The sequence below is a fragment of the Panthera uncia genome (genome assembly GCF_023721935.1).
Source record: "Panthera uncia isolate 11264 chromosome A1 unlocalized genomic scaffold, Puncia_PCG_1.0 HiC_scaffold_17, whole genome shotgun sequence".
NCBI classification, from domain to species: domain Eukaryota; kingdom Metazoa; phylum Chordata; class Mammalia; order Carnivora; family Felidae; genus Panthera; species Panthera uncia.
This window is the reverse complement of record NW_026057577.1, coordinates 9,136,990-9,209,078: the sequence shown is the minus strand read 5'-3', so window position 1 is coordinate 9,209,078 and position 72,089 is coordinate 9,136,990.

The window sequence follows — 72,089 nt, the reverse complement described above, 5'->3', positions numbered from 1 at the left end:
TTTTGTCTAGTCTAATGAAACAGTCTCCTATATGACCCTTGACTTCTATTTTGGTCCCCCTATTCACACAATAGGCAGATGGATCCTTTTATCTATCTACCTATCTATTTTTATGTTTATTTTATTTTTGAGAGAGAGAGAGACAGAGTGTGAGCAGGGGAGGAGCAGAGAGAGAGAGACCCAGGATCCAAAGCAGGCTCCAGGATCCGAGCTGTCAGCACAAAGCCCGATTTGGGGCTCGAAACCACGAACTGCAAGATCACAACCTGAGCCAAAGCCGGACATGCAACCAACTGAGCCACCCAGGTGCCCATGCCTTCCTGCTATTCTTTGAACATATTGCTCCCTTTGTCTGGATCTTTATTTCCTACCCACCCCCATCTTTCCAGGGCTCACTCCCTTGCTTGATTTAAATCTCTGCAGACCTTGGTGAGGTCTTCCCTGACCACCATCCCCCTTCCCTATCCCTATACCCTGCTTTAGCTTTCCCCACTGCTATTCCACAGTACCAGACATATATTTCATTTGTGTAACATCTGACTGACCACAAGAGAAGACAGAGACCCTGCCCATTAGCTGCTGTACCAGCACCTGGAACAATACTTGCGACATGGAAATGGCTCAGTTAACATTCACTGAATGAATGAATGAATGAATGAACGAACAAACGAACAAATACTGCAGGTCTGGTAATGATATCAATAGCAAGATGCCAACATCTTTTTCTTTCTTTTTTTTTTTTTTTGTAAGATTAGACTTCTTTAAGTTTATTTACTTTGAGAGAGCAAGAGAGAGCTGGGAGGGGCAGAGAGAAAGAGAGAGAGAATCCCAAGCAGGCTCTGCACTGCCAGCACGGAGCCTGATGTGAGGCTTGAACTCATGAACCATGAGATCATGACCTGAACTAAAATCTAGAGTCGGATGCCTAATCAACTGAGCCACCCAGGCGCCCCTAACATCTTTTTCTATAAGAAGCCCTCCTTCAGGGGCACCTGGGTGGCTCAGTCAGTTAAGTATCCTACTTTGGCTCAGGTCATTATCTCACGGTTCGTGGGTTTGAGGCCCTCGTGGGCCCTGTGCTGACAGCTCAGAGCCTGGAGCCTGCTTCAGATTCTGTGTCTCCCTCTCTCTCTGCCCCTCCCTCGCTCATGCTCTGTCTGTCTCTCTCTCTCTCTCAAAAATAAATAAGCATTAAAAAATTTTTTTCATTAAATAAATAAATAAGAAGCCCTCCTTCCATTTCAGTGTGCATTGAACAAAAAGGGATTGAAAAATCCCTCTGATTATATATTTTGAGATTTTTCTGAAATCCCTTTTCCAAAAGGAATATGCTCTTTGTGATTAACACAATCCAAAAATTGTCACTCATTATCCCTCTCCCATCTCAGCCCTGTTCCCACTCCTACCTCCATATACTAATGTTAACAACATTATGCTTTATCCCATTCCTTTCTCCAAGAAAATATCAAGATTTAGTAACCTTTTAAGCTTTGGCCACCTTAGTTTTTATAAAAATGGATGATCCTATATATATATATTTACTATAACATAGTTTTCTCAGGGAAAACAAAACAAACTGTAATCTTAGCACAATTGCATGAGAAACATACACATACTCATATTTCTGTAAATTCATTACGAGACAGTCTTCCTGAGATCTCTTGGGGGCTTCCGTCTAGGGGGTAAGCACTATACACATAGTGTATTATTAGCTAGAAATATTTGCCAACGGAAGCCGCAGCTGCCATCTGTGTGACAGCAGAAAGGAGAGCTAATTAGTGCATGCAGGCTGAGACCGAACCATCAAAACTGAGGTGAACGGTGGCCACATCACAAGCCCAGGGGCATGCCGTGCTGTGGGGTTCTGTTCTGCACTATTCTGCAGACCAAGCTCGCGCTTTGCCAGCTGTAAATGACAGCAGGTCCCGACTGGTCGCTGATAACTAGACTCTCTGGCCAGGTTGCTCCTGAAGCCGCCACCACCAGACTGCTCTCCCCTGCCTCACGCAGTCACAGACCCCCTGACCCCCTGACTCAAAGCACAGATGGAAATTGGAGAAACGTGTCCACCTGTGGCAAATTTCATGCTCACTGTGTCAGATTTCGCAAAGGCCGAGACTTGATTTAATTGGTCTGTGGTGAGGACGATGTGGTTTGGATATATTGCAAAGGTTTTGCATTCTTGATTTTCAAGGATGCTCATGGTTTTTGATTTTCAAGGATGCTCAGGATATTTTTCTACGTGACAGAGAGACTCTGCACTTTCCTGGGCCTGGATTCAGAGACTTTTGCCTATTTCCTCCTTGAGCGTTCTTATACAATCACTTCCCCAATTGAAGCCTCCAGCCTTCAGCCCCAGTGGGGACTGTATAAGACTGGGCTTCATGTGGTTACTCCAAACCACTTAAGCCGTAAGCTTCATCTTTTATTGGTCCATGCCTCTCACATCCTGTTAGCAGAGCAATGGCAAAAATTTGTAAGAATAAGGTACATCGGCATCTGACACCTTGTGAAATTGACCATGCTAAGGTTTGAGTTTCATGGGCCTTAGACCATATTGCTAAGTCAACACAAGCTGTCCTATCTTCTCTGCCTACTCTACCATTTGATAACGACCTTCTGGTGAGTATATCCCACATCCTACCACCCTAACCCCTAGCCCACAGATAGCCCCTTAAAGAGCACTGTATGGCTGGGGGAAAGTCCAAGCTATAGTGGTACAGATTCATGATTCCGAGATTATATTGAAAAAGTCAAAGGCGCCTGAGTGGCTCAGTCAGTTAAGCATCCAGCTGTTGATTTCAGTTTGGATCATGATCTCATGGTTCATGAGTTTGAGCCCTGTGTCAGGCTCCACGCTGACAGCATGGAGCCTGCTTGGGATTTTCTCTCTCCCTCTCTCTCTGCCCCTCCCCTACTCGAGAACACATGCTCTCACTCTCTTTCAAAATAAATAAATAAATTTTTTAAAAAGTCATATCGTATTTATTACATTTCAAAGAATCCAATCAAGACCCTTCTGTGTTTTTCATCAAGACTGTTTTATCAACCTAGAGCCAGGCTAACACAATGTCTACCAATCAGGGGTCAATTAATTATACTCAATGGAATTCATTAGTTAGGTTGTGATAGACATGAAGGAGTTCTTATAACAATTTTTAAAATGTGATAGTGACAGATAGTTATTGTTACTGAAATAGGTCTGATTTTGTGATAAGAAAAAAAAAGACTATAGAACTGTAAATGTAGAGTGTGATCCCATCTTTGCTCTGCACTCTCTCCCTCTCTTCCTCTCTCTGTCCCATCTCCCTACTACTAACCCTGCTGACCAACATCAGCCACAAGCCAAACCCCCTGTGCTCACCCACTGACCATTCCCTCAGAGATATTACACTCATTTCCTTTAGCATTTTACACCATTCTCTCTTTCCTCCAACCTTCAACGCTCCTGCCTCCCTACCCCCTTACTTCCCATTGTACTAAGAAGTGGAAAGAACTTCCACTCATTCCAACAATCATAGTAACTAACAACAACAAAATTCACTGGCATCTGGATGATGCCCTGCCTTCCTTCCTATGACAGAGCCTGGCTGGAAGCTCATTAATTCACTCTTTTGTTCCTGAAAACACAGAAGACTACATTTTCCAGCCTTCCTTGCCATTGGGGTAGGGCATGAATAGCAGCCAAAGGAACACAAGCCATTTCCATACCTGGCCCCTAAAATCTCCATTGAGATTCTTGACTCTATCTCCCTTGCAGGGTTGGGAATAAAGGATCACTGTAGGGCAGAGACACAACATGGCAGGAGCTCCATTTCTGGAAGCACCATTTAGAGGGGGACAGCCTAGAAGAGAAGCCAGACCTGCTCTGCTCTGTGATATGAAGGAGAACTACATGAACCATTATTTTGCTGTACCTAATAGTTATTACCCTAACACACCCTCCTTCTCTGTAGCTGGAACTGTCCACACACCCTGAGTGACGGCAAATTCATTCAGCTGTAAACTAGATCCCATCTTTTCTCGCCTGCTCAAGGACAAAGCACTAGAGATTGCCCCCTCTCTGTCACATCATCAAGTTTTCCCTCTCTACTGGCTCAATCCCAGCAGATAAACAGGCTTTCATATCTCCTGCTGTACAAAAAGCAAATAGCGCTTTTATCTGGGTGATGAAACTTTTTACAAAGATTTCTACTTTTTGCTTTCTTTCCCCTGTATTGTTTACATGAATGCTTTCCACCCGCCCCAAAAAAAGAAAGTGAGAGAGAAGAGAAGAAAGAAAGAAAGAAAGAAAGAAAGAAAGAAAGAGGAAGGGGAAGGGGGAAGGGAAGGAAGAAGAAAGAAGAAAGAGAAAGAAAGAAAGAAAGAAAGAAAGAAAGAAAGAAAGAAAGAAAGGAGGAAATTCATCACCTTGCCTTAGGAAAAGTTTTCCTGGATACAGGATATGACCAATGATTTCCCCTTTCTTTCCCATGCCAAACATTCCCTGGGGCTCCTCCACTCATTCCTCTGCCTGTCAAGAGTCTGACTCTCAGAAGCTTCTTGCTGCATAGGGCATTCACAAAGAACATCAGGAAATGGCGAAAAGACTACAGGGTAGTCACTGCCCTTCTGATGGCTAGTATTCCTAATCCATGGTGTCAAACAGGTGACATTCATCAGCAGCTGTCCCCATCCAGCGGCACACTGTCCTCACCGGGTGCCCTCCTTCTCCATCGCAACCAGATATATATTTCACATATATATGCTATCATGTGTATATCACGTATATAGGAAATCACGTATACACACAGATTTCACATACATGTGATTTCAAGTCATTTACATCTCATTAACTTCAAATAAGTCCCCTTTATTGCCATTCAATTCAACAAAGTATCTCTCCCTGGGTTTACAACCTAACACTCGGCCACATCTAGCTCTCGAAGACAAAGAAGTACTTCTTTATTTCCCAGGTTGGACTTTGAAAATCTAAAGGGAAAAGGTCTTCTAAACAGAAATTGATTTCTTCACATAGCCATTTCGGTATTGGACACCAGCCACAGTTGCATTTGCACTTCATTCAGAAACGCATGGCTTTGGGGAGAATTTTTTTTAACTGCCTGCCACTTCTGGAATCAAGCTTTTCTGCTCCATTTGGACAAGGATCGGGGCTTCTGCAGTTTTCCTAAATGTTTTACTGTAGGCGGAGCAGACCCCAAGGTACAGCCGATTGACTGGTTACTGTAGAAATTCTGAACAATATCAGCCTGTCACCAGCCCCCTACTTGTTATTCAGATAGAACCCTATTTGCTGTCAGTCTTCCTGGGGATAGAATAGCTCTTGGACAAAACAAGTCACACAATACCCTGCTGCCCTGAAGGATCCTGCCCTGAAGGCAACTCCGGGCCACACCAAATTGTCACCAGTAAAGGAAACAAACAAGAACCTGGAGAGCAGAAGCAGCAGCATCCTCTGTTTCAATGACAATCTTTTTCATAAGATTATTGGCTACAATTTCAGGTTGTTGTTGTTGTTGTTGTTGTTGTTTTTGAGGCCAGTAAGGTAATAATGCTTCAGTGTTTTTTCACTGCCTGCATTTCATTCGCTTTAATTTAAACCCAGAAAAAGAGAGTTTAATTAGAACCTTGGAAACTTACCCAGGACACTTCTGGGGGCAAGAAATTGTATCCTCACCACATGCTTCAGAGTCTGTGTCCAGCAGGGATGATTATCCCAAATGCAGGGCCGGGCATAGTCTCATGTAAAACACCAAAGGAAAATGCCTACTGGTCTCCAGGTTCCTTATTAAAGACAGTCTATCAATAACAAGTCAGTTAATCAACAGGTATGACTTGAACACCTGCCGTGTGCCTAACGTGAGGATTCGGAAGAAACAAAGCTTTGCGTTGGACTTGAATCAGAAACAGCCGGGGGCATCTTTATTCCAATGCCAGCAGCTGCGGGGGAGAGGAGCAAGCATAACCGATTTCTCCCCTCCCAGAGTTCTATGGACTATAGTGTATATTAGGAGAACAAAGAAGGGAAAGAGAAAAAATCCAGAGAGGCAGGTCATTTACACCCTACACAAAATATGGCATCTATATTTTCTGAAATTATACGAGTCCTTCTAGTAAACACATATTATTATGTCAAGTAAATATAATACGTTCTACAAACTTTGGGGTTGAAGATAAGCCTTGGGGCCAAGGGGCTACATTCTCTAGTTACGAGAGGTCCAGTTGCTTTAATAAAACAATCTGACCTTAAGAGTCTTGACTTCTTTGCACTGAATGTCAGGAAGAGACCACGGAGAAAGTCTCTACTTTATGATAAGGGACCAATTTAATCTTATCTAAGGCCCCTTCAGCCTAATTAATCAATTAATGTGAGTCTGGGTTTAGCTCGCTAAGTCAAAAACACTCTTCAACCTTCCCCATTCTTATCAGAAAGGTAATTGAAAACACACTACCTGAATACACAAAGTAATTAAGTCCAAGGTGATTGCTTCCCTTGCAAACCTCGGTACCCAAAAGCCACTTCTACCCAGAGCCAAATAAAAGACTTGACACAATTTCACCGCATGGTTTCCTTCTCAAACAAAAGATACACACTTCCTGATTCCACAGATTCTTTTTTTACGCTTAGTTATTTTGAGAGAGAGAACATGAGCAGAGAAGGGGCAGAGAGAGGGAGAGAGAGAGTAATCCCAAGCAGATTCCATGCTTTCAATGCAGAGCCTGACCTGGGGCTTGATCTCAGTGAGATCGTGACCTGAGCTGAAATCAAGAGTTGCTGAACAGACTAAGCCACCCAGGCACCCTGATTCCAGAGCTTCTTATTCTGCATCCTCAACAACACAGAAGTTTGGGACACGTTTCCTAACCTCAAGAAACTCTAAGAAAAACAAACATATTTAAGACAATGAGAGGTGGGGCGCCTGGGTGTCTCAGTTGGTTAAGCATGTGACTTCAGCTCAGGTCACCATCTCACAGTCTGTGAGTTCGAGCCCTGCGTCAGGCTCTGTGCTGACAGCTCAGAGCCTGGAGCCTGCTTCAGACTCTGTGTCTCCCTCTCTCTCTCTGCCCCTTCCCTGCTCATGCTCTGTCTCTCTCTGTCTCAAAAATAAATAAAAACATTTTTAAAAAATTATTTAAGACAATGAAAGGTAATTGTTAGGGTCAGGCATAAGGCAGGGTAAAAATAGGAGTCAGAGGCTAAAAAATTTTAGCAAAGGCTTTACTTGGGAGCTAATGTCTCTGGCGAGGTTCCGTGACCCAGGGAGAGAGAGAGAGAGGAGTCAGGGAAGTTGCACCCAGGTGTGGGGTGGGGTTTTTAAGCTGCAGCAGTTCCGGGTTTAGGTCCGGTGGGCCTTTTTCGAGTCAGGTCGTGCTGTCACTCAGTGATTGGTTGACCTCCAATTCGTTCTGGCTACTAGGGGCTTTTCATTGGGTTGCGCTGGCAAGATGGCCGTCCCCTCTACTGTGGTTCCAAGGACATCCTAACAGTAATTAAGGATTTAACTGTGGGGTCCTGAGTAACATAGGAAATCAGAGTAAGGAGGTTGCAGTGTGGTTGTAAGAAGAGGAGATCTGAACAGAGTCGTAACCTCAGTTGCTCTAATTTGGTTTCCTGGCTTCCATATTCCACAGGCACTTGACCTTTGACCTATTTCCTCTTTAGCGAGATCTTCCCTAAAGACTGGAGGCATCCGCTCTCCTAAATACTGTTTAAGAACCTACAATGTGGACCAAGTTCTTTTTAATCTTCTAAACCCCATCTCTTTGATGGTGGTTCCCTTCTTTCTGCTGTTGGTCCGGAATCCCTACTATTTGGGGCAAAATGACTTTAGACTGTGTTAGAAATTATGCAATCAAGTGTTGCAATTATGGTCACTAACTTTGTCTCCCTGCCAGCATCACCCTGCTGGCCCCTAGAACCACGCCTCAGCCTCCAGCCCTAAAGGAGGGGGCCTACTGGGGGTGCCCTCAGGACTCTGGGGACCAGAGACTCCAGCAGGAACTAATGATCCTCTTGAAGCCTGACAAGGGAATTTCTGCCTTCCCTCAATCATGATGAAGTTTTGGGGTAATGGTGGGGCATCCGGAGCCAACAGCCAAGAAAGAATTCTTGATACCTCTTTGGTGCAAAAATGGTGGTGTAAAAATGACGATTTTATTAAAGCACGGGACAGGACCCATGGGCAGGAAGAGCTTCCCTGGGACCCTGTGGAGACACTGGTTATGTATTTGGGAGTTGGGGGAGGTACTGTCCAGGGTAAGTTTCCAATGAGATTTTCGTATGCTAAAGAAGACTCACAAGATACTGGAGGCCTAGTTATTGTTAAGCTAAGGTTGTTTTTCCCCCTAGGGGCACCTGGGTGGCTTAGTTGGTTAAGCAACCAACTTTGGCTCAAGTCATGATCTCACAGTGAGTGGGTTGGAGTTGCCCGCTTTGCATTCTGTGTCCTCCCCCTCTCTCTGCCCCTCTCCTGCTCATGTTCTGTCTCTCTCTCTCTCTCTCTCTCAAAAATAAATAAAACATTAAAAAAATTTTTTTAATAAAAAAAAGTTGTTTTCCCTCTATCAAAGCATTAACATTAAGACATAGGGAGTGCCTGGAGAAATGTTTTACTCTGCCGGCCTCAAGTGTCTGTCAATGGGCTGCAGGCTATAAGGATATTTAATTTTATCTGCCATTTCCTTCTGCCTTTGTTCCCCATATCACTGTGGAGGAGTGATGTTTGGGCTCAGGAAACTGAGTCTACAGGTTTCTGGAGATTAGGCTATTGATAAGACTTCCTTTTTTTTTTTTGGAATTTACTAAGATAGTTGTAAACTAATGGAGACTCAAGTCCTGAAGGACTGTGATCTCTATCAGTTAACCATTTGTTTTTCCCCTTTCCTTTTGTTCTTGAGCCACCAGGAGTGCCCCAGGACTATCACACACATCCCCCCTGGGGGTGGTGAGTGTTTGTGGGGGTCAGCTTGCCTTCTGCTCCCTCATCACATTAGACCACCTTTCCGAAGGGGTGTGGACCATCCAAAAAGAGTCTGGGAAGACCAGAGGTGGCAGCTCTCCCTGGGGCTCCCCAGTGCCTCCTGTCACAGCGTGCCTGTGGGGAAGCTCCCTCAGGCTCCTTGACCATTGCCACATGAACACCAAGGTCACATCTGTCTGGACCCCCTAGACAACAAGGGGCGTGCCCTGTGTTTTCAGAGAACTGTTTCTCCCCAATCAGCTATTGTTTGTTTTCAAACCCCACTAACCATTAGCTGTCTCAGCAGAGGCCTGGACTGACACAAAAGATTCCAGCTTATGCACACGCAAAGGCCCTGCATTTCTTACCAGGGAGGAGGAGCCCAAATTCCATCCAGTTTATACCGGCGCTCTGGGCATGTGCACAACCTTCTCCTTGTCCTACCCGTGACCTCCTGATGGCGGTTAGAGGGGGGCGGATATTTTGCCTCATTTTAGGTCTCCACCCCAAAATAGACAGGGGAGTATGTTATGCATGTGTTTGCTCAATGTGCACGTGCTATCTTTCTCCATGAAGAGTTGTAAGTTTCCCCGCCCTTTCCTTCAATATGTATGGAAGGCCAATCCCTGTGATTATTAGAAGGCTTGTTCCAATTTCAGTTGGGGGTTACAGATTGAAGCCAGCCTCCTATCTCACCTTGCTTAACCACTTTGCAAGCAATAAATCTCTCTCCACAAAAGACCAGTGCTACATACAGTGTTTGGCTTTCCATTTTGTACAGGTGAACGGACTCCTTTCAGTTGGATAAAAACCACCTTGCTCTCCAAGAAGGTGAAAAGAAGGTAGCAAGACAAAAAATAGGTCAAAAGGACAGAGATCATAGGCTCTTCTAAGAAAGAAAAATAGGTACAGAGGAACAGAAGCCTAGATACTCCGAATTGTGCTGGAATTCAGGGATAATATTGATAATGAATTTGACAAAGTACAAATAACTGGTAATATCTCCATTATCATTATTTTAGTGAAACCCCTCTTCTTCAATGTAGTTACCAGCATGGGGGCGCCTAGGTGGCTCAGTGGGTTTGTTATGCCCAGAATTCACGATCCCCGAAGACCACCAGGGAGCTGAGTCCGATGCAAAAGCAAAGAGCCTTTATTTGAGCTAGCTCAAACTCAATTCCCTACCTGCACCAACGCAGCGGTGAGAGCCATCGAGTTTCAAAAGCACAAAGGTTTTATAGGGATCTAGGGGCAGTTGGTGAAGTAATGGCTGTGGCCTTAGCCGATTGGCTGGGGAAGGGTCATGGCCTCAGCTGATTGGCTGGGGAAGGGTTGTGGCCTCAGCCAATTGGCTGGGGAAGGGTTGGAGTCCCATTAGGCAGGTTGCCAGGTGTGTTTTGATTGGGAAGTTTGAATGGGTGAGCGGGAGGTTACTCAAGGGGAGGAAGCGTGGTCTGAGGTTTCTGTGATTTTCCCGGAAAGGGGCCATGTTGGGGACATAGTCACTCAAGGTGGAGGACACAGAACAAGATGGAGTCAGCCGGCGTAGGTCCGCTCTTTCAGGTTGAGCATGGGACTCTTGGTTTCAGCTCGGGTCATGATCTCAGTTTCCTGGGTTTGAGCCCCATGTTGGGCTCTGTGCTGACAGCATGGAACCTGCTTAGGATTCTCCCTCCCTCTCTCTTTCCCCTCCCCAACTTGTGCTGTCTCTGTCTCTCTCAAAATAAAAAACTTAAAATGTTGTTACTGATCAGGTTTGGGGGTGATAGTGGGGTTCGTGGGGTCTGGAGCTGATGGCCAAGAAAGAATTCTTGAAGACACCTTTGATGCAAAAAGGTGATTTTATTAACGCACGGGGACAGCACCCGTGGGCAGAAAGAGCTGCCCAGGGACCACAGGTTACATACGGTGGAGTTAGAGAAGGTAGTCTAGGGGAAGTTTCCAATGAGATTTTCATATGCTAAAGAAGACTCCCAGGTTTCCTAGCTGTTGTCAAGCTAAGGTGGTTTTCCCCTCTAGCGAAGCATTAACATTAAGACAGAGGGAGTTCCTGGAGAAACATTTTACTCTGTCTGCCTCCAAGTCCATGGGCTCTGTCAATGGGCTGCAGGCTACAAGGAAATTTAATTTTACCTGCCAGTTCCTTCTGCCTTTGTTTCCCACATCAGTGACCCGCAGCAAAAAGTATTTTAAAAGTTTTGCAGTGGCTTAAGGGAGTTAAGAGAGTTGGAGAGGCATCTCGCCTGAAAGAGGGCAGCCTGGTGGAGCTGAGGACCCAGGAGCTGGGGGAGGCGAGGTGGGTGTGAGCGCTGGGTGGTGGCTGAGCTCCAGGAGTGCAGAGTGACAGCTGGGCCAGTGGGGAGGTCAGTCACTCAGTTCCTTCCACCAATATTTATTGACTTCCTACTGCTGCAGGATTTTTTTTACCACAATACCCAGGATTCGTTGTCTCCCCACTTGGAAGAACGAAGAGGTGGACACAAAATGAGCAGCAGGCCAAGGTTTAATAGAATATAAGATCCGAAAGGAAGAGTAGTAGGAAAGCTCTCTTTATAGAGAGGGGACATTGGAAAATGAATGCCTGAGGATGCTAGGCCAGGGTCCTTGTTTTATAAGGTTCTGGTCAGCAACCCCCGCCCTTCCCTTCCCCTTCGTTCCTTCTCAGGTTCTACCCTTTATTGGTTTGATAGCGCCAGGTGCTGGGCTGCCCATTCCTGACTGGCTCCATTGCATTGCGTGAGGGGTGGTCTATGGCCATACTTAGGTCTTTTGTCAAATTCCTGAGGGAAACCCTTGGGGGAGGAGGTGGGCTCTGTTACATTCTGAAGAGGAACCTCTCGTCTGAGGGGGTTTGCTGTGGTCAGACGCTCCCAGCACCTTTCCAAAATAGGTGTTTTTCCCCACCCAGGGACCTCAGGCCCTAACCTTGCCCTCTCTGCCTACTGAATCCTATCTTCTATCAGTACTATGTGCCTAACACTATTCTAGGTGTGGAGAATAGAGCAGGGAACAAAAAATACAAAACCTCCCTTTTATGAAGCTGATACTCTGTTCTGGAGCACAGAGTGGAGAAAAAAGATGGGGAGTATATTTTAGAATCTGTTAAATAATCGTAAGAGCTTAAGAGAAAGATAGTGGGGAGAGGACAAGACAATTTTGGATGGGGTGTCCAGGGACAGCTTTCTGAAGACAGTGTCATTGAGATGTTAAAAAGTAAACCAACGGACCAAAATGGCGTCACTTAGGTTAAGGCATCAAGTCAGTAAACTAAGACTTAGGACTTAACCTAACTATTGGTTCCCCTTCCCCACCAGGATGTAACTGATGAGGGAGCTTGGGGCAAGCTGATGGCAAAATACAGACTAACACACCCCCCACCCCAGGTGGCATCTGTGTGATATTCCTCGGTCACTCTTAGCTACCCAAGAAGAAAGGAAAAGGGGTTAAGCACTTGCCATGGTGATGTGGGAACCTAAGGCAAATGAAAAATTAAATTCCCTTACTGCCTGCAGCCTACTGACAAGTCTTTGAAATAGGCAGGAGCTCAGCTGCCTGGATGAGGACACTTTGCTGGGGGCAAAAGAGAACCTTGGCTTAACATTGTCCCAACCTTGAGGATCCTGTAAATCTACTTCCTTTATCTCAACTGCCCCAGGATACATGCTGGCAATCACACTCCAAGCTTATGGCCTCCTGATATACATCTGAAGGGTCTCATGACTGAGGTTTTATTAAACTGTAATAAATGGTGTTTCCCTAGCAACAGATAGCCCCTCAAGATCCTGGAAACCTTGCTTCCAAAATTCCTTAGAGCTTTATTCAATCCCTGACCCCCTCCCAACCTGAAGGTATATAATGAGTTACCCATCAGGACCCCAGTGCAGCTCTTCCTGTCCGTGGGTCCTGTCCCCATGCTAATAAAATTGCATTTTTGCACCAAAGATGTCTTCAAGAATTCTTTCCTGGCCATCAGCTTTGGACCACCCCATCACCCCAAAACTTCACCATGACCTTTAACCAGCTAAATTAGAATTTCCTGGTCAACAACCAGAAGGTAATCCCTTGACATACCGTTCCATTCCCCTTAGGAGGGCCACCAAGCCTAAAACAATGGATTCTTTGTTAACTCGCCCCCCCCTCCGCCACCTACACCCACCACTCCCCCCACGCCCTACACCCCCACTTTGAAAAACGTTTCTTTTTCTGGAGCTCCCACAGAGCTCTTCTCCACATGCTAGGTGGGACATCTCCCAATTCATGAATCATTTAATAAAGCCAATTATATTTTCAAATTTACTCTGTCAAATTTTGGCTTTTCAATGGGGTAAAGAGCAAAAGGAAGTGAGTGAGTGGACCACTTCGTTTTCTGGGCCACCAGCCTCAAGACAGAGAAAATTTAACTGTGCAAATGCCCCGGGCACCTGGCTGGCTCAGTCGGTTAAGTGTCCGACTTGGACTCAGGTCATGATCTCACAGTTTGTGGGTTCAAGCCCCATGTCAGGTTCTGTTGCTGACAGCTCAGAGCCTGGAGCCTGCTTCAGATTCTGGGTCTCCCTTTCTAAAACTCTCTGCCATTCCACTTCTGTGTGCTCTCTCTCAAAAATAAACAAATATTTTTTTTAATTTTGTTTTAAAAATAAATATTTTTTTAAAATTTTGTTTTAAAGTGCAAAGGCCCTGGGGTGGGCACATGGCTGCTCACTAAGAAACAGCTCGGGAGCCAGTGTGGCTGGGGCACATTAGGAAAGCCCCAAACTGTGAGTGGTGCATGTCTGACACCAGCCGGCTTCCGTGAATTCCAAACTGTTTTGCACTCAGACGTGTACTGTGGAGAATTCTAGTTCGGTGTCAGCTGTGCTGGCCTGGCAGCATGACTTCTACCAGCAACGCATCTATTTTCCTACCATAAATGCACTGTGGAGTTCACTAAAAGGAGACTTAATTTTTATAGAGAGTTTTGAGCTAGCTGCACTGTTTGGAGCCAATCCGGAAAATCTCTTAAATCCTTGCCACCTGGAATGTTGTGCCCCCAGCCCTGGGGCCCCAGAAGATTAGATTGACAAAAGACGGATTGACCAGAAAAATACCCAAACGGATGCTTATTCAGCAGAGAGGAGTCAAGCAAAGGGGTTGTTAGAATGTAGGCTTCTGTGATATCTTCCAAAGAAGAACAATACATTGCAGGCAAGCGACAAGACAAAGGAAAAGGTGGTCAGCTTTCAAGGGTGGCACCCCCTGGGGAGGTAATATACTGGGAAACGAAGGAAATAAAGATTATGTCCTCCCATCTCTGCCCTGCTTCTTTCCCTCTTCTTGGTGGCCATAAAACTTCCCCAAGAGAGAGCATTCACAGCACTCCCCATGTTTCAGAAGCTTCTGCTTTTAGTCAGATGGGGGAAGGTCTGGGAAAATGCCTTTCTGCCTCCAGTTCAAAATCCCTACACCAAATGGCATATTTTGGGGGTGGTATGTTCTGGTCCCCCGACTGGCAGAACAGGAGCCAACACCCCACTGCCCTGTTGCTAGACCTTTATCAGTTAAGACTCTTGCCTCACACACACAGGTGCTAGGGCCCCTTGACCTGGTGAATCTTACTGATTCTGCTTCAAGCTTAACAAGCTCACAGGCCTGGCCCATGATGATATGTATGTTCTTAATGTTCCCTAGCATTTCTGTTCTTGGGACCCGAAGCTCTCCCTAGACTCCTTCCCCATGCACGTTTAATTGGCTGTTAGCTGAAGGTAACTACAAGCACGAAGTTGTAAAAAAGTCTTTCATACCAAAGACAGGTTCCTCCAAGATGCTCATGGGGAGGAAAAAGAAAAAAAACAACTTTTTAAAATTGTCACTGCCTTTCTGCTCACTTATCAAATCAGGAGAGAAAAAAAAAAAAGAGCTTTTGGCATTAGCAACAATGCTACCAAAATCCTAGGTGATTTTCAGGGTCAGGACATAGACTTTAGAGGAGAGAACATTCTTTCCTCTTTTCTTTCTTTTCTTTTTCTTTTCTTTTTCTTTTCTTTTTTTTTTTTTTTTTTAATTCTCAAGTTAGTTAACATACAGCGTAGTTGTGGCTTCAGGAGTAGAACCCAGTGATTCATCTCTTACCTACAACACCCAGTGGCTCATCCCAACAAATGCCCGTCACCCATTTAACCCATTCCGCACCCCCATCAACCCTCAGTTTGTTCTCTGGACTTAAGAGTCTCTTACAGTTTGCCTCTTGCTCTGTTTTTTATCTCTCCTCTTTTCATGGAGAAACGGAAATTTGCCAGTTACCCTAGTAAGCGAAGGAAGCTGTTTTGACCAAGTTCTCATAAGACATTGGTTACTACAAACCTTAATTCATTGATCCAACCGTATTTATTGGCCCAAAGCTAAACTCAAGTCCCCCAAAGAAATGTAAAGTTCTCAATCCACGGAGAAATTTCTCAGATCCTCCCTAAATTACTTGGGGCCCCTTAGTTCAGGCTTTCTGAGGATGAAGGCTTTTAGCATAGCAACCTTATTTAGAAGGAGACATTGATCAAACATGGGCCAGAGGCACATGGGTGCCTCAGTCAGTTACGCAGTTAAGCGTCTGACCGTTGATTTCCGCTCAGGTCATGATCTCAAGGTTCCTGGGATCGAGCCACAGGTGGATCTGAGAGAAGAGCCTGTTTGATATTCTCTCTCTCTCTCTCTCTCTCTCTCAAAATAAATAAATGAGCATTTTTTAAAAAAATGGACTAGATCTGGGGCGCCTGGGTGGCTCAGTTGGTTGGGCGGCCGACTTCGGCTCAGGTTATGATCTCGCGGTCCATGAGTTCGAGCCCCGCGTCGGGCTCTGTGCTGACAGCTCAGAGCCTGGAGCCTGTTTCAGATTCTGTGTCTCCCTCTCTCTGACCCTCCCCCATTCATGCTCTGTCTCTCTCTATCTCAAAAATAAATAAACGTTAAAAAAAATTAAAAAAAAAATGGGCTAGATGGGTGATAGGTATTAAGGAGGGCACTTGTGATGAGCATGGGCTATTGTATGGAAGTGATGCATCACTGAAGTGTACTCTTGAAACCAATATTGCACTGTATGCTAACTGAAATTTAAATTAAAAAATAAAAATAAAAAGTAAAATTCTGGTTATGATTATACAGTAAAAAAAGAGAGAGAGAGAAAGAAAAGGAAACATGGTGAGGGCTTTTCTTTCCCCTCCCTCACCTTCCAGGAATCCCTGTTTTGTAAGCCAGTTGAGAAAGTAATATCTGGACACATGAAAGTTTATAAAGCATATGTGTACTAAATAATGACCTAAGACAACAGTGTAATAGAAGCCACGAGATGATATATAAAGCCAAATACATGATATTGTGCATTCACAGGAGGGAGAGATCTTTGTGGGTTGGTGCAATCAGGGAGGGGATCCTGGTGGAGGTGCAGAAGAGCAGGTGTTTGCAACAAGTCCAGAAAGGCAAGCAGAGCATCAAGAAGAATTGCTTTTTCTTTTAATGTTTATTTATTTTTAAGAGAGACAGAGAGAGAGAACGAGTGCGGGAGCAAGCAGGGGAGGGGCAGAGAGAGAGGGAGACAGAATCTGAAGCAGGCTCTAGGCTCCGAGCTGTCCTCACAGAACCCAATGGTTCTGTGGTTCTGAACCCAAGGGTTCAGGCAAATAAATGTCCCCTTAAAGCAGTGGTCTCCAACTACCTTTTAGTTTGCACCTTTAATTAACATGCTTTGGGGCGCCTGGGTGGCTCAGTCAGTTAAGTGTCCGACTTTGGCTCAGGTCATGATCTCACTGTTTGTGGGTTCAAGGCCCGCATCGGGCTCTGTGCTGACAGCTCAGAGCCTGGTGCCTGCTTCGGATTCTGTGTCTCCCTCTCTCTCTGCTCCTTCCCTGTTTGTGCTCTGTCTCCCTCAAAAATAAATACACATTTAAAAAATTAATATGTTTTAATGTATTGCAGTTATTGTTTTTTAAAAATATGGAAAATAAAAAATTAAGGGTAAAATAAAAAGTAAATGGACATTTGTAACTTTCTCTTGACAACTCAGTGGATTCTCTTCCACACCCAACCTTGGAGATCACTGCACAAAACCACAAGCCAGTCCTGTATAAATCAGTTGAGTCTCACTATGGCTCCATTGATAATTCTATTTTTATTTTATTTTAGTTGGCACAGTGCTAAAGTGGAAGGGAGAGATAGAAAAGGGAAACCCAAAGCAACCTTTACTATCATTTTTTAAAACTAGTAAATGAGACCAGGTACACTCTAGGCCAAGGTCCTGAGGCCACCATACCTGGCAGAAACTAGAGCTACAAATTGACTTTCTTTTTTAGGCAGGTATGGTAAAGCCTTCCCAGAGTCCTCAGGGGAGAGCCAGATGATTCCCCAGCAGGGTGTAATCTGGCCCCCTTTCCCCATGACCCTTACTAGGGTGTGAAGGATCAAGGGCACAATAAATATCAAGGAGGCTGTGACCACAAGAAGCCATTAGAGACTATGGCTGCTGGCCAGCTGAAGAGATAGGATTCAATGACCATGGGTGGATAACTCCCCCCAAAAATGCCATGTTGTTGTTTTGAATTTCAGGTGCCTAGAGTTGAGTTAATCACTGTTGTCCATGGCCTATTATCATGAGTCCACACGAGGCTCCTCGATTTTCTTGTTCTCATGAAATCTATGTTATTTTTATATATGAAGTTTTATTTGACATAATAGTATGACTGCTCTACAACTTCATGCATCAACATGCTTTTATGAATCCATCCGTGTTGTGTATGCATACCCACCACATTTGCCTATCCACTCCTCCAGTAATAGACTTCCAAACCACCTCCAGCTCCCCATTGAGGGAAATTAGAGAGTATCACCCCCAAAAGATGTCTCTTTGACACCAAAAATCTTTTGGGGGCGCCTGGGTGGCTTAGTCGCTTATGTGTCTGACTCTCGGTTTCGGCTCAGGTCATGAGTTCGAGACCCACGTTAGGCTCTGCGCTGGCTGCACAGTGTCTGCTTGGGATTCTCTCGCTCTCTCCCTCTCTCTCTCTCTGCACCACCCCCACTCCACTGTCTCTGTCTCTCTCAAAATAAATAAGCTTTTAAAAAATTGTTTTAAATCTTTTGAACCAAAGTTATTTAAGAAGCTACAAACACAAAGCAAGTTCCCCTTTTTCTTCCTAAAAGTAGAATATAAATTCTCCTTTCACTGGAGACAGACTCTTAGCAGCCCAGAGATGTAACCAGAAGAATCTGCCAACAACCCTGACTTCATTAGTTCCTTCCTGTATATTTACCTTCCCACAATGTGCTGCCCCCAGAGGCCTAAAATTGCTTTCCTTTGTCCTGTCACTTTTCTACAAATGCGCTTCTGTTCTTTGTTGAAGATGCCACGTAAGCCAAAATTTTAAGCCACAGGCTTCGACTTGCTTTTTTCATTTAGGTTTCTCCCATGTGATGTGAGCTGCTCAAGAAACTGTTGGTTTTTCTCTTGTTAATCTGTCTTTTGGTTACAGAACTGAAAACTCAATGGGGAGAGGTAAAGTTTTACCTCCTCCACATCATTCTCTCACACAACACAGCAATGAACCCCCTGCCGAATGTGTCCTCCGCATTACGATTAAGAGTGGGATTTCTGGGGCAACTGGGTGGCTCAGTCACTTGAGTGTCTGACTCTTGATTTTGGCTCAGGTCATGATCTCACAGTTTGTGAGTTCAAGCCTTATGTCAGGCTCTGCGCTGAGCATGGAGTTTGCTTAAGATTCTCTCTCTCTCTCTCTCTCTCTCTCTCTCTCCCTTTCTCTCTGCCCCTCCTCTGCTCACTCTTGCTCTCTCTCAAAATAAATAAACAGGGGCACCTGGGTGGCTCAGTCACTTGAGTGTCTGACTCTTGACTTCGGCTCGGGTCATAATCTCACAGTTCATGAGTTCGAGCCCCATGTCGGCCTCTGTGCTGACAGCTTGGAGCGGGAACCTGCTTTGGATTCTGTGTCTCCCTTGCTCTCTGCCCCTCCCCCACTCACACGCTATCTCTCTGTCTCTCAAAAATAAAATAAACATTTAAAAAATTAAAAAAATAAATAAAGACTTAAAAAAAAAAGGAAGAAGCTCCCCTATGCTGAGCCCTAGGCTTTAAAGGGCCCCCTCTTGCCCTTCTGTTTCTATACCTTTGCTCACAGAGAAGTGATGTGCCCACCTATAGGCTGGGCCTCCCCTTCTCTATAATACGGGGTACAGGGACTCTGAGATTCCTGCCCCAGTGGTCGTAATTCCAATTCCAGGTTCTGCTTGGGCCTCTCCCCTGATCCAGCTTCCTGAAAGGCCACCACTGTGTATACCCCTCGGCACAGGGGACAGGCAAGGGCGGCTATTGTGATGTGTGGGTAGAGCTTGGACCTACAGGCTGGTGTGTCCAGCACATGAAACCCTATTTCAGGGTAGAGACAAATATGGAAAGGCAAGGAGACAAACAATAGGCCAGAGGTTGGAGGGAATGTGACAGCCGGGCCTTCCAGCTTCAGCTTCTTTTGAAAGATTTAAATGGGACATGCTGGTGGGCGGAGGGGTATTGATAGCAATTTGTGGGTAAGAGCTAACGAGGATAAGACTGAAGAGGTGAAGAGAAATCTTGAAGCTTCCCCTGTGTGAAGAGGAAGACAAAGTCAAGAAGGGCCTAGGGACATGCACAAGCTAGCCAGCCAGCGAAGGAGAAATCTCTCCTCTTTCTCTCCTCACCCGGTGCCAGTGAGTCTTCCTGGAAAGAAGTGTGGTCTTTGCCAACTATGAAATTAATTTGAAATTTGCACTATATCCACAGTGATTTGTTATGAACTTTACTAATTTTGGGGGGAGGCGTAATTTATTTTTGAGAGACAGAGAGAAAGAGAGAGAGAGAGAGAGAGACAGAGTGCAAGGAGAGGAGGAGCAGAGAGAGAGGGAAACAAAGCTTGGACGCAGGCTCCAAGCTCTGAGCTGTCAGCACGGAGCCCAACGCGGGAATCAAACCCACGAACCGTGAGATCATGACCTGAGCTGAAGTCGGACGCTCAACCGACTGAACCACCCAGGCGCCCCTGTTATGAACTTTTCTTTAAACAAAGTTTTCAACTCTTCGCTATGAAGGTATATTTGCCAACCTAGAAGCTTATGACAGATGTATTTAAGTTTGCTCGTTTGATTTAGAACTTTTAAGTATCTAGACAGGTGGGACATAGGCTTCCATTTGCACTCTTGCCCGGACCCTGCACATGTAACATGAGAATAGCCCACCATTCTGTGAGAAGCCAACTGACAGTCTGTGGGCATGCATGACAGGCCAGGGATTGGGCTTTACTGATGTCATTTCACTGAAATCTCCTAGCAATTTTCTGAGACAGTGTAGGCTCATGACCTGAGAACCAAAGAGGTTAAGATGCTTGGCCAAGATCGCAGAGCTAATAATCAAGGACCTGGACCTCCCACAGAATTCTTGTCGATCACAAGGATTTTCTTTCCACTCGATTATGCCTCGATTTAAGCTAGTGTTGAGATGTGGATACAAATGGCAGCTGAGTTGCTCTTCGGTTTTATTTTCATTTGGAATGGGCCAATGACACCAACGACTGTCTCCTAATCTGAATTGAGTGTCTCCTTAGAGAGACCCAGAGTCTACCAGCTTGTCTTTCCCAGGCTCCTCGTAACGGTGACTAGACGCCTTCCAGAGGTTCCGAACGTGCGCCCTTGGAAACACAGTTTGGCTTCTGCAACAAATCAGGATCTGTTAGGATCTGTTCCTAACTCTAAGATAAAATAAAAGAAAGGGAACCACTCAGAAAATTAAGAGCTCTGCTCTGGAGCTGTGTGTGTGTGTGTGTGTGTGAGGGGGTGGGATGGGGAGATCGGGGTCCCTTTACTGTTTGAAAAATAACCAGCAAATGCCAAATTTGTCATTCCTATGTTTTCACGAATCACTAATCAATTGTGCGCGCTGATAAATATCAGAGCCCTCTTAAGAGTTTTATTCTTTATATTTGAAACGCCATTTCTCCTTTTAGATCCATTAAGAAATGTAACTGTCAAAGAAGCGGACACATTTCCCTACTACTTTTATTAGCTTTCAAAATCACGTAGCCGATCATGTTACTCCCCTATTTTAAACGCTTCAGTAGCTCCAGCTGCTTGTTAGATCAAATCCAAGTTCTTTAGCATGACATTCAAGGCTTTTTAGTATTGGAATGAAGCCAATTATTTCAACTCCAGTGCCACCATTCACCTCATATTCTTTTTTTAATGTTTATTTAGGGGCGCCTGGGTGGCTCAGTCAGTTGGGCGGCCAACTTTGGCTCAGGTCATGATCTCACCATCCGGGAGTCTGTGAGTTTGAGCCCCCATCAGGCTCTGTACAGCTCAGAGCCTGGAGCCTGCCTTGAGTTCTGTGTCTCCCTCTCTCTCTGCACCTCTCCACTCACACTCTGTCTCTCTCTCTCTCATCCTTTAAAAGTATCCATTTTTTTTAAAATGTCTATTTATTTTTGAGAGAGAGAGAATGTGCATGTGAGCTGGGGAGGGACAGAGAGAGAAGACAGAGGATCCAAAGCAGGCTCTGTGCTGACAGCGGTGAGCCTGACTTGGGGCTTGAACCCACGAACCGTGAGCTCAGGTCTAACCACGACCTGAGCTGAAGTCGGATGCTTAATTGGCTGAGCTACCCAGGCACCCCTCCCCTCTTTAAATATGCCAAAATACATGCCATTCCCCAAACAGCCCTTTCCCATTTCATATCTGTGTGTTTGCATATGCTAAGCCCCTGCCTTCTTCAGTCTGTCTGCTGAAACTGTATTTATTCTTCAAGATCCATTCCAGAATAACCCCTCCAAAGCTTCTCCAAGTATCTAGATGAGCGATTGCCAAAGTTTGGTAATATAGGCATTATCAATATTTACAAAAGAAGTTCTAATATAGTATTGTCTGCTTTGACTTTGTTCATGCACACATAAACAGGTACCTACCACAATATGGAGGATAAGTTAGAACCAAAAACAAACAAACAAGCCCAGGAAGAATATCACCTCAGAATAAAGGAGAGTTTTTCAATTTCATGAATTTGGTTTTAGAAAAATTTCATTCATTTGGTTGTTCTTAATTTTCTCCTTTTGCCACAGGAAAACAATGGTAACCAAAAAAACCAGCCATGGATAACTGGGAACCACTGTCCCAGACTACAGACAGAACTGGCTGTTCCATCATCTTGTAACACTTTCTACAGATTTGCAACATTGAGTTGTGTTTATTTTACTGGACCTCTCCCACTCTCTTTCCACTAATTTTTGAATTTTTGAGTATTGGGATTATTACTATTTTCCATATGCCAAGCATCCAGCACATAATAGATGCTCAATAAATGTCTGTGAAATAAGTGTTTAAAAAATTTTTAAACATTTATTTATTATTGAGAGACAGGGCATGAGTAGGGGAGGGGCAGAGAGAGAGGGAGACACAGAATCCAAAGCAGGCTCCAGGCTCTGAGCTGTCAGCACGGAGCCCAAGGAGGGGCTCAAACCCACAAACCATGAGATGATAACCTCGAACCCACAGACCGCAAGATCATGACCTCAGCCAAAGTAGGATGCTTCACCGACTGAGCTGCCCAGGCGCCCCTGTGAAATCAATTTTTATACAAATGACTGTGTGTAAGAGGAATGCCAAGGCAGACTGGTCCCAGACAAAAACAAAAACAAACAAACAAACAAACAAACAAACAGAAAACAACTAAAACAGTCCTTATTCCATACAAGAACATAGTTCCATTTCTGAATAATTTTTCTGAATTTCTGAATAAGTTTTTTTATCACTGATAGTGCTTGCACCTTTAAATACCCTCTGTCAAGATCTTTCTCAGTCAAGGATCTGCTGGAAACAGTGTATTAGACAAAGCTCTCCCTCCTCCTCTAGGTCATAATCATCCTCTTCCTCATCAACATCCTTTAAAAGTATCCTTTTACCCTGTAGCTTCAAGGGGTTTCACAAAAGGAGAATATCATCTATTCTTTGATGTCGGCTGTACGTTAGTGGGGATGCTGTAGGCTACAGAAAATATAATAGCCTAACTCAAATTAGATTTTTTTTACAAAAAGGTAATTTATTGGTTCACATAACTGAAAAGTTGCTCAGGTAAAGCTTGATTCAACAGCTCCCTGATGCCACCTTGAACCTGACCTCTTCCTATCTTGCCACTCTGCCTTCGGCATGGCTTTCTTCATCCAGCACTGGCCCCGTTTGTGGTCTTAAGAGGCACAGCTATCTACCACTCCACATGCTGTATGCTTTTTCTTCCTTGCAGAAAAGAAAATAGTTGCCCTAACCTTCCCACAAACGCAATCTGATGATAATAGTTGGCATTACCTGCCCACATCTGAACTGATGCCAGTAGAATAAAATTCATTGCTTGTCTGATTGGAATCTCAGGCTTTAGTTCTTGAAGCTAGGGATTGAGCCAGTTTTCCAGGAAACACGTCAGTACCCTCACGGAAATCTGGAGTTACTGGGAAGAGATAAAGGAATGCTAGTTGGCAGCAAATGCCTGTTACAGTCCGTACAGTGATAATTTTTGGAGACACGAGTATCCTGAAAAACTTTAAGACTTTAACAAATGTAGTTACGGATGTTCAAAGATCTCTTTCTCGGGGCGCCTGGGTGGCTCAGTTGGTTAACCTTCTGACCTCAGCTCCGGTCATGATCTCATGGTTCATGGGTTCGAGCTCCACATCGGGCTCTCCTGACAGCTCAGAGCCCAAAGCCTGCTTTGGATTCTGTGTCTCCCTCTCTCTGCCCCTCCCCTGCTCATGCTCTGTCTCTCTCCATGTCTGATAAATGAATAAACATTTAAAATTTTTTTAAAATAAAAATAAAGATCTTTTTCTCTCTCTCAAAAGAAAAAGAGTGATGCCCTCCCCAAACTCATATCCCACCCCCACAAAAAGCAGCCACATTATTCTTTCTTTAACAAAGTAGAATTTAAAGATCCCTTCTAGAAAAAGATGGATGATGATAAAGGAGCCGTTTCAGGAGCTGACCCAGAAAGTAATGATTAATTATATTCTTGCAGGCTGAACTGTCCAATGTACTAGAGGGCATCATCTTTCTTCCAGCTCCTAAGGAGGTCAAGAGATTCTTTGCCTGTGGCAGTGAGATATGAATGGAAGGTTAGTCACTTGATCCTTCCACAGAAGCAATAATTCACTGCTTCCAAGGTAAGCTCTCCAAAGGACCCCTTTTGAGGGACTGTATAAGACCAATCTACTCAGCTAAAATGGATAAATTCTCAGATGCTCTTTTTACAAGAGTCTGCCTTTAACTTAAGAATTCAGATTGGCTGCCCATCTAGACGAAATTGCCCAGACGAATGCTTCATGATGGACTGTCATCATCTAAGAAATGACTAAGGTTTATAATCTTAAAAGGTGATAAGTCTCGGGGCACCTGGGTGTTTTCAGTTGGTTAAGCGTCTGACTTCGGCTCAGGTCATGATCTCACAGTTTGTGGGCTCGAGCCCCGCATGGAGCTCTGTGCTGATAGCTCAGAGCCTGCAGCCTGCTTCAGATTCTGTGTCTCCCTCTCTCTCTCTGCCCCTCCCCCGCTTGCACTCTGTCTCTCTGTCTCTCAAATATGAATAAACATTAAAAAAAATTTTTAAACTAAAAGGTAATAAAACTCAAATGTTGTTTGTCCTACAATTTTGGGTTGAGATTTCAACTCCAGTTAAAATTTTAATTACCTTTGAGGTAAACTGTTTTAAAAATGGGGCCACCCCAATGGGGGCACCTGGGGGCTCAATTGATTAAGGGACCAGCTCTTGATTTTTGGCTCAGGTCATGATCTCATGGTTCATGAGTTTGAGCCCCACATCAGGCTCTGCACTGACAGTACAGAGCCTGCTTGAAACTTTCTCTCTCTGCCCCTCCCCAGCTCTCTCTCAAAAATAAATAAATATTTTTTAAAAATGGCGCCCGTGAATATAATCTCTCTGTATCCATGCCCATTGGCTATCCCCCCCCCCCCCCCCCACACACACATATTGACACTGAGCTTGACTATATGAGTTGCTTTGGCCAATGGAATATTAGCAAATGTGATACAACAGAGGCTTGAAAAGTGCTTGCCTACAAGGAACTTTTCCACCACCATGGGAAAAAGCCTAGGTAGCTTTTTGGGGGGTGTCACAGCATGTAGAGTAAGGTCCCTACTTTTCCAGCCATCCCAGCCATGCCAGACATCTGAGCCAAAGCCCAACTGCATGTGTGAGCCCAGCCTTCAACTTGGGGAACAGAAATAAACTGTCCCAAGCTGAACCCAGCCCATATTGTCAACTTACAGAATTATAAGCAAATAAATGTTTGCTTTTTGAGCCTGTAAGTCCTGCTATATTGATATGTGTACTATAATTGGTAAAACCCTTAGACCTTCGATGGGGATTAAAGAGCACACATATCATGATGAGCACTGAGTAATGTATAGAATTGTTGAATCACTATACTGTATACCTGAAATGAATATAACACTGTATGTTAACTGTACTGGAATTAAAAAACTGAGAAAAAAAACCCTCATACCTTAAAGTGCCTACACCACTTAATGTACATAGTAGGTGACCAATAAATGCCTACTGAATTTCTTAAAGAAACTAATCTAATTGTGCTGGTCATCCATTTGAATTACACTAAATGCATCTGCAAAATGATTTTTCCCATGGAATGTCAGAAAAGATAAAACATTTTACTGCAAAATTAATTTTGGTCCCCTTATTTTATTCAGGAGACATATAAGATGTCATCTTTCAGTTAGTCTAGCCAAGCTGTAAAATAGGACTTAAATAATAAATAAAGTAATTGACCTAAATGCTTAGTTCAGTTTCTGACCCTTGATATATGTTCTTGCTGATGATGCTGAGAATGACTGTGAGCTCCCCAAGTATAGGGGCTGTTTTAGTCCATCTTTTATTCATGGTACATTACTTACAGTAGCATGGATATATTTTTAAAATATGAGGTTTGCGGGGCACCTGGATGGCTCAGTCGGTGGAGCATCCGACTCTTGATTTAGGCTCAGGTCATGATCTCACCGTCATGAGATCATAAGATTGAGCATGAAGCTGCTTAGGACTCACTCTCCCTCTCTGTCTGCCCCTCCCCCCTCTCAAAAAGCTAATTAATTAATTAATTAATTAAATATGAGGTTTGCAATGAAGAGGATGATATATTAAATAACAGGAATAGTAGGGGACAGGGTTTTTTATTCTACTAGGAATACACTGTGATTCTTAAAATGTGACTTCTATCTTTCTTCACGTAAAAAATTCTTGTCCCTTCAAACGTTATCTCTTCTCCATTCTCTTTCTTGCATACTTTATACCGCTTATCCGGTCATCTTTTCTATGAGCTACTCTTTAAAAAATGTTTTTATTTGAGTAGAGTGGACACACAATGTTATGTTCGTTTCAGGTGAACAACAGAGCGAATCGACCAGTTTAGACATTGTGCTGTGCTCACCACCAGTGTGGCCACCATCTGTCACCATGCAACAATATGATTGACTACATTCCCCATGCTGTGCCTTTTATTCCTGTGAATTACTTGTCTATTGATTGCTCTTTGCCTCTTTCCACCTTATCTCTCTGTCAGACACACTAGGGATTTCCCTTTAATGTTAGTGACTTAACTGATTCTCTCTTCTTCTGTACCTAATCCCCTATTTCACTCATCTCTCAATCTGTGAATTTCAAGGACTGCATTTTTGGTTTTTTTACACCTACACATCTGTTCAGTTCCTCTTTCCTATTCCACCTGCTCTTTTTCATACTATGTTGTTCCTTCATGGTGTGAGTGAATACTTTTTTTTTTATCTGTACACTCATACTAAATATTATCAGTGTATAATTTCTCTCTAATTTATGTTTGCATTTTTGGATACCAATTATTTTGTTGGTTGCATCTGCTGGATCTCAGTTATGTAATCTGTCAATTTTAAACACGAGTTCATCTTCAAGGATGAATATTTATTCCTTGGGAGTCCTATGCACTCTGGTTTATAAAATTTCTAGAACAGAGTGATTCTATCCTTGCTTATGCTTAGAGAGCAAAAGGTTTCAATGGTTCTGAATCAGTTTCTTTTTTTTTTTTAATTATGTTTCTTTAGTTTTGAGAGGCAGAGAGAGACAGAGCACAAGTGGGGAGGGGCAGAGAGAGAGAGAGAGAGAGAGGGAGACACAGAATCTGAAGCAGGCTCCAGGCTCTGAGCTGTCAGCACAGAGCCCAACGTGGGGCTCGAACTCACAGACCGCGAGATCATGACCTGAGCCGAAGTCGGACACTTAACCTACTGAGCCACCCAGGCGCCCCTGGTTTCAATGCCCAAGTACCCGATGGGGGCCCAGCCCTTTTCAGCTAAACTCTGGACACAATTCCCAGGCGCCATTCCAACTGCATACCTCCACAGCTACCTAACATAGACAAACGTATTCCTCCCCTCTCCCAGATCACATATTTTACATTTGCTGTCATTTCTAACACACTGACTCAGTTTCCACCACAACTCCCCTTCCTCCCATGCTCTAGTCAATTCTCTCTTCTCCTCCGTCTTCAGCTTTTTCCTTCACTTCCTGCTTTTTTGGTGACAAGTTTATCCAACCTGGTCGTCAGCTCTACCTCCAGGGCCTTCTCAAATTCCTCCTACTCCACCTAAAATATTGCAATGACTTACTAAAATTCTATTTTAGAATTGTGAAGATATAGTCAAATGACTCTGCTCTCACATAGGAGTGCACACAGAATACATTTAGAATCATATGTACTTCATTATAAGATTTATTTACAAATCTAAAACTAACTTTTCTTGAGAACCTACTTAATAAAATCGGCCTCCGGCCTATTAGCCTTTAATCTACTTCACAGAGAGATTGCCAAAATAATGGTTCTACAATGTTCTATGTTTTAAGGGGTAGAAGAATGATAGTGGCTCCAGAAAAACTAAACACTAAAAACAATTCACTGTTCTAGAAGAATTTTTTTTCCTTTTCATATTTTTATTTAAATTCCGGTTAGTTAACATACAGTGCAATATTGGTTTCAGGAGTAGAATTTAGTGATTCCTCACTTACATACAACACCCAGTGTTCGTCCCAAAAAGTGCCCTCCTTAATGTCCATCCTCCCCAATGTCCCTGCATCAACCTTCAATTTGTTCTCTACCCTTAAGAGTCTCTTATGGTTTGTTTCCCTCTCTCTTCCCCCCCCCCTTCTCATATGTTCATCTGTTTTGTTTCTTAAAATCCAGATATGACTGAAATCATATGGAATTTGTCTTTCTCTAACTGATTTATTTCACTTAGCAGAATACATTCTAGTTCCATCCACATCATTGCAAATGGCACGATTTCATTCTTTTTGATGGCTAAGTAATATTCCATTGTATTTATATACCACATGTTTTTTATCCAGTCGTCAGTCAATGGACATTTGGGCTCTCTTCATAGTTAGGCTATTGTTGATAATGCTAGCAAGATGCTTGGGAAAAAAATTGCACAGTCATGCAAAAGGGACCTAATTCTCTAAAATGATGGCAGTTATATTTCCCATTAAGCAAACTCACTAGAAATATAATAGGCATACTTTGTACTGTCTGGGCAGTGAAAAAAATTTTTTACTGAGTTTCTGAACTCAGTAAATTGATGTGCACAAAGCTCCAAGTCTGGAGGACTGCCTGGAGATTTCTTGTTACTAGACAAGTTCTGAAAAAAGAAACTGAGTGAGTAAGGGGGATGTCAGGACCAAAGCAGAGGTCTCCACGCCATTATGCCCCATATCTGGGAGGAAGAGAAATCATGGGCAGAAACCCTCCTTGTGCAGGCACAGGAAAGATCCAGAGAGTGAAAGGTCCAGAGATGATCAGGGATGTGTCCATTCATTTAGCAACACCGAGAACCCACTGTGAGTGAGGCACCACCATGCCAAGCAGGACAGAAGATGTCAAGCTATTTCAGACTAAGGGTCTGACCTCTATAATATTCTAATCTAGTGTAAAACAAAAAAAAGTCACAGAGAAGTCCCACATGAGTAATACCGATAAAAAGCTTAAAATATCCAGCAGGTTAAGGGGCACCTGGGTGGCTCAGTCAGTTAAGCATCCGACTTCAGCTCAGGTCATGATCTCGCAGTTGATGAGTTCAAGCCCCACGTCAGGCTCTGTGCTGACAGCTCAGAGCCTGGAGCCTGCTTCAGATTCTGTGTCTCCCTCTCTCTGCCCCTCCTCCCTTGCACTCTTGTCTCTCTCTCTCTCTCTCAAAAATAATTAAACATTAAAAAAAAAAAAAAAAAAAGAAATCAGCTCCCTGGTCTCCTTCAGCAACTGCTCACATTCAGCCCTCTGAAAATCACCAATTTCTAGGGTGTCATAGGAAAGAAATAAAAAGCCCTACAAGTGCTTGTAAAATTCTGCAAGACCCTATCCAATACCATCATCCTGCCAAGGATCCTCCACCCTGATGGAACCTGAAATGGCCTGCCAGCAAAATTCAGCCTGGACTCCTCCCCCATCCAGCTGTGCACCTGCCAGACATAGCATTTAACTTCTCAGCTTTCCTGCCCAGGGCGCAGACAGCAGCACAGCCTAGATTAGCTCTAAAACCCACCTCTTCCTAGATCTTATGAGGCTAGGAGAGATTTTGAGGTAGCCAGTTAACGTCCCTTCTCTTCCCGTTCATTTGGTGACAATATTCATATAAGCTAATTTCAGTAAAACCACAGAGATACCGGAGCTGTCTTAGACAGGAATTTACCGTAGACTTGGTTCTTTTCTACTTTTTCCTGGATGTTCATAGCCACTGCCCTGCCCTCTGCTATTGGGTAAATGAGTACCATTTTTCTCCCTGAATCATCACACAGAAAGCCTCCAAATCCCAGTGCAAAATGGTGGCCCCTCAGAGGCAACACCATGCAATTATAGGTCTGCAGCTTGACATATTCCAAGCAAGCAATTTACAATGTCAAACAGCGTGCAGTTTCTTTGTGCTGCATAAAAAAGACACCCTATCCATTTGCAGAATTGCTAGTAAATCAACATAATTTGCTTTCCCTGAGACTGCATTCTACTAAGGAAACCTCCCTCAAAACTGCTGAGATGACTACAATTATATAAAATTATGGCATCTCACAATAAGGAACTTCCCTATAATTGGTCATGCAAATGAAGGACAATAATACATATATAATTTAGACACAGAGGATTATCCTTGAAAAGCAGTCTGTTGTTCCCAAGCTAATTTCTCCAGGGTTCCCTCCACTTCATAAAATCCCTGAATTCTACAATTCAGCAGCTATTAGCAGGGAAACACTCTTTGCTTGGGGGCAATATATTCATATATTTAGAATACAATATACGTCAAGTATTTGCAGTATTTGAACGCAAACCCGCCATCCCTGATGATGTCTGTCACTGCAGAATGAATAATTAGGCTTGGTTTCGAAGCAGCTGACAGGCAGATTTTTTTTTTTTTCCTAGAAGTCTAACAGAAAGCCTGAGGGCATGTCAATGGTATCTAATTCCACACACCTGGCATCACCAAAGAAAACAGATCAGAGCCCACATTGGGGCTCTTTGTAATACACTTTCCCTGAGAGTGCTGCCCCAAGACAAGGAAAGATTCACCCTTCCTTGTACTGTGTTGGTTTACAGATCTGGATATGGCTTTCATCAAAGAATGTCCTTGAAATTCAAAAAGGCAGTTTATTCCAGGAGCAAGAAGACTTAGATAAAATGTAAGCAGCCTGGATCCTAGCACAGCTTTCACATTGACTAGCTCTGTGATCACGATCAAGTCAATTTGCTTTACTACCCGTCTCCTCAAGTGCAAAATGAACGAATTGAGGTATGTAATCCTTTTGCTATCCTTTCACTACAAAATATTATGAATCCAGGTGCCTGGGTGGCTCAGTCAGTTAAGCATCCAACTCTTGATTTCAGCTCAGATCATGATCTCATGTTTGTGAGATCAAACCCTGCGTCAGGCTCCATGCTGACAGTGTGAAGCCTGCTTGGGATTCTCTCTCTCTCCCCCTCTCTCTGCCTCTCTCTCTCTCTCAAAATAAATAAACTTAAATATATATTATGAATCTGTTAAGAGGTTGCTGGGTTCTTGGCCTAGATTCAGCAAAGAATCGGAGACACAAGACCAGAATGGCGAGACAGAGTTTGAGTAGGTAAGTACAGTACACTTTGCAAGACTGAAAGCGGATGCACTGCTGGAGCAGGAATGACGGTGACCCCAAGAAGCTCCACGTGCATTCTTTTAAGTCTGCTTTGTGTACACATAAACCTGGCTTTGGTTGACATTTTTACTTGGCAGCTGGTGGTTTTTTCATAGTTTGGCTTCACGCATGAGCCTACCCATGATGCATTCTGTTATAAACTGATTGTACTCGTGTGCTGTATTCTTATGAGTGTCTAATGAGCTTCTGTTGTGACCTTCAAAGGTATTTAAGGGCTTACTTGCACCCTTTGTGCGCATTGGCTCAGCTCTTGGAAGTCCCCTGGTGGCTTTTGAGCCAGCTCTGTGGCTACTTAGCCTTTCCTGTCTGGTTAGCCCTCAGATGTGGCTCTGAAGGTGCGGCTGTAACCCTCAGGGGGTGGCCTGAGGGTGTGGCATCACCTGCCTCATCCCTCTTCATTCATGCCTAACTGCCTAATAAATGTTGGCTATCACACAAAAGGTCACTTTGTAGTTACAGCAAGAACGTGGCCTCAAGATGGACAGGCTGGGGGCTGGATCCCAGTTAGGGTATTAGCTACATGAATCTATACAAGGAAGCTCCCTAAACCTTAGCTTCTTCATCTAAGAAATGAATTTAGGGGAGAATTAAGTGTGTACCTGATATATAATTACCATTAAAAATCTTAGCCTACATTCCAGGATAATTACAGCAACCCTAGGCAAAATTGTGCAATAAGTCAGGATGAAGCCCCTCTCCCTGGATTTTTCATTGTCCTTTAAGCTTATACTCCTGCCTTCATGCTGCTTCCTTCTTACAAACGGGATTATCCAGCCACACTAAAATGAGGGAGATACAACATATGAGCAGTATTTATTTATTTTTTATTTTACTGTAGTTGACACACAATGTTACATTAGTTTTGGGTACTTAACATATGATTCAACATCTCTACACCTTATGCTGTGTATGAACTGTATCTCTTTTTTTTTTTAAGTTTATTTATTTATTTGGAGAGAGAGAGCATGCGCGTGGGAGACAGAGGCAGAGGGAGAGAGAAAAAATCCCAAGCAGGCTGTGTGCTATCAGCACAGAGCCCAATGCGAGGTTCAAACCCACTAATGTGTGATCACAACCTGAGCCGAAACCAAGAGTCGGACGCTCAACCGACTGAACCACCCAGGTGCCCCCGAACTGTATTTCTGCACAACACAGCACAGAGGCTAATAGCACAATACCTAGATTCAGACAGATCTGGGTTTGAATTCCAACTTCATCCCAAGTCACCCTGGGGAAGTTAGTTAATTTCTCCAAATCTCAATTTCTCCCTTTGTAAAAATGAGGATAATATTCTCTGCCTGTATACATTTGGTATAAGGACTAATGACGTTGATGTTCATCAATATCATGCTGACAGGCACGGTGATGTTCACTACAGGCTTAGTATTATGCTAGGTACTAGTGAGCATCTGATACACAATGGTGCTGGTTCTTAGTCCCTCATCCTGGTAATGGCTCAAGTTTAGCTTGTAAATAAAGACAAATTTGCTGTCTTCACACAGGAACTTGAACCACACTTCTCCTCTCTGCCCAGTTGATGATATGCCCCCATTCGAAAGACCCCCCGAAAACAAACCACCAGAGTCCAGAGTCAAAGCCAAGTGGCAAAGGTCATTTATTGCAGGTTCGAACCCGGTCCTCCATGCACTCGTTGCCGGTGACGCTAAGAAGCCCCGAGAGAGGATCTTACAGCTTCTTTTATAGACAGGCACAAACAAGTTGGGGATTTTTCAAGGTTACAGAGCTGTTATTGGTTGACACTTAAATTTGAACACTCAGCAGAACTTGATTGGTTCCTGCCTTTATTTCAAACCGCTCAGCAGAACTTGATTGGTTCCTGCCTTTATTTCAAACCACTCAGCAGAACTTGATTGGTTCCCGCCTTTAGGTCAGACCACAACCGGGCACGCCCTGGCTGGTTTCGGGAATGGGGGTGGTGGGGGAGGTCTTTTCTTTGCAGTTGTGAGTACACCTGGTAATTTTTCTTAGTCTCTCATTGATGTGTAAAAATTCATTGCCGTCTTCAGATTCTACCTTTTTCAAATTCACTTTGTTCTTTTGAGCCCTCTGTTTACTTCCCTTACTCTCTCTTCCAGTTTTCCGATAAAACAGCAACAACCACAATAGTCTCTCCAGTCCTGTTTACATAGGATTCCATCCTCAAATTTCTAGGATCCCTCAAATTTCTAGGTTCAAATTTCTAGGAGCCTGACACAGGGTTCGATCTCATGAACCATGAGATCATGATCTGAGCTGAAATCAAGAGTCCTTTCTCATTCATTCGTCCACCCAACCAATCATGAGTACTATGATGAGTACTTTCATGAGTCTTTGAATGAACACCTCCTATTTGCCAGTCTTCGTTAGAAGCTGGGAATACAAAAACAGCAGAGACTGTTTGTAATGGGCAGGTAATGGGCAGAACTGACAGAAGAGGCATATTTGAGAGACATCGAGGAGGCAACATCAACAGGACCCGAGGGTCCATGGATATGGCAGATCGGAAGTGAAGTTCACTCTCCTTAATTCCTCCCCAGGTTCTTCTAGAAGCTTTTGTGTGAATATGCTTTTGCATATCCTCCTCTACCAAGCACCATTGTAATGTAGATTGTACGATATCAGGAATATTAATGTAAGGGGGAGAAATTTATTTTAACTTCTGGCAATTTGGGGAAACAAACTTTCCACTAGCTAAAACTGGCAGAAACTGATTTAGGGAAGGCAAGTGTCAAGTATTTGACTCCACTTAGTAATTTGGTTTGGGACCTTCAAAGTCTTTTTTTTTTTTTAATTTTTTTTAAATGTTTTTATTTTATTTTTGAGAGAAAGAGAGAACATGATTGGGAGCAGGGGCAGAGAGAGAGACAGACACAGAATCTGAAGCAGTCTCCAGGCTCTGTGCTGTCGGCACAGAGCCTGACATGGGGCTCGAACCCACAAACTGTGAGATCATGACCTGAGCCAAAGTCAGATGCGTAACCAACTGAGCCACCCAGGTGCCTCAGAACCTTCAAAGCCTTTAAAATAATTCATTTTAAGAGTCAGGGCTGTATTGATTAAAAAAAAAAAAAAAAAAGCCAAAACAGAACATCTAGATGTGCTTTACTCTGCAAAGGAAAACAAATGCTATTCTGGAACCACAGTTAAGTCAACAAGCAGCCACACTTAAAGTGTAAAAAGCTGACAATCTGGACATGGATTGTTTATTGCTTCCTTATAAGGCAAATAAGAAAGAGGGTGGGGGCCTCTGAGACCCCAAAATTAGAGATGAGAAAGTGCACAAGAGACCAATGGCCTCCAACAACATGGCGGAAGTCCAGGAGCAAGAAGGAAAATGATCAGAAGGGGGCCCGTGTGCTGTGCACGGACAGACTCCTGAAGCAGCAACATGGATACCCAGTTTTGTCTTCCTTTCCTGCAGTGTAATCCACTTCTCCCACTCCTCCTTATTGTCCTGACATCTATACAGTCTATCTAAAATCTCTCGTATCCATTGGAAGGGCTGTACCTATGCACAGAGAAACAGCTCAACAATATAGAAAAGCTTTCTGGAGGCAGGAAAAAAACTGCAAGAGAATCCCCTACCAGTGACATCTCTTAGAGATACATGATGACCTCCCATCTCCAGAGAACCCCATCAAAGAATGACAGAAGCCCACATGACTGCCATTTTTAAATAAAAAAGCAAACTGGAGACAAGAAGTTCAGAACCAATAAGAAGGCACACTAAGAAGATATACACAGCTTCACTTTTAGATCACAGTTGTCCCAATTGCATACTCATTTTGAAACTTTCTTGAGAATGTCATTGTTCATTAATGCTCAGCGTTGGAACTCTCTATCAATTGTATGCATCTGCTACGTGCTGAAACAGTTAAGTGCTCAATTCTGTCAAACAGTGTTCTGTTCTATAAAAAAAATCCTGAAATATTAAAAAAAAAAAATCCAGTTGTTAGAGTTGTTGCTCAGGGAACCTGCCAAACAGGGCTGTAATTTAACTGCAAACCTAGAAGCATAGTGATGGTCCAGGAAAGCTACTCTTATTCTGGCCCAGTCACTAAGGACATCCATGTGCCCGATCTAATGACACTTTCTGACTTCATCTTATTTGACCCCTCATCAGCCATGGCCAAAGGAATCCTTCTTTGAAATAGCTCTTCCCTTCCCTTGCATACTCTAGCTTTCTCTCTTCCCCCTTCTCTATTCCTTCTTGTTCTTTGTCACCCACACCTCCAACTCTTCTTGTAAACTTTGACTCCTTGAGTTTCTCAAAGTCCATCTTGGGCCACCTGCTCTTCTCTTCTTTGAAGCCCTCCCTTCTATGGTTTTAATTACCACATATGAGCCAAGGGCTTCCAATGCATAATTTCAGTCCAGACTTTTATTTGATGCCCCATAAAAATATAACTAACCAACTGTTGACAGCTCCATTTAGTTATCTAGCAAGCAACCCCAACTCTACGTGTCTCAGACTGAAGGTGTCACCACTTTCCCCACAGCGCACCCCTACACCCCTGGCAAATCTGCAAGCTGTGCTTCCAACATCTTCCAACATGTCCAGGCTCCAGAGTTGCTCTTGCAAGAAACCCAGAACCATGGCCGATCCCTTCTTTCCTTCACCCCTACAACTAGTCACCCACTTCTGTTAATTCTACTTCCTAGATTTCTCAAATGCATCTATTTCTCTCCACTTTCCTTGCTCTGTTCTTGACCTCAGCCATGGTCTCCTCTCCCCTGGACTTCTGGAAAACCTTCTAACTGGTCTACCAGAGCTTTTTTTTTTTTTTTTTTTTTTTGAGAGCGGGGGCAGAGGGGGAGAGAGGGAATCTTAAGCAGACCCCATGCCCAGCATGGAGCCCAATGAAGGGTTCAATCCCAAGACCCTGGGATCATGACCTTAGCCAAAATTAAGAGTTGGATGATCAACCGACTGAGCCACCCAGGTGCCTCTCCCACACCTATTCCTATCTTCTCCAATAAAGCCTTCTCCTTGAGGGCAGGGTGATATTTTTAAACACAGTCACAATGTCACTCCTTTGCTTAAAACCCTTAAATGGATTTCTATTACATTTAGTCTAGAAGATCCAAAATCTTGAACATCACCAGTAAGATATGGTCCTGCCTAATCTGGCTTATGTCCATTCCCTAACATGAGCTCCCCCGACCCTGCTTCTTTCGTTCCACATTACAGCTACACTGGACATTGTTCAGTGCCTCTAATGAATCAGGCTCTTTTCCACCTCACAGCCTCTGTATATGTAGCTCCTTCTGCCTGAAATGCTTTTCTATTTCTTTTGACTACCCTCACTCTTGCTTAATGTGTTAGCTTAAATAAATGTCTCTTCTTCAGAGAAGTAGCTCTTGATCCCTACCCAGAGTGTGGCAAAGACCATATCACCTACTACATATTCCAAGTATTCCCTCCACATTTTTCCAGATTTTCTTGCTGTAGAATAGAGTTTGGTAACTAGCTTCAGTCCACTGGCTGGGAGGTATGACACGCTCTGGTCTTTAATAGAAACTTCACCATATGCTCTCATTAATGTAGCTGAAAGCAAAGACCTTCATGATAGTAGAATTGTAAGGTGTTACAATTTATTTATTTATTTTTGTTTATTATTTTTGAGAGAAACAGTGAGAGCAGGTAGGGGCAGGGAGAGAGGGAGACACAGAATCCGAAGCAGGCTCCAGGGTCCGAGCTGTCAGCACAGAGCCAGACGCAGGGCTCGAACTCACAAACCATGAGATCATCACCTGAGCTGAAGTTGGACACTTAATGGACTGAACCACCCAGGCACCCCTTGAATTGTAAGATTTTAACATGAGTGAGAAATAAACCCTTGTTGTGTTCAGCCATGGTAACCTTGGGGTTTTTCAGCAGAACGTAGTTTAGTCTATCCTGAGTAATAGTCTGTTAGATTGTCTTGGTAGTCAATCTCACATCATCTTGCTCTGCTATGTGGCTGGCATCTAGCACAGTGTCTGACCTCTAATGGGCCCTGAGAAAATATTTGTTGAATCAGTAAATGGGTAAAATGCCAGAGTGCATACATTGACAATGATTTCCTTTCAAAGAGATTAAAATAGATTTAAGACAAAAAAGATTTAAGATTCTTTGTTAGCATTCATAGAAGACTCTGGAGATTCAAGGTCATCTGCAATGTGACCCTGAGCACTTTACTCTTCTTCCTGGGGTTAGACAGGATAAATGACAAGGACACCTGAAGTTACAATCCCTGAGAGATTCCCTTTTCAGAAGATAGAAGAAAAAGGCACCACAACAATTGTATATCTTATGCCCGCTTTGCACGAAGACATGTCTAGATTAACAATGCTAAGAGAGAGGTGCATGGGTGGCTCTCTTGGTTAAGCATCTGACTTTGGCTCAGGTCATGATCTCATGGTTCATGAGTTCAAGCCCCGCACCGGGCTCTGTGCTGACATCTGGGAGCCTGGAGCCTGCTTCAGATTCTGCATCTCCCTCTCTCTCTGCCCCCCTCCCCTGCTTATACTCTGTCTCTCTCAGGGAAAAAAAAATGCTAAGAGGGATTTCCTGAGTGAGGGGGAAAAATTATCAACTTTCCTTTTCAACTACAGACAGAAATAAAAAAGACTATGAATGAAACTATGGTTTTTTTATTCTTTCATTTATTAAGATATTAGCTTAATACAAAAGTCTCATCGATCATGTTAATAATAAAATAATGAATAATAGAAATAAATACCAATACTTTCTTTTGGCTTGAAAATAGTACAAATTAATATGGTACCCCAGGATTTGGTTTCAATTAATTGTTGCTCTAAAAGCACTATTTTGGTTCATCTTAAGTTGGGGAAGTCTAGCCATTTCGTTCTTAAAAAGTAGTATTTCAAAGTGTGAAGATACAGGGGAGCAGTTCCACTTCCTCTGGGAGGCCACCCACCAAATCTTCAGGTACACAGAGGCCTGGCTGTGCACCTGCCTCCGGGAACTCTGTCGAGCCCTCTGGAGAAGCATCAGGATCTCACAGTAGCATCTCTCTAAAAAAAACCTGCAAAATTAAGATGACAAATGGATAGCTAATGTCACAGTGAGTCAAGCCCCAGAAAATATAATTAAGAGAATTACTATGAGGAAAAATGTGGCAATTACAAGCCAACATCACCCTGTAAGGACACCATGTCGAAGGCTGCCGTGCCCATATTAACCATACACAACCTCAAGGAAGTAGGGGATCCATTCCCCTTGACATCTGTGAGCAAAGAACGTAGGCAGTTCTCCTCCTTTAGCAGCACAAGGAGTAAATATATCCTGCAGGCAGCCTATGCATAGAGAACATGTGCAATTAAAAGTAAAAACAGTCCGAGCTATGATACAGCAGCAAGGAAAGATGGGAAGACCGTGAGACTGGGAGTGAGAAGACCTGGCTTTGGACATGTTGTAGCTACTAGCTCCTTGTTTGACCTTGAGCACCAGACTTCCACTCACTGGTTCTTGGTTTTCCTGTGTGCATGGGGAGAGCCTTTAAAAGGACCCACTTAGGAATGCAAATTGGTGCAGCCGCTCTGGAAAGCAGTGTGGAGGTTCCTCACAAAATTAAAAATAGACCTACCCTATGACCCAGCAATAGCACTGCTAGGAATTTATCCAAGGGATACAGGAGTACTGATGCATAGGGGCACTTGTACCCCAATGTTTATAGCAGCACTCTCAACAATAGCCAAATTATGGAAAGAGCCTAAATGTCCACCAACTGATGAATGGATAAAGAAATTGTGGTTTATATACACAATGGAGTACTACATGGCAATGAGAAAGAATGAAATATGGCCCTTTGTAGCAACGTGGATGGAACTGGAGAGTGTGATGCTAAGTGAAATAAGCCATACAGAGAAAGACAGATACCATATGGTTTCACTCTTATGTGGATCCTGAGAAACTTAACAGAAACCCATGGGGGAGGGGAAGGAAAAAAAAAAAAAAGAGGTTAGAGTGGGAGAGAGCCAAAGCATAAGAGACTGTTAAAAACTGAGAACAAACTGAGGGTTGATGGGGGGTGGGAGGGAGGGGAGGGTGGGTGATGGGTATTGAGGAGGGCACCTTTTGGGATGAGCACTGGGTGTTGTATGGAAACCAATTTGACAATAAATTTCATATATTAAAAAAAAAAAATAAAAAAAAAAATAAAAGGACCCACTTATGGCACCTGGGTGGCTCAGGCACTTAAGCATCCGACTCTTGGTTTCACCTCAGGTCATGATCTCACAGTTCGTGAGATCAAGCCCCATGTCGGGCTCTGTGCTGACAGTGTGGAGCCTACTTGGGATTCTCTGTCTCCCTCACTCTCTGCCTCTCCTCTGCTCATGCATACATGTTCTCTTAGTTAATTAATTAATTAATTAATGGACCCACTGTTTTAAAACTGTCCTCAAAACTCCAGCCCCAAATTCCTAGAGGCCTCCATACTTCCTTTCCTCTTCATCCCAAGCAGCTCCACCTTCACATGTGAAGACCTGGAACTCAAGGTGGAACTCCATTTGAACAAAGGATGTATACATAACCACCGTGTTAACTAACGGTCTTTTTTCTTCAACAAGATTGACTTCATCTTATCCTTGGCCTCATATAACCGGCTGACCCAGCGTCCTTCACTGGATGAGTGGAGTCAGATTCAGTTCAACTAGGCCAGCCCCCCAAAAGAAACCCTAGAGAGGATACCACCCCAGCCAGAAGGCTGGTCTTTGATTTCAATCCATCTGTGTGAGCACCTTCCTACAATAAGCTGCCTGGGGTGACAAAGATGTAAAGACTATCCAAACAAGCCTACCTTACTGAGAGGCCCTACTTGGGCTGTGTATCTTCCATTTGCCATTTTAAGTCCCCTCTTCAACCTTCTCCACCCAACTCTCTGCTCCAAGAGGTAGAGAGCCTACCTCTTGGAGCAGAGAGTTGGGTACCTGTAGCCCGGGTTCTTTGTTACTGGTTGGACTTAGCAAATAGAGGGTCCCAGCAGGAGGTGATATTCAGGGAGGAAAGTCACACTGGAATAGGTATCTTCCTTCTTCCTCCTTGTAGGGTAGAACTAAAAGTTACAACTCCTCACAATATGGCTTTTTCTTTTTTTGTTTTTTAATTTTTGTAAGGTTTGTTTTTGGTTTTGAGAGAGAAAGAGACAGCGCACAAGCAGGGGAGGGGCAGAGAGAGAAGTAGACAGAGAATCCGAAGCAGGCTCCAGGCTCTGAGCTATAATCACAGAGCCCAATGCAGGGCTCAAACTCAAGAACCATGAGACGATGGCCTGAGCCGAAGCCGGACGCCCAACCAACTGAACCAGCCAGGCGCCCCACAAAGAAGGCTTTTTCTAAATGACTCTCTTCTTCTGGTTCCAGGGGCATTTCTTTTACCTTTTTTACTTTTTAAGTTTTTGGGTTTTTTTGTTTTTTTTTTTTAGAGAGAGAGCATGACCGGGGGAAAGGGACAAAGGGAGCAAGAGAGAGAGGGGGAGCGAGGGGGGACAGAGAGAGAGAGAGAAAGAGAGAATATTAAACAGACCCCAAGCTCAGCATGGAGCCTAACACAACGATCGATCCTACAATCCTGGGATCATGACCTGAGCCAAAATCAAGAGTCAGATGCTTAACCAACTGAGTGACCCAGGTGCACCCCCTTCTTACTTTTTATATTTTTATTTTATTGTGGTACCAACATTTAACATGAGATCTAACCTTTTAACAATTTTTTTAATGTTTATTTATTTTTGAGAAACAGAGTGCAAGCAGCGGGAGGGGGCAGAGAGAGAGGGAGACACAGAATCAAAAGCAGGTTCCAGGCTCTGAGCTGTCAGCACAAAACCTGACATGGGGCTTGAACCCATGAACCGCGAGATCACGACCTGAGCTGAAGTCAGATGCTTAATGGACTGAGCCACCCAGGCACCCCAACCCTCTTCACAAATTTTTAATAACAAAGTGTTCAGTACTGTGTTGTTAATGATGGCACACTATTGTATATTAGATTTCTAGAAATTCCTTCTCCTCCAGCTCCTGGTAATCACCATTATACTCTCTGGTTCTATGAGCTGGACTATTTTAGATATTTCATGTAAGTTGCAATCATGCAATATTTGTCCTTCTGTGACTGCCTTATTTCACTCAGTATAATGTGCTCATCCATACTGCTACATATTACAGAATTTCCTTCTTTTTTAAGGTTGAATAATATATAATAATTATAATCTGCATAATATAATATATATTTATCACATTTTTCTATCCATTCATCTGTTCCCGAACATTTAGGTTGTTTCCACCTCTTGGCTATTCAATGCAATGAACATGGGAGTGCTAATATCCCTTTAAGATTCTGATTTCAATACTTTTGCATAAATACCCCGGAGTACAAAACAGGTACTGTTGGATCATATGATAGTTCTATTTTTAACGCTTTGAGGAAACTCCAAACTGTTTTCCATAGCATCTACACTAATTTGCATTCCCACCAACAGTGTACAAGGAAGTATTCCAATTTCCCCACATCTTTACCAACACAGGTTGTCTTTTGTATTTTTGATAACAACCACACTGACAGGTGTGAGGCGATATCTCATTGTGGTTTTGATTTGCATTTCCTTAATTGTTAATGACAATGAGCATTTTTTCATATACCTTCTGGCCATTTGTATGTCTTCTTTGGAGAAACATCTATTCAAGTCTTTAGCCCATTTTTAAGTCAGGTTATTAGGGGTGTTTTGCTATTGAGTTGTAAGTGTTCCTTACATATTTTGATATTAAGCCCTTATCAGGTGTGTAGATTGCAAATATTTTCTCCCATTCAGCAGGTTGCCTTCATTTTTTGATGGTTTTCTTTGTTGTGTAGACGATTTTTAGTTGGATGTAGTCCCACTTGCTTATTTTTGCTTCTGTTGCCTTTGCTTCTGGTGTCAAATCCCAAAAAGTCAATGCCAAGACTGATGCCAAGGAACTCAGCCCTGTTTCTTCCAGAAGTTTTATAGTCTCAGGTCTTCAATTTAAATCTTTAATCCATTTTGAGTTAGCAGTCCAGATTCAGTCTCTTGCATGTGGCTGTCCAATTTTCTCAGCACCATTTATTAAAGAGACTGCTCTTTCCCCATAGTACATGCTGGAGGCTTTCATATACACCCTTTATAATTTGAGATAATTTCCTTCTATCCCCAGTGTTGTTGAGTTTGTTTGTTTGTTTGTTTGTTTGTTTGTTTGTTTTGAGTTTTTATCATAAAAAGGTGTTGAATTTTGTCACATACTTTTTCCGCATCTATTGAGATATAGATTTTTATCCTTCATTATTATTTTTTTTTAATAGGCTCCAGTCCCAGCATGGAACCCAACATGGGGCTCAAACTCATGACCCTGAGATCAAGACCTGAGCTGAGATCAAGAGTTGGATACTTAACCAACTGAGCCACTGGGGCACCCTATCCTTCATTCTACTAATGTAATATATTGTGTTTATTGATTTACCTAATTTGAACCATCCTTGAATCCCAGGAATAAATCCCACCTGGTCATGGGGTATGATCCTTTTAATGTACTATTGAATTTAGTTTGCTAGTATTCTGTGGATGATGACTAGTATTTTTGTTAGCTAGTATTTTGCATTTATATTCATTAGGAATATTGGCCTGCAATTTTCTCTTCCTGTAATGTCTTTGTCTGGCTTTGGTATCAGATAATGCTGCCCTTGTAAAATGAGTCTGGGATGTTCCCTCCTTTTCAATTTTTTGGAAGAGTTTGAGAAGGACTGATGTTAATACTTCTAAAAATATTTGGAAGAATTCACAAGTGAAGCCATCTGGTCTTGGACTTTTCTGGGATGTTCTGGATCACTGAATCAATTTCCTTATTTATTATGAATCTGTTCAGACTTTATTTCTTCATGATTCAGTCTTAGAAGGTTGATGTTTCTAGCAATTTGCGCATTTCTTAGAGGATATCCAGTTTATTGGGGTATAATTGTTCCCTGTAGTCTCTTGGGATCCTTTTTAATTTCTGTGACATCAGTTGCAATATCTCCTCTTTCTTTTTTGAATTCATTTTAGCTCACTCTCTTTCTTAGCTAAAGGTTTGTTAATTTTGTTTATCTTTTCCCCAAAATAACCACCTCTTAGTTCTGTTGACTTTTTCTATTTGTCTTCCTATTCTCTCTTTCACTTATTTCTGCTTTAATCTTTATTATTTCCTTCTGCTAACTCCTGAGTTTAGTTTGCTCTCTTTTTGCAAGTTCCTTGAGACATAAAGTCATTTACCTGAGATTTTTTTTATTGACATAGAGTTGACATATGACATTATATTAGTTTCAGGTGTGCAACATATTGATTCAACAACTCTATACAGTACTCGGGGCTTATAACAGGTGTACTCACCATCAGTCACCATACTATTTTATTACTCTATTCTTGACTGTGTTCCCTAGGCTGTACTTTTCATCCACGTGACTTATTTATTCTATGACTGGAAGTGTGTACTGCTTAATCCCCTCCCCCCATTTCACCCATCCCTCCACCCCCTTCCCTCTGGCAGCCACCAGTTTGGTCTCTGTATTTATGAGTCTATTTCTATCTACTTTGTTTTTAGATTCCATTTATTTATTGACTCCTGCTTTGCCTTTTCTTTGTTACATCTTTTCTTCTGATTTTCCATGGGATGTTTTTTCAAAGGTCTTGAGTAGAATGCGTAATTTATTTCCATTCGTCCTTGTTTAGGAAGAGTGTAAAGCTACAAATTCTCTTCTGAACTCATAAGTGGCCTTTGCTAGGAGTTTCTATATGGAATGTGACAATGATAACTGTATTCTTTTTTGAAATTTTCAACTGTATGGGAGAGGTTTTTGTTTTGTGTTAACTCCTACTTTTACTGCAGTGTGATCTGAGAGTAAGATCCCACGATTTCTATGTTTCCATGTTTTAAAAAATTTATCAAGGTTTTCTTTGTGACCTAACAGAACCAGCAAGGGTAAGCCAGAAGGCCGGAGACCCAGAGAGGATCTGTAGTTTGAGTCTGAAGGCAGTCTGCTGGCAGAACCTCCCTCTTTAAGAGGAGGTCAGTCTTTTCTCTGTTAAGGCCTTCACAGGACTAGATTAGGTCCACCCCCATTAGGAGGGTAATCTGCTTTACTCAAAGCCCATGGATCTAAAACATTAATCTTATGTAAATATAGCTTCACAGAAATATTTAGAAACATCTAGAATAATGTTGAACCAAATATCTGGGTACCGTGGTGTAGTCAAGTGGAGGTATAAAAACCATCATATCCATACTTCTGAACAATCTAAAGAACATATTCTTCCAGGCCTATGGTTTTCAAACTCTACCAAATGAAAGATTTACCTAGAAAATACATTCAATGGCATACTCCCAGGCCTAGAAGACGCATAAGCTCCTATTACTGGAAGCTACTATCAAGTTACTATGTTAGTAACAAGTTACTAACCAAGAGAAAACTATATTTCCTCAATATTTTCATACACGAGAAGCTTGGTTAAAAAAAATATTGAGCTTAGGGGTGACTGGCTGGCACAGTCAGCAGAGCATGCGACTCTTGATCTTGGGGTCTTGAGTTCAAGACCCATGCTGGGAGTGGAGGCTACTTAATTTTAAAAACAAAAAACAAAACAAGTATCAAGGTTGGACCTTAAAAAGTAAACAAGTCATGAAGGACAATATGCAATCAGGCCGGAAATACAGAAGAGCACTTGTTAACACTATTTTATCTCAAGATAGAAAGGACTTACTAGTAATTCATACGTATGTGAGGGTCTCCAGATTCTTCCTGTAGAAACTCCTGGAAAAAGTACATCTTTCCCACCCACTGGTCCCACCTTGAGGCTCAGTCCAAAACGAATGGCTGTGGACAACTGATGGCTGAGATGTGTCCCACAGATCTTCCCACAGGACTGAAGGATCCGATGATCTGGAAAGTGCAGAGGCTGACAGATCTCCAGGGTCAGCTCCAGAAATTGGCTGAAGACAGCACCTTAGCCCTGGCCACACCTCCTTCCAGGCATAGCATGAATCTAGTGATGGTCAACGCAGGAAACATACAGGTGATGCCCCTTTGCCATGTGGAATAACACCCTGTTAGTTTCAGAACTTCCCATGAAGTCAGTGGAGAATCTTCTTGATACTGCTTTGCACCCCAACTTCCTCTGACCAGTCCTGCTTCCTCTCCTTTTCCTCCCTTCCCCAGGCGTTGAGTATTCCCTAAGGAATCTTCCACACACCAGTATCCATCTCAGAGTCTGCTGGGACATGGATGTGGGTGAGGAACCCAATTTCTTTCTTTCTTTCTTTCTTTTTTTATATTCTCAAGTTAGTTAACATACAGTGTAGTCTTGGCTTCAGGAGTAGAATCCAATGATTCATCACTTACCTGCAACACTCAGTGCTCATCCCAACAAGTGCCCTCCTTAATACCCGTCACCAATCTCCCCCTCCCCCATCAACCCTCAATTGTTCTCTGTATTTAAGAGTCTCTTATGGTTTGCTTCCCTCATATTTTTCCTTCCATATTTTTTCTTCTATTCCCCTATGGCCATCTGTTAAGTTTCTCAAATTCTACACATGAGTGAAATCATGTATATCTGTCTTTCTCTGACTGACTTATTTCACTTAGCATCATACCCTCCCGTTCCATACATATTGTTGCAAATGGCAAGATTTCATTCTTTTTCATCGCTGAGTGGTATTCCATTGTGTATATGTACCATATCTTCTTTATCCATTCACCAGTTGATAGACATTTGGGCTCTTACCATAATTTGGCTATAGCACTGCTATAAACACTGGGGTGCATGTGCCCCCTTCAAATCAGGACTCCTGTATCCTTTGGATAAATTCTTAGTAGTGCAACTGCTGGGTTGTAGGTTAGTTCTATTTTTAATTTTTTGAACCTCCACACTGTTTTCAGAGTGGCTCCACCAGAGCAACCCAATTTCTAATGGCAGGGAAAGGCTCTGGGGCCGTTGATCCTTTCTTCCCCAAACAGGATCCTCTTCCCATGCCTCTATAGTTAGTTAGCTCCTTCCACTGAATCAGAAGATTCCTTCCTGCAGTTGTGAATGAAGTAGTCTCAGTGGCCACACTGGAGGGAGGTGACAGAATACTACCTGGTTTGCATCGAGTACCAGAAACTGCATTCCTGGGGAACAAAGTACTAGGAAGACCCATGGCTTCCCAATGCGCTAGCCCTGCTGGGCACCATTTGCCCCGAGGTGCATGCGCATGCAGCATGGTAAGATAATGCAGGTGTTAGACCTTGCTTTCAAAGATGCGTTTCTTGGCACATTGGGAAACCAACAACCTTAGAGGTCAGTGTTCTGCTCTAACAATGACAATGGAAGTCTGTAAGCTAGCTGTTGATATTATCTTATTACTTCACATTTCAATAGCCACAGAGAACAAAGGCGCTTGAAAACGTCTGAGAAAATGGAAATAATACTACTCTACTGCCAGTGACACCTGGACGGCCATTAAAAATTCAGTTGTCAAATAAACAAAGTTGCAAGGGTGTCCTCCTCTTTCAGAATAAGCCGGGCAGGAGGTACTATTTAAATCTCTTCGCTGGAAATCTGTCTTATCAGCTTTCAGTGACATTGGATGTATGCATTTATCTGGAAATCAGAAGTGATTTCTGTCAATCCCTTGTTGTAGTCACATTTCAATTAAAACCCTAAAGGAGCCCTCTTATCAGGCCCCAGCATTCGTCTGAGTCATCACAAAATACACTTTCCCTGGAAACAGGATTTGTATTTTCTCTTTCATTGACTACCGAAGTTATTCCAGCTTAAATCTGGTTTTGCTCACCAATTTACTTCTCAAAATAAGAGATAAGGTTTTTAGTTAGCAGGATACATTGCCTTCCTCTGCCAAAGTAAACCCAACTGCTCATGATTATATTTTACATAAACTCCAGAAATATTGAGATTCACTTAATAGTGATTTGTTGAAATAAATTAGTTTTGTTTTAATTTTTTAAATGTTTATTTATTTTTGAGAGAGAGAGAGAGAGAGAGAGAGAGAAACAGAGTATGAGCAGGGGAGGAGCATAGACAGAGAGAAGGAGACATAGAATCCGAAGCAGGCTCCAGGCTCTGAGCTGTCAGCACAGAGCCTGATGCAGGGCTCGAACTCAGGAACCAGGAGATCATGACCTGAGCCGAAGTGGGACTCCTAACTGACTGAACCACCCAGGCACCCCAAAATAAATTAGCTTTTATTAACTTAGGGCATTTAAATGCTGGCCCTTAGCAAAGCCCATCAACCCAATAAATAAAAATGATCATTATTTTTATTTTTAATGTTTATTTATATTTGAGAGAGAGAGAGAGAGAGACAGAGTGCAAGCGGGAGAGGGGCAGAGAGAGAGGAAGACACAGAATCTGAAGCAGGCTCCAGGCTCTGAGCTGTCACCCTAGAGCCTGACTTAGGGCTCGAACCCACAAACCGTGAGATCATGACCTGAGTCTAAGTTGGATGCTTAACTGACTGAGCCACTCAGGCGCCCCAAATAAAAATGATTATTAATGAGAGTACCTACTTGTTCTATCACACAGAAAATGTATCTAATATTTATAATGTCAATTACCAAATAATTACCAAATGTTCCTATATTTTCAAGGAAAGCTACTGTTAATGGCATATTGGGAGGGGGAGGTTTCCAAACCTCACAACTTCTAAAATCTTGGTTAAGTCTGTAAATATTCAATACTAAAGAAGATATTCTATACATCTATATTCATACTCATGTACATATTCACATGTAAATAAAGCCCTTTTACTTTTGAACATACCCACTCGATCCAGGGTATTTAAATCAGGAGGAGGGATGCCAAGAATGTTACTTCCCTGCAAGATTTTGATGAGTTAATCTTAGAATTCATAAAACTTAGAGCCTCAAGGCATGGAAAATCTTGGTAAGCTTACTGGCCAACTTTAGTTTAATGACAAGAACACAGAGACTCAGCAAGATCGTATTTGAGATATATAGTCAGATGAGAGCGGCAGCTTCCAAGCCTAAAGGACCTACCTGGGTTCAGGTCCTTCATCTACCAGTCAGTTTGAGCAAGTTACAAAAACCCCTCAGGCTCAGCTTCCTCATCTATAAAACTGGACTAATAAAAGTTAACTTAAAAGTCATTTTAAGATGAGGAGAGGGCCACCTGGGCGGCTCAGTTGATTAAGTGTTGGACTCTTGATTTCAGCTCAGGTCATGATCTCACAGTTCATGGGGTCAAGCCCTGCATCCAGCTCTTCCCTAACACTGCAGGGCCTTCTTGGGATTCTCTCTCTCCCTCTCTCTCTGCCCCTCCCCTACTCCCACTCTCTCTCTCTCTCAAAAATACACATCAAAAAAGAAAAAAAAAAAAAAAAAGATGAGTAGGAACATTAGTGAACACAAGCTCTCAATTAATTATGATACCAATTATTATCACATGTGCCTGGTAACCTAGCAGGTGCTGCTACTTTAAGTAGCAAAGTGGCAAAATATAAGTGCAAAGGGAGGCTAAAAATAACTTAAAATTTTTTTTCATTAAGGTATCATTGACACACAATGACATTAGTTTCAGGTGTACAACGCGTTGACTCAACTTCTCTGTACTTACGTGGTGCTCACCACAAGGGTAGCCGCCATTTGTCACCGCACAACGCTATTACAATACCACAGACTGTATTCCATCATTAAGAAATTTTATCGGATCTGAAGTTGAGAAAATATTGGATAAACTGTGAAATGGGGTGGTGACCCTGAACGAGGAGAGTAACTTTGAGACCGGGAGGAGAAATGGCTTTTTCAGCTCCTACAAGAAGCTTAAGAGATAAAGCCTAAAGCCCATGTAGTCTCTGATTAAAACAAGAGTAGACTGACCTCCACCCTCTATGTCCACGGTACATCCCCTGGCCTCCCGGGGTGCTGTGTGAGCTCATTTTCCGTCCAGTTCCATGCATCATGTTTCTCAGAAGCCGTGTGTATCACTAACCACAATTTTACCAGGATTAAACCTGCACGGGGCTAGACACAGGCCCTGACCCTGATCATTTTTCACATTGTTGATCCTGATTTCTGTCTGGTACTTTATCACTGACCCTAACGGAAACTCTATGGAGCCATTAAAATCATGGAGGAACTGAATGTACTTTTTCCTTATTTGCAAAAGTGCTAATAAATGAATCTATACATTGCAAAAGGTAAGAAGACTGAAACACTCCAAAAGAAAGGCTTTTTAAAGGTTATTTATTCTGGAGAGAGAGAATGCAAGCAGAGGGGCAGAGAGAAGGAGAGAGAAAGAATCCAAAGCACTGTCAGCACGGAGCCCAATGTGGGGCTCAAACCCACACACTGCAAGATCACAACCTGTGCCTAAAGTTGGATCCTTAACTGACTGAGTCACACAGGAACCCTATAAATGTTTTTTTTTTTTTTATGAGGATTCTTTCTGTTGTCTGTAAAAGATGCTTTTTAAATGGAGAATACTGCAGTCAAACATTTAGAACATACTATGGGCTCAATATTCTAGAAAATATAGATCACCAAAGGATAAGCAATTTCAGGATGTTTACAATCTAACTGGAGATAGGACTAAGACACAGAAAACCATTACTGAACTACTAAACTCATTAGGATATCCGGTGTGAGTTAAAGAGATAAGACAACAATGACACCACTTTCCATGGCTCTTTTACATATATAATTTCAGTTGATGTACATAAAAACCCTGGGAGCAGTGCATTAATATTCCCACTTGACAGGTGATAAACTAACTCAGATCACTTCAGGCTGTGACTCCAGCCTCAGGACACCCAGTTGCGAAGGGACCATGTAATGCAAACACAGAACTTTCCTACCCAACATCCATCCCTGCCCCTTTTTCTCCTGAAAGCCAAGATTTTGTGTATAGAAGGGTCTTCCGGGAAGCTGGTCCCACCCTACATCCAGGGTACACCTGACAGCTTTGTGATAATACATTCCTTCACCGGTAACTCATCCAATTCTGTCCAGTCCTGCTGCGATGCCTGCCTCCTGTGATTCGTAAGAGGGAATTAAAAGACACATAGTCTCCCTCTTCCCCTGGTCATTGCTGGATGTGAATGCTGTGTCCAGGAACACCATGGCCATCAAGCTGCTGGGCCTAGGATGCCATTAACACAAGGGTGGAAGAACGGAGGGATGGCAGGACCTAAGTTCTCAATTGCATCTTTGAGGAGCCAACCGCCATCTCTGAAGCCCTACTCCCTTTGGGAAGTCCTGTTACATGAACTGAGGAATTACCTTATTGGTAGACGAGTTGAGAGCGCTTTCATGTGTTCCGATTTTTATTTCAACTAGCCACGAAAAGCATCCTAAACTTTTCCTGAAACACAGAACCAGGATTCCAGCACAGGCCAGCAGAGAGCCTTCTACCTGTTTTCCCACCGTTCAATGTTCTTCCTCCTCCTTGGAGTTAACACGACGCTCACTGGTGGGTCAGGACTGAGAACGTGACTTTGAAGCTGACGATGGGTATACCTGCACGTGGAGGAATCAAAGGGCTGAGGGTGAGTTAGGATCATAAAGCCACAAGCACCATGCTCTGAGCGACCAACTGAGCATTTCCTTTGTCCTGAATTGAAGATTCTGAGTAACAGGCAATATTATGTGCTTTTGTTTATTGCCATCAGCAGAAGATTTCAGTCTTTCTTACTCCTCCTTCTCTTTCATGAGCAGGCTGGACAGATTGTGTTCCTGTTCTGCCAAACTAAGGTCCCGGTTGGTGAGTTCATCAACCAGCCACTGATCCCACAGTATTGCTTAAAAGCCACATCTCATGTTGGGCACTATGAATGACTACTATTGAGAACACTATCTATACCCTTGGGGAGACCATGCCGTGGTCAAGACACAAAATGGCAACGATAATAAAAATAACCCTCATTTGGGGTACCTGGGTGGCTCAGTCGGTTAAGCATCAGACTTCAGCTCAGGTCATGATTTCATGGTCCGTGAGTTCACACCCCCCATCGGCTCTGTGCTGACAGCTCAGAGCCTGGAGCCTGCTTCAGATTCTGTGTCTCCCCCTCTCTCTGCCCCTCGCCACTCACGCTCTGTCTCTGTCTCAGAAATAAATAAACATTAAAAATTTTGAAAAAATAACCAAATAAAATTAATTTTTTTTAATAACCACATTTATTGGTTCATATTAAGTGCTGAATATAGTTCCAGGTGTTTTACCTACATTTCTCCCTCATACACACGTGGTAAATGGTAAATATTAGAAGAATATATATAAGCATTTAACACAGTGGCTCTTCATATTGATACTTAGACCAAAAAAATCAACATCTGTTCCCAAAAATACTTATTGCATAAGGGCATGGAGATGGTGAGTGATTTACTACTTCTTTTTTTCCAAACTTTCTATAATGTTTTATTGTTGGGTTTTTTGTTGTTTTTTTAATTTTTTTTATTTTTTTAAATTTATTTTTGAGAGAGAGAGAGAGGCAGAGTACAAGCAGGGGAGGGGCAGAGAGAGAGGGAGACACAGAATCCAAAGAGGGCTCCAGGCTCTGAGCTGTCAGTACAGAGCCTGAAGCAGGGCTCGAACTCATGAACCGTGAGATCATGACCTGAGCTGAATTCAGTCGGAGGTTTAAACAACTGAGTCACCCAGGTGTCCTTATTATTGTTTTTAAAACTAAAAATGCATGAATCTGATTCATTGTATGAGTAAATTTCTCTGAGTCATCTCATCTGAAAAATGAAGATGATTCTCAGCTACGAGGTATTTGTAAGGACAGTTTTACATGATAAACTACATGCAAAGAGCTTATATAAGAATAATGAATTCTTAATCAACATTAATTCCCTTTCCTCTCTGGCAGAAGACAACATTTCATTATTCTCCCTTGCAAAAATGCCAGTACTAAATTTGGATAATCCAATATCATTGATTCCTAATGGAAAGCATTAGCATAGATGAAAGGAAAAACCAACTTTTTTTTTTTAATCCATTGCAATTGTTTAAAGCCATGAAGCACAGCAGAGGGAAATAATCTATGACAAGAAGAGGTTTCTTGATTGTCAGTGGTAGTTCCATTTTTTAAATTTCCTCTCAAGTCAGGTGATTTCTCTTACCAAAGCATAGCTGCTAGAACATCAACACCATCAATATACCAACAGTACATACGTACGCCGAAAAACCAGAGGATCATCTCAACAGGTACAGAAAAAGCATCTGACAAAATTCAATAGTCACTAGCGATAAACAGCTCTCAGTAAACCAGGAATAGAAGGGAACTACCCTAATCTGATAAAGACTACCTTAAAAAAAAGTATAACTAATATTGTACTTAATGGTGAAAAAATGCTCTCCCCCTAAGAGCAGGAAGAAGCCAATGCCTACTCTCACCACTTTTTTTTTTTTTTAGAGAGACAGAAAGCATTGAGTGCGGGGGAAGGGCAGAGGGAGGAGAGAGAGAATCTTAAGCCAGCTCTATGCTTGGTGCTAAGCCCAATGTGGGCTCGATCTCACAAACCATGAGATCATGACCTTAAGCAAAATAGTCAGGCATTCAGCCGACTAAGCCACCCAGACGCCCTTCACCATTTCTACTTAACATTCTATTAGAATTTCTAGTTACCTTAATAAAGCAAGCAAAAAAAAAAAAAAAGACATAGAGATTGGAAAGAAAGAAGTAAAACTGTCTTTATTCCCAGACAGCAGGATATCTGCATAGAAAATCCTAACACGTCGGGGTGCCTGGGTGGCTCAGTCAGTTAAGCATCTGACTTCGACTCAGGTCATGATCTCACAGTTTGTGGGTTTGAGTCCCACATCAGACTCCGCACTGACAGCTCAAAGCCTGGAGCCTGCTTCAGATTCTGTGTCTCCCCCTCTCTCTCTGCCCCTCCCCGGCTTGCACTCTCTCTGTCCCTCAATAATAAACATTAAAAAAAAAATTTTTTTTTAATAAAAATAAAAAACAGAAGAGGGGAAAGTGGGTGATGGGCATTGAGGAGGGCACCTGTTGGGATGAGCACTGGGTGTTGTATGGAAACCAATTGGACAATAAATTATATTTAATATAAAAAAAATTTTTTAAATGAAAATAAAATCAATTTTCATTAAAAAAATAAAAAATAAATAAACAAAAATCCTAACACGTCTACAAAAACTTTTTAGGTCTATTATACAAGTTTGCAAGGTCGCTGGATACTAGGTGAATACATGAAAATCAATTATTCATATATTAGCAAAATTTGAATTAAAACAGATTTTAAAAAACCATTAACAATATAACCGACATCAAAAAACAAGAAATATTTGGGACCGATGTAACCAACTCTGTGTAAGAGCTGGACCCTGAAAATCAAAGATCTTGGTAAGAAATTCTAAAAGACATAAATAGGGGCTCCTGGGTGGCTCAGTAGGTTAAGTACCTGACTTCATCTCAGGTCATGATCTTACGGTTCATGAGATCAAGGCCTGCTTCTGGCTCTGTGCTGACGGTGTGGAGCCTGCTTGGGATATTCTGCACCCCCCGCCCTCCATGTGCCTTCTTGCATGTGTGCACTCTCTCTCTAAAAAAATAAATAAATAAACATTAAAAAAAAATAAAAAGATTCTTTCTCTCCCTCTGCCCTCCTCTTCAAGTGAGCACATGTGTTCTCTTTCTTAAAAAAAAATTTTTTTAATTAAGTTAAATTAAATTAAATTAAAAGACCTAAATAAATGGAGAGTTATGTCCATAAATGGAAAGATTCAATGTCATCAGTTCTCCACAAGGTGATCTGAAGATTCAGCACCCCAATGTGCCAGGAGGCTTCTTTTAGAGATATCGACAAGTTGATTCTAAAATGTATATGAAAATCTAAAGAACTTAGAATAGCCAGACTAATTTTTTTCAACATAAAGTTGGAGGACTTACACAAATTGAGTTATGAAAAAGCTACCTTGGTCAAGACAGTTTGGCATCAGGGGAAGATCCAACACAGAGATCAGCAGAACAGAGCTCAGAAATAGACCAGCATATATACAGGCAACCTATTTCGACCAAGATGCAAAGGTAATTCCACAAAGTATGCTGTAACAACTGGATGTGCCAAAAAAATTAAATTAAAATAAAGAGCGTTGACTCTTAACTCACACTCGTTCGGTTTCCAAAATAAATCAGTTGCGACTTTAGGAACCACCTCCAGTAACTTAAGCCCGACTCTCACATAGCTTAAACAGAAAGACCTTTCTTTCTCTTCTTAAGTTTTTAAAGTATGCCTTACTCACTTGACATTTAATGTCATCACCTACGTTCTCTCCTGTTGTTGTTGTTAGTGTTGACATTGTTGTTTTCAAAAATGCAAATTACAAAAAAGCCCAGGCAATAGGCTTGAGTGACCAGTTATTTTCACAAATTGCTATCATGCTGAAAGGTATGTCTTCTTAGGCTTAGTTTTTCGTTCATGTAGGGAGAGGCTGACAGAGATACCCAGATGCCCTCTCTTAAACTATCTCACGGGCTCACCCACATGGTCATCAGGAGAGCACAGCTAAAGTTGCTGTGCTTCCTTTGGTGTGACCCTCAGAGTGGTGGCTTTCTCTACAATCAGAACCAAGCTGTGGTGCTTTCATCTATTTATTTTTAAAGACTTTATTTTTAAGGAATCTCTACACCCAATGTGGGACTTGAACCCACAACCCTGAGATGAAGAGCTGCATGCTCCCCCTGCCTGAGTCAGCCAGGTACCACCTGAGCTGTGGTGCTTTTAAAACTGCCTGTCTGAACTACCCTATGACCCAGCAATTGCACTACTAGATATTTACCCAAGGGATACAGGTGTGCTGTTTCAAAGGGACACATGCACCCCAGTGTTTCTAGCAACACTATCGACAATAGCCAAAGTATGGAAAGAGCCCAAACGTCCATCGATGGATGAATGGATAAAGAAGAAATCTTGCCATTTACAACTACGTGGTTGGAACTGGAGGGTATTATGCTAAGCGAAATTAGTCAGAGAAAGACAAATATATGACTTCACTTACATGTGGAATTTAAGACACAAAACAGATGAACATATGGGAAGGGAAGCAAAAATAATATAGAAACAGAGAGAGGGACAAAATATAAGAGACTCTCAGTTACCGAGAACAAACTGGAGGGGTTGTGGGAGGGGGGGATGGGCTAAATGGGTCAGGGGCATTAAGGAAGACACTTGTTGGGATGAGCATTGGGTGTTATATGTAGGGGATGAATCACTGGAATCTGCTCCTGAAATCATTATTGCAGTATATGCTAACCAACTTGGGTGTAAATGAAAAAATAAAAATAAATAATAATATAAATAAATAAATAGATAAAAAGTAAAACTGCTGTCTGAGTCCCACCCAGAGTTACTGAATCAGAGTCTCTGGGGATGGCTTTAGGCATTCGCATGTACAAGTTTGTCAGAGAGTTGTTTTTACTCAGTAACGTTTGAGAATCACAAGAACGTTGGATATATTAAACCATGATTACATGAAAGGATCTTATTTTTAAATATCTTTATGTTATAAAGATTTGTTTATAAACAAAAACAAATATGTTTATAAAGATATGTTTATAAACATAAACATGTATTGACAGAAAACAGACCACAGAGTAAGTATTCTGTTGGTGGGACTCATCTGGGGGCCTGGTAACATTCTCGCATGCCAGGCTCTCCAGCTTGGACTTTATTTTGTGGGCCAGTTGTTCTCAAACTTCAGCATGACTCAGAACCACCTGGAGGGCTTGTTAACTAGATTGTTGAATCCCACTCCCGCAGTTTCTGATTTAAGGGGTTAAGTTTCTGATTCTGGGTTTAAGTCCAGTCATTTGTAATTCTAACAGGTTGCGGGCAATGCTGAAGCTGTGGGGCTGGGGACCACATTTTGAGAACCACCAAGAAGCTTTAAGATACTAAGAGTGGGGTGCCTGGGTGGCTCTGTCAGTCAAGCGACTGACTCTCGATTTCAGTTCAGGTCATGATCTCACTATGAGATCAAGCCCCGAGTCGGGCTCTGCGCTGACAGCTCGGAGCCCGGTTAGAATCCTCTCTCTCCCACTTTCTCTCTGAAAATAAAATAAACATTAAAAAAAAAAACTAAGATATCAGGAGTGAGTGTGACATAATCAAATTTACATTAAAAAAAAAAAACTCTTTGGTGCAATGATTTTCAACTTTGGCTGCACATTATATAATCACTTAGGCCAGGAGATCCAAGAGCTCTTAAACAGAAGCCCAGGGCACCTGGGTGGCTCAGTCTGTTGAGCATCTGACTTTGGCTCAGGTCATGATCTCACATGAGATCACATGATCTGCTGTCAGCACAGAACCCACTTCAGATCCTCTGTCCCCCTCTCTCTCTGCACCTCCCCCACTCATGTTCTCTCTCTCTCTCTCTGTCTCAAAAGTACATAAACATTTAAAAAAAAAACAACAGAAGCTCTTGGCAGTGGGGGAACAAGTCTCAAGCATCAGTATCTTTTAAAGCTTGCAGGTGATTTCAATAAGCATCCACATAATAACAACCATGCTTGCTCTGTGACAAAGGTGTTGGAGGCAAGCAAGACTGGCCCATGAGAAGCCACCTGAGACACTGCTTTATAAACCTAGTTGTCCAGAACGTAGGGATAGACACATGGGCAGGGCTCCAGGCCCATTTCCATAGTTACAATAAAGCAGTTCTGCTTTCCTCTTTTCAAATGTTCACTCAAAAAGGGCCTGTGGCTCTAACCCAAAATGAACAGATTTGGGCAATCACAGAGTCAGGAGTGTGTCAAAATAAGCTTGGCTCCCAGATTGTCTGGAGACATTAAGAGTCACTCAGGGTTGCTGGGATTTTATGTCTCCTGAAATGTCGACCAGCAAAGGGTAATTGCCAAGGGAGAAACTTCGTGTGCAATGAGGAGCTCAGGCAGGCTACTGCCAAGGTCTGGCTCAGGCACTGTACTTTGTTATCATTCCCTAGGCAGGATCATCAGCACTAATGGAACTGAGGGTCGGGCAAACTGTTGGAAAGGAGGGTTTGGAGATTTCATGTCTGTTACTGTGGTCATTTATCCAGGGGCCAGCTTTAATATTATGGAGGCATTTTCCGGGTAAATTCCACAGAAGCGGAAATTCCTCTGGTGCCAGGAATATGACCATTTTTCCTTCTCATAAGACAAGTGAAGGTGAATTCTGTAAGCGTTATTCATCGTTCCCAAGGAAAGTGTGCCAAAAGTCACAAAACTTTCTATGAATGATAATTACGTATTTACCTTGAGGAAAACATATAACAAGGATATTAAGGATATTGGTGGCTCCCTACAGCAGTGGCCTGCAAACTTGAAAACACGTACATTTTGAGGGCTATTAAGTTTTTCCAAGGGAAAAACGAGCGACCAGCATGGTGGGTTTTCAGGGAAATCCATCCAGACTCAATTCTTACCTCTTGTTTCATAAATGGATCAGCTGACTGCAGTATATACAAATACTGAATCCTCATGTTGTACACCGGCAACTAATAAAATGTTCTAAGGCACCTGGGTAGCTCAGTCGGTTAAGCATCTAACTCTTGGTTTTGGTTGAGATCACGATCTCACAGTTTGTGAGTTCAAGCCCTGAGGTGGACTCTATGCTGACAGTGCAGAACCTGTTTGGGATTCTCTCTCTCTCTCCCTCTCTCTGTTCCTCCCCCCTCCAAATAAACTTAAAAAAATTTTTTTAATAAAATAAAATGTTCTATATTAATTATATCTCAATTTTTAAAAAATGGAGCAGCTAAGAATGTGTCTCGATTGGAGACATCATGCTGATTCTCTCCTTTCAACCCTCTTCCTCCTTCCCAGTCACCCTTTACCCTTTACAATTGGAAAGAGTATCTCTCACCCCCAATTCTACTAGGGTGCATCACTGCAGGGTTTAAAAAACTCTAGGAGGGGCACCTGATAGGCTCAGTTAGTTAAGCATCCAACTCTTGATTTCAGCCCAGGTCATGATCTCACCATTATGGGATCAAGTCCCGCATCAGGCTCTGTGCTGGGCATAGACCCTGCTTAAGATTCTCTCTCTCCCTCTCCTTCTGCCCCTACCCACCCCCCAAATAATAATAAATAAAATAAAAAGGTCCAGGATGCCCAAGGACATGACCTCTTCTTTTTTGTTGTTGTTTATTTATTTTTGAGAGAGAGAAAGACAGAACATGAATGGGGGAGGGGCAGAGAGAGGAGACCACAGAATCTGAAGCAGGCTCCAGGCTCTGAGCTGTCAACACAGAGCCCGATGCGGGCTCGAACTCACGAACCGTGAGATCATGACCTGACCTTGTCAGATGCTCCACTGACTGAGCCAACCAGGAGCCCCGGACATGACCTCTTCCATGCCCCACAATTCTGTCCTCCCTGAGAGGGAATCCCTAGAGATCAAGGCCAGGAGGACACTGTACAGAAGACTGCAGATCCCAGAGCCTTACTGCCTCTGGGCACTTTTAAAAGTATTAAACCGACAAAAGTGTTCTTAAATCAATAATATTTCTGTTTTCCAACCCTTTCTGGGGATACATTCAACAAGGTCCCAAAAAGTAAAGAATCATGGGTACAACTAACAATCATTGGTAAGTCTTGATAAAGTTTTTTTTGATATGCATTCCTGAAATTGGGAGGGAGGATAGCTCTAGTGAGCAGGTAATAAATCCACCTGGAAGGAAATCAGATAGTTTTCCATTCCTCAATTTCAACAAAATTGAAGCGGCACCTAATCAAGTTATCAGCTGGTACATTAAAACTTTATATATTATATACTTATAATTTATACATTAAGATTAATTTTTGATGACCTATAACTATGTGATTTGGATGCACAATTTGGAAGGAATTCAAAAATTCATTGCTATACACATAACACAGCTCCTTCTATATAGTTATGGGATTTGGGTATGGGAACAGGGCTTTGGTGCTCGTATCTAGAAAAGAAAAATATAAATAAAAGTGATGTTCAGTCCTATTTTTATTCCAGCAGTAAGTAATATTTATCGATATTCATACACGAACTGGACAACAAGTCTTATTGGTTTTATTAAGAGAAAAGTGTCTTCAAAAATATTATCTTTTGTGTTTACAAGTCACACATCAATATTTTTATTTTACTTTGATTAATTGTGCAGAAATAATCAAATTTGTGGTTAAATCAATCTGAAAGAAACTTTTTTTTCCCCAGAAATCATTCACAAAGAATATCATAGTAAAGTCAAATTTAGGAAGAACAATTTACTTTCAATTTATATAAATATTTTCTTGCACAGACATGTGGTAGAATGATCAGTAAAAGAATTCCAAGCCTAAAATATACTACACTGGGATAAAATTCCCTGCAAGAAGTATAATGAAAATACAAGTCCAGAATAGATGGAGCAACAGATGTGAAATTCCTGTTAAGGAAACTTCTTGCCCACGCCTGGGTGGCTCAGTCGGTTAAGTGTCCGACTTCGGCTCAGGTCATGATCTCATGGTCTGTGAGTTCGAGCCCCGCGTGGGGCTCTGTGCTGACAGCTCAGAGCCTGGAGCCTGCTTCATATTCTGTGGTCTCCCTCTCTCTCTGCCCCTCCCCTGTTCATGCTCTGTCTTTCTCTCTCTCAAAAATAAATAAACATTAAAAAAAACTTTTTAAGCCCAAGAAAAAAGATGCCAGGCTCCCGCGTGCATGATACATTCCCTTACTTTATATGAGGGAGAAAATCACTTTTAAAACACTCCCGAAAAACTCTCTTTCTAACGAACAAGTACTTGTACCCCTGTTGAGTTACAGCTTGGTCTGGCAAAATTTCCCTCTCCCTTTTGCTGGAGACGGGGGACGTATGTGGCTTCCTTTCCTAACCTTGCTGCTGTTCAAAGCAGAGAAAAAATTCCCCTGTGGTTTTACTGCTGCACATGGCAAGTGACTCCTCCCCCCCCCAGCAAAAGTCCGCAGAAAATGATACAGGATTCACTTGTAATTAAATCTGTAGATAACAGGTCAGGAAAAATAAATCCAAACCTTCATCAGAAGATTGAATTGACAGAATGGAAAAACATACCACCAAGCTACTAATATATCATTTTCTCAAAAACAATTATGAGGCAGCATATTGGTCCTGGCTATAAACAGAGAACCAAATATAAATAGATAATTGACTTTTCTAGGATCTGGTTTATAAAAGGGGGGGGGGCGCCTTAAAATACACATTCTACAACATCTGCATCCAGACACAAAGTAGATTTCATCCAGATGAAAGAAGGGAAAAGCTGACCGACCAACAGGATAAGAGAGAGAGAACTGGAGATTAAAATAAGAGAGGAAAGCCAGAAGGGATAATATGAAGAAGACAGAGCAAAGCACCAGCCAAGCTTGACAACAGGTGGTCATTTGTGTCCCGGTGAAAGAAAAGCAGAAGAGGTTTAAGGAAGGTTTCTGCACTACTTTGAATTTCCAAATGGATTGTGATCTCCACGTTAAGGGAGTCATGCTTGAGTGGAAACCCAGAGGAGCCAGCGGGCCAGCTACCTCCTTCTGCCCACCAGAACCAGGGCATAGCAAAGAGGGAGCCACGAGGAGAAGGAGGAGCACCAGTGGCCCAGCATGGCCACTTTGTCTCTGTTTACTATTCCAAGTGTTACCATGTAAATAGGGAACCGAAGACTGAGCAGATCAGCTGACCCTGAACTTCTCTTTGCCTCCAGAAGAGAATCTCATTGAGTCTTACTGGGGGACTATGTCCAGGGGATGGATACCCATGCATCTTGGGATTTTTAAAAATTTCTCTTAATGTTTATTTATTTTTGACAGACAGAGACAGACAGAGCGTGAGTGGGGGAGGGGCAGAGAGAGGGGGAGGGAGACACAGAATCCAAAGCAGGCTCCAGGCTCTGAGCTATCAGCACAGAGCCCAACGCAGGGCTTGAACTCACAAACCATGAGATCATGACCTGAGCCAAAGTCAGACACTTAACTGACCCAGGCGCCCCAACCTCGGGATTTAAAGTATTGTCAGGGCACCTGGGTGGCTCACTTGGCTCACTCTTGATCTCAGCTCAGGTCATGGTATCGCGGTTTATGAGTTCAAGCCCCACATCGGGCTCTGGGCTGACAGCACAGAGTCTGTTTGGGATTCTTTCTCTCTCCTTCTCTCTCTGCCCTCCTCCCCACTCTAAAATAAATAAATAAATATTTTAAAAAATTACAAAATAAAGTATTGTCAATAAACAGTACTATGTCATGAGTCTGATGATGTCCTGTGTCTGAATACTTCTGCAATCATATGGGAGGCTGCTTTAAAAACTGTGGGGAGGGGCACCTGGGTGGTTCAGTTGGTTGAGTGTCTGACTTCAGCTCAGGTCATGATCTCATGGTTTGTGAGTTTGAGCCTCACGTCGGGCTCTGCACTGACAGTGCAGGGCCTGTTTGGGATTCTCTCTCTCTCTCTTTCTCTCTCTCTCTCTCTCTCCCTCTCCTTCTCTCTGCCCCTCCCCCACTTATGCTCTCTCTTTCTCAAAAATGAATAAACATTAAAAAAAAACCTGTAGCGATTATCTTATCAGTATCCTAAAATTTAGTATCACTGTGGGAGTTTCCCGGGATTGCGTGACCTCTGCAGTCACGGCAGCTCTTGGGCAAAGCTTTAGTTATTATTTCATGCTAGGGACTCAGGTCTGCGTTTATGATGAGGGAGAGTTTCCCTCTTAACAGAATTGAATACATCTCACGAACACCACGCTTCCACCCATTGATTTCAGGGAATATCCTGGACAGGACTGGTAATTACTTCCCAGGTCCCTGACTATAGCTTTTCATTTTCCCTACAATCGATGCCCGTAAGTTCAGCCTCTTCCATCATCAAACATTAAAATCCATTGACTTAATTAAGTCACTCCAGCATTTACAAAATGAGGTGTCTGCTTAGCTAATAAGACATAAGCAGCTGTTTTGAAATCCAGTAACTTCGAAATTACAAAACAAGACGTACTTAAAAGGCACCCTCTGTTCTCCCTGTATTTTCTGTCTCCACAGTTATTCTGATCTGAGCTGTTTCCTGAGACTGACTTTGGACCTTCCCCAGTTCTTCATGCTCCTTGCCTCAGGGTCCCTTGAGACCCCATGGCTTTGCAATGGGACTGTTGTATATTTACATATCCTTTGGATGATATCACCTCCCTGGTGGAGATCATGACCCACAGCAGCTGGCATCTCCAAGCATGTCTAGGCTCTGCTCCTTGGGCAGCTGTCTGCATGCCCACATCTGAGAGGAATAGCAGAGTAGCTCTGCCCTGCTCAGAGTCACTCTCCACCCCATTTCCTTCACTGGGAACATGGAAGTGAGACTTAGGGGCTGCAAGCCTGTGAGCTCTGACTTTAGAGCTCCCTAAATATGCAAAAAGTTTGACCTACCTACTTGATCGTGTCCTCCTCCTTCAATCCTTCAGTGCACTACCTCCTAGGTGCAGAGCCTGTGAACTTGTGCGTGGCCCCATCTGGCTGGTAGCCAGCACTTGGAAAGGCAAACTTCCGCTCTCTGTGATGTCACCATCATACTCAAGAAACAAGGTATGTATCTAAGAAAGTGGGAGTAGAGTGTCTTGATGACTAATATGCCTTTCTGAAAGATTTTCTTTCCATTAACAGTTGAAACAAACCAAACAAAACCAAATGGGAGTAGTTATTCCTGATTCATTTTGACAAGTAAAGAATTTATCCTTGAAAACTCACTGGATACTTAAAAAAAATTTTTAATGTTTTACTTATTTTTGAGAGAGAGAGACAGAGTATGAGTGGGGGAGGGGCAGAGAGAAAGGGATACACAGAATCTGAGGCAGGCTCCTCAGAGCCCTGAGACATGGGGCTTGAACTCATGAACCATGAGATCATGACCTGAGCCGAAGTTGGACGCTTACCTGACTGAGCCCCCCAGGTCCCCCAAGAGATTTTCAATCCCATTTGAACTCATCACATATTTCATTAGGAAATGAGGAACAAAACTTCTGCAGCAAAGCCAACAACTAGACTGTTAGACCCCAGGACCCTTAGCATTTATAGTTTAAGCTGAGGGGGGAACAGGTGGCAAAAACTTTCCAGACAAAACAGTGCATTTCTTTCATGAATATGGCTTCCATGTTCGGCATGGAAGGAAATAATTAACAGTTGCTTAGCAACCATAAAAGATAGACAGCTTGGTGATTATTTGTTGAGAACTTCCCTTTGCCCGAAAAGCATTTTTCTTTTTAAAAACTGAATATAAAACAGAAAAAAGAATTGAGGGAAGTCCTAGGATTCCTCAAAAGCTTAAATATCTGTTGTTTCATGTAAGCTGACAACAGCATCGTTGGGCTACCTCTGCAGGTAGTGCACTGGTAAGCGAGGAATCAGGGCTCGGAAAGGTGAAAGTGACAACATCAGAGCACACAGAGAGAAATGTACCGTCTTCCATTTCCTCTTTACATCCTAATCCTTGAAACATAAAATGCAGACCAAACAGGAGCCCACATTCCTCAAAGCCAGGTACGTCACTTTCCACTACCCGACAAGGGTTCACTCTTAAAAAGAGCTCACACTTAAATTTAAAGGTATTTCTCATGTATGAGCAGCAGATAAAATAAATGTTTGAATTATATCAACTTCTGTAGCTTTTTAAAAAAATTTTGTTAGTGGTTTCCCTAGAGTTTGCAGTATACATGTTCAACTAATCGAAGTCCACTCTCAAACGGCACCTTATGGAGGGTATCTCATAAGAGAGCATTCACAATCCTCCTTCCCATCCCTTGCAACATGGTCTCCATCCTTCCACTTATCCATATCCTATATTCAACTAATACATTATGCTATAATTACCTTGAGCAGTTATCTATTAGACTATCTTCTACACTTCTGGTGGATGAACCAAAACACATTCCACATGCCACGTTATGGGCCCTAAATTCCAAGAGGGCAGAAGCTCCTTTGGTCGGGACCCTGCCCTATGTATCTCTTTATGTGGCTATTGATTCATATCATCTAATATCATTTGTACTAAATGGGTACTCTAGTGAGTAAATGAGTTTCCGGAGTTCTGTAAGCTCCCCATCTGGAACTCTCCAAACCACACCCTTTTGGGTTTCTATGGAGGCTTCAATTGGCATTGTTGCTTAAAATCATCGGCCACTGGTGACTGATTCGAAATCCAGCCCTGTTCCTAGTCCCATGGTTGGTTTCCCCAGCAACCAGCCTCCCCCCTCATTTGGGGTCCAAAAGTCACCTAATTAACATAGCAAAAGACTCCTCTCTATATGGGGTGAAGACCAAATAGATATTTCTTTTTTTTTTTAAGTTTATTTATTTTGAAAGAGAGTGTGCAGGGGAGGTACAGAGAGAGAGAGGGACAGAATCCTAAGCAAGCTCCATGCTGTCAGCACAGAGCCCAACATGGGGCTTGATCTCACAAACCATGAGATCATAACCTGACCCAATATCAAGAGTCAGATGCCTGGGTGGCTCAGTCGGTTGAGCAACTGACTTCAGCACAGGTCATGATCTTACAGTCCATGGGCTCGAGCCCCACGTTGGCCTCTGTGCTGACAGCTCAGAGCATGGAGCCTGCTTTGGAATCTGTGTCTTCCTCTCTCTCTGCCCCTCCTCTGCCTGCACTCTGTCTCTCTCTCTCTCTTTCTCTAAAATAAACAGTAAAAAAAAAAAAAGAGTCACACACTTAACAGACTGAGCCACCCAGACGCCCTAATATATTTATTATAAAGTTGTTTATTTGTTTTGTTTATTTTTTAGAATCCAAAGCAGGCTCCAGGCTCTGAGCTGTCAGCACAGAGCCTAATGCATGGCTTGAACTCATGAATCGTGAGATTATGACCTGAGCCAAAGACATGACCTGAGCCTCAGCTTCACTGACTGAGCCATCCAGGTGTCCCCAATATATTTCTTATTATAAATCACAATATTACAACAGGTAAAGTTTCCCCCACTCTGGCTTCGTTCAACATTCTTTCTTTGGCTTTGGCTTTCTGCAGCTTGAATACGGTATGTTTATGCATCGATTTTTTTTTTTTAATTATTTATCCTGCTTCTCATTCTCTGAGCTTCCTGAATTTGTAGTTTGGTTTCTGTTATAAATTTTGGGAAGTTTTAAGGTATTATCACTTGAAGAAAGAAGGAAGGGAGGGACAGAGAGGGGGTAGAAAGGAGAGAGAGAAATGGATTCACAGAGAAATGGATTCAGAATGTGAGGTACAAAGCAGACAGGAATACCATTTAGGACATTTGGCCAAGATTGTGTTAAGCCTCACATAAAAGCAGAGCCCTGACAGAGCCATAGCGAGGGCTCCCCAAAGATGCCCCATCTCCCAGGGTACCTGTCCATCCTTCAGAATCTCTTTGCTTTGTTGAATCTGAGTTTACTTGACTGACAGCCAGGTGAAATGAGTAAGGGGGACAGTCTACAGTGGAATATAACTCGCCCTCCCCTGCTCACTACAGCACAACTAAGTTGGCCTCTCTCCTTATCCTGAGTCCCACCTCAGGGCCATTATCTGTGCTATTCTTTTTGTAGTGATGTCTTCCTCCACCCACATACTTTGTCATTATATATGTTATTTGCATGCCTGTTTGATTTCTGTTTTCCCCACTACGCATAGGCTCCAGGACGAGCCACTAAATCACCCACAGTGCATGAAACATGCTAAGAACTTGTGAGTATTTCATAATGAATGGCTAACTTGGCCACTGTGCTAAGTGAGAATTCCTGCCCCTTTTGCACAATCACGAGAATAGGCCATGGGGTGAAACATACCATCAGAGCTGAGGGAGAAGAGGGAGGGAAACTGGGGGAGGTGGTAAGAGTGTGGCAGAAGGAGAGTCAAGTGACAGCTGAGACAGACTGGAGCATTTGTCAAGGAAATGAGGTACTGGAATAACCATGAATGCATTGATAAAACTAGCCATGGTTGGGAAGCCAAGAGAGTTGAGAGGGAATAGAATAGATAGAGTATGGAATGCTTAGGGTAAGGGTCAGATACCCAAAGGCCATACAGTGCCAGGTGGGGGGGAATTTCTTAATGGCCTACAATTGCCAAGCCACCAACAGGTCAGGTTCCCATTTGATTTCATTGACTTCACAAACTCATGTCGCCATGTTGGAAAACCAAATTCCCCAATAAGATAACTAGAAACACAAAGACTTGGCCTGGAGGAAACTAAGGGGTATCTCATTTTCCATAGTAACAAACATAATTATCCTGTTGAGAAAAGAAAAACTAAATCTTTGAATGAAGTAAGAGTACCTCAGGAAGAGCGATAAAGCTCCTTCCAAGTCAGAACTGCCTAGTGGCATTATTTGAACTTGGTTATCAAGGTTGGAACTAGAAAAACTTTAAATCTCTCACCTAGATTGCTGATCAGTTAAATGTGCATACTTATTAAGATAATTGAGCTTAAAAAATTAATTGAAAAACTAAAGTTTGATTTTATTGAGTCAATCCAATAAGACTTTTGTCTATGATACTGCCAATGTTTGACTCCGGTGAAGTCAATTAGACACTAAATCCTCGAAGTCCTGCTCCTGACATACACAGAAAGTAAATTTCTCTCCATATTATTACATATTCACTAGTTAGGAAATATTACATATATGACCTCTACTAAGAGCCTCTAAAGGATGGTTATCCAAACCGAAGGTATTATGTATATGCATACCTAATGAGTAACTTTTTATCCCTAAATTGAAAAATGAAAGTCCAAGGTCACCCAGCTACTAAGTCCCCAAATCACATTTCATCAGAATCAGGTTTTCCCATTTTGTCATTTCAGAATATCCTCATATTACACATTTAAGGTCATCAGTTGAATGCCATCAATTTCTAAACATATTCAGGGATGAATTTTGTTGTTATAAAATTAGGAAGCTAAGGTTGGCTTTATCAAAATATTCTAGAACCTTGGAGTTCATCTTTCAAGTTGCTTTCTCTTTCTTTCATCTGATAGAAGTGAAGTCTATAAAAATAAAAATTTGGTTCCATTCACCCTAAGGAATTTACGACCAAATGTTAGCTCTATTTGATAAGATAAAAAAGATGCTTCCCCCACCTAGTTCTCTTCACTCTCACCTCATGTTTACCAGAGATAACACTTAACACCTTTGGAAGCAATTTTTTTTTTTCTAAATTCTCCTTGCTGATAATCGGAGAAAGTTCAGGGCCTTGAACCTACAAAATAAACTAAATAGAGAGCAGCTGGAATGACTTCAAGTGCAGACACATTGCACCAATGCCCAGGTTTACTGGATATAAGAGAAGGGATTGATGAAAAAAGTTGACAAAGTCCTGGATGTTCACCAACATTAAGTGACAGCTTAAGGAGTCAAGACACAGGAGGAAGAGGGGTGGGCCTGGGGATAACCTGGCTGAGGATCTAAAACAGCGGTGGCTGGAGACATTTTTGTCACAATGACATAGATGCTCCTAGCAGGTCCTTCTCAAGGATGTTGCTAAGTATCCTACGGTGCACAAGACAGTTTCACCCACCAAACAGAGAATTATATGGCCCCAAATGTCAAGGCTGGGAAACCCTGTTCTAAAAGATTCAGGGCACTGCTCCTGTCTATTTTACTTCCCCTAAATGTGTGGGGAAAGTTGACCTTTTGGGTTCCTCCTTACCATGGTCAACAAGTAGGACTAAAGTTTCCACAATGCCATCACGCTTCCACAACGTCAAAGTTAGACAGCAGATTGCTGGTCACCCATCTTCTGTCCCCAGCTCCACCATACAAGCTAATTCCCCAATCCAACCTAATTCTAATGCCCAGCTGGCACATTTGTGTGCCTGATGACAATAAACAGGAAGTAAACTTCTTTTTTATATGTATTTGTATTTCCAAAGAAACTGGAGACTAGACCATGTCTTCCTTGAAGGACATTCTACAGCATCAGTCAGAAGCTTCCAAGGCCTGGGAATAGACCTAGTGGAGAAAGGAGGAAGAAGGAAAGGGGGTGTTGACATAATGTCCTGATTCAAAGTCCTACCAGCTACGCCAAGGGTACACTCTTAGCAGGGAGCAGCTGTCAACATGAGGATAAATCTGCCACTTCCCATGCTCCCCCACCCCTCAACCCACAGGTAAACAAGTTATTCCAGAGAATTCCGAGGCTTCCTTGAGGTCCTCATCAGAGTATTAAGCATTAGCAATGCCTGCTCTATAATGGATGTTTCTACTTTTAAAACACAGAAGATAGGCAATGGAAAAAATATTCATGCATTACCCACAGTCCTCAGTTTTTCAAGATTTCATCCAATCTGAATTTAGACCTTTTTTTTTGAGAGAAAGAGTGCACAAGCAAGGGAGGAGCGGGGGGGGGGGGGGAGAGAGAGAGAGAGAATGAATCTTAAGTAGGCTCCATGCTCAGTCCAACACAGGGCTCAATCTCACAACCCTGGGATCATGATCTGAGCAGAATTCAAGAGTCAGACACTTAACCGATTGAGCCACTCAAGCGTCCCAACCCGATTTTAGACTTTACATGAAATAATAATGATCTTAAACACATTTTAGGGAATAGAAACTTAATAGTTATGTTCCTCAATTATGAAAACATGGACAAACGTCCACTTGCTACCCTTCTGCTTTGATTAGGAACAAAACTGCTGCCGTGTGTCAGATTTTGTCCTTCACCAGCTTACACTCCTTTATTGGCATTTTACTGCCCTACAAGTAAACTCTAAATTTCTAGAAGTTCCTGCATGATGGTTGTTATTTCTCATGTTCCTCCTTGCTTCCCATGCTCTGTCTCCCTATCTCATGTTACTGAAGTATCCCAAGCTCTTTCTTGCCTTGATATCCTAGAATTTGCTCTTTCTTCAGCCTGCACTAGAATAGTCTTCCTTAAGGTTTTTCAGCATGACTGAGTCCTTCTGTTCTCAGGCCTTTGCTCTACTGGCACCTCTTCAGAGAGACCTCCCAGACCATCATGTCACCACATAGTTATTCCCAAGACCATATTTCCTTTCCTTTCAAGAACTTATTACAATTATCATTAACCTTTTCGGTTTTTTTTTTAATTTTAATGTTTATTTATTTTTGAGAGAGAGAGACAAAGACAAAGTATGAGTGGGGAAGGAGCAGAGAGAGAGGGAAACACAGAATCTGAAGCAGACTCCAGGCTCTGCACTGTCAGCACAGAGCCCAACACGGGGCTTGAACCCACAAACCACAAGATCATGACCTGAGCCGAAGTCAGTGCTCAACCAACTGAGCCACCCAGGTGCCCCAATCATTAATCTTTTTAGTATGCTTTTTACTACTTTCCACTAGAACATTAGTTCCATAAGCACAGAGATCTTATCTGTGTGTTGTCTGCTTCCCACATAGTTCCTAACACACAACTACAACTGACCAGATTTGTTGCATAAATTAAGTAAAAAATCCATAAAGCAAGACATTCTCCATAAGGAGGCATTATTCAAACTGTACCCTCCAGAAATTTCAAATGTAATCACATAGCCTGAGCTATTTAGAGGAGTCAATATAGAGACAGAGAAGTATGAGCTCCCCAAGTTCTGAAATGGAGCGGGATGTAGAAATCAGCCAATATACTGACCTCATTGATTAAGCCACACAAACAACCCAGTTTGCCAGATGAAGGCAGTCGGTCTGCACTCTTCCAATTCATCCAGGAAAGTAACACAGACTGGTCTCATTTCCATATCAGCACAAACAATTTGGATGTTTTCATAAAAGCGAACATTTTATAAATCACTTCCACCAAGCTGATATTACAAAGAAAATCAAAATTGTTCCAAAGGACCCTGTAAATATCATGCCCTCGAGGAAAGTTAAATTATTAACGATGAATTACCACAAAGGAAGGTCATTGGGAAAGTCGTCAAATTCTCACTAAATACACACAGATGTAGGGCACCTGGGTGGTTCAGTTGGTTAAGCATCCAACTTTGGCTCAGGTCATAATCTCATGGTTAGTGGGTTCGAGCGCCATATCAGGCTCTCTGTTGTCCGTGCAGAGCCAGTTTTGGATCCTCTGTCCCCTCCCTCACTGGTTCTCTCTCTCTTTCTCTGTCTCTCAAAATAAATAATAAACTTTTAAAAAAATAGACATAGATGTGTTTTTGTGTCTGTACATGTGCAAGACAAGAATTTCCAAGTTACAACACTGCCTGCCACACAACAGCAGTCTAGATACAGAAGGAAAGGTCACACCTCTCATGTGAGAACCTTAAACTACTATCTGACAAATTTCACTGGGAACAAAAATGCTTAAAATGTGTCTTTAAAAAGTAACAATATCAAACTTCCAAGCCCATAAGGCCCTTGGGCGTATGGCCACTGCTCCACCACAAAATGGTGGCTTTGATACCCAGACACTCTGGAAAGGGTGTTTCCCTGAACTAGGACCCTTGTGTCTTAGTCAAGTGTTTCACACGTGGTGGGGGAGGGGAGGGGGGGGTAGCCTGTGCAATTACTGACACTTTTCATACTTTCAGTTTGTATGAAGATTTTGTTTCTGAATCTAGAAACTACTTTTCCCCTAGCTGCACACACTACACTCACCTTCAGCTATAGTGCTGCATTTCTTTTACAGTATACTCAAACATCACCCCAAGTATAACAATGCAATTGCTAGCAGCTATAAGCAAAAAAAAGAAATATATATTATATATGTTATATATATGTATATGTAAATATATAAATATATATTTTATATAAATATACATTTATATATATTGTATATAATTATTTATATATTATTTATATTATATATTACACATTATATATAATATATATTATATTATTATATATTATATGTCACAAATTATATATTATATTATGAATTATGTATATTGTATATATACAATATAATAATGTATATTATTATGTCATATATTAATTATATAATATGTAACATATATTATAATAATATATATTATAAATATATATAAAGCATTTATTTGTTGGGTTTGTACCACAACCAGCTGAAGAGCCAAAGAACTTCAGTATCAGAATCCGACCACCCTCTTTCCCTTTCTCCCTTATTATTTATTAATTTAAGTCTTCCTAGAGCTCCCTACTCATGACTCCTTAAGGTCAGTAAAGCATCGACCTTCAATGATAAACTTTGGTTACAATATAAATATGTCACGTGAAATGCACAACGCCAACTTTACTTCTTAGAACTCAAATCCCCTCAGGAAGGGAGCCGCCTGGCTGGTGCTACTATATCCCAAGAGGCATGATGAGGCTCGTTCTTGGAAAGCTGGGAAAAAACAGCTGGAGACCTGAACTAAGTGCACTGCCAAGATGAAGAGGCCTTGCTGGCAGGCACAAGGAGCCAACTGGACAATGTACACCTTCTCCCTCCACCAGCCTTCCGGTTGCTCTCTAGTGCCTCCTATAGGCAGACCTACGGGAAAGCTAGCATCCAAAAGAGAAAGCTGTTCCACAGCATCACAAAGCAGGGGTACAGACAGGTGCATTTGGAACTGGGAAAGGACAGCACACCCCTCTCCCACCTGATCTCAGGTCTCAGATACGTGTTCACTCTGGTGGCTGCTTGGCAGCTACTTGAGGGCGTTTGGTTGAAGAGTTCAACTTGTTTACCTCTGGAAACAGATGTGGACTTCTAGTTATTAATGTTGAAACAGGGCACACGAGTCACTCACTAAATCTCCACCAACAGAAGCAAGGAGGCTGACGCCAGAGATAGATAAACACAACCTTGAGCATATGAAGCATCTTACCTGCCAAAATATAAATATAAATTGGGCTGTACCACTCTGAGACTTCAAAGAATAACAAAATCAATCCCAGTAAGTCACTTCGTCCCAGTATAAATGGTCTGCCTCTCCTCTCTGCTCT